This window comes from Coenobita brevimanus, chromosome 40 (genome assembly GCF_032717465.1).
Source record: "Coenobita brevimanus isolate Jiangsu-jjx chromosome 40, ASM3271746v2, whole genome shotgun sequence".
Lineage (NCBI taxonomy): Eukaryota > Metazoa > Arthropoda > Malacostraca > Decapoda > Coenobitidae > Coenobita > Coenobita brevimanus.
In genome coordinates, this window is record NC_136993.1 from 1,088,852 (window position 1) to 1,160,940 (window position 72,089).

The following is a 72,089-nucleotide window of genomic DNA, read 5'->3' on the forward strand; positions in this document are numbered from 1 at the left end:
AAGGGTTGATGATTGAACTCCAGCTCCTCAAGTTTGAGCCATCTACTCTTAATGAAATCATCTTGAGCTAGCAAAATGCCCACAAGTTTATACAATCTCTCCTATACTTTGAAAGTTTATTCCTGACTGATGTCACCAGAAGGCTTCTTCAGGAATTAAAACTTATGTTTTCCTACACCACACAAATATAACTGCCCCAGTTTCCCAGTAAATTTCTCCTAAGCTGAATATAATCATCTTGAGGAAGTAAGAATAAATCATTATGAAAGGGGTTAAAATGTATGGCTTTGTAGCTGAGAAAAATGTGCAATTTCACCATATGTATGAGTCAGGTTAGAGTGGCTGTACTTGCTGCTGCACCCCACACACTGAAGAGAACAGTCATAGGTTAGTAGTGTATCATATCATGCATCGGCCTTGGTCTGTACGTTTTTTTCTTCAGAGTTTCACAATTGTTCATCCTTCTCCAAAATACAGTGGAGGTCTGAATAATCTTTTTGTTGATTGTACATATGATTTAACGGCAATGTTATTCATTTATTGTCCATCCGTCATTCATGGACACGATTCATTTTTCATAACTGCTAACTCTACATCATACTCAAATAGGACTGAGAGTTGTGTTCAGAAGTGGTGTTTTTAAAATTTACTACTGGTATTTGTTTTGAATTTTGAGATGCCTGTGCTGTATTGGTGTATTTCAGTCTCTTTATTTTGGTTGTGTATTTTCTTTCATTTTTGCTGTCTCTAGATTACAGTATTTTATTTATGGAGAGAGATTTTGAGCTGAGGGGGGGGTAGGTGTGAGGTTAATCAATGAGTAATGCTGAATGTGCCATATTGAGAGAGAACGAAAATGGAGGTTAATCTCTCTCTCTCGCTCTCATTAATTTGCAGCCTCGTAAACTCATCCATATTACAAGTTATGAATATTCCTGTAAATACTTTCCTTCTGCAGTCAGTTTCCAGCATTATTATTATTGTTTTGATTTATTTTTGGCAGGAATTAGCTTTTATTCATGTAATAAAATCAGTCAGTAAAATGCAAAAAGCTCTTTGTTGCCAATGTTACAATTTAATGCTATGTTATCTCTGGCAGAACGTTAGTCATTGTCATTATTATTATTATTATTATTATTATTTTATTATTGCTACTATTTCTGTATTATTATTATTATTATTCAAAGCTCCTGCAGAGTCAGTGCCATATACTTTCATGCCTTATCTTGGTATTTTCTTGTATTGAAATTCCTATGCTGAACTTAAGGAATAGCAGATTTCTCTCTCTCTCTCTCCAAATTTAAAGAAATTGGACTGAAGACTGTAAGGTTTAAATAGAAAATACAGTACTTAATCAAATTCATTTCCTGTGCAGTATAATTGTAACTATTTATTTATTTAAAAAAGTCCAGTTTCTCTACTCAAAATCTCTCTCTCTCTCATGTTGATGATGGGATATTCTAAGAAGCAAGCCTTGACATTGATGACTGAAAACACAAGAGCCCGCTTCCTTGTCAGTTAAGGATGCTCCCTAACACCTATTCCTTGGTGGTTTATTCTTGGATGTGCCTGCTTCATACCCTTCTGTATGTTCTGTATGTGGGGTGTGGCGATAGTGGATGGATTTATGTAACACAGGAGCGGACAGTAAGATGTGCTGTGGATTTATGAAACGGGAGGACAGTAAGGTGTAATCAGAATAAATCACTTAAGAGAAGGTATTAGGGAGCTTCCTCACCAACAAAAATACAGGTCATGGTTTCAAATAAATGTGGTACTATTTGCCGCATGTCTACAGGTACTGATATACCAATTCTTTTTCAAAATATACCGATTCTTTTGCAATATATACCAATTCTTTTTTTCAGTATTTTCACTCGTATCCTCTGTCAACATTTTTTTTTTAAATCTCGTCTCCCCTGTCATCCCATTTATGTCATTTTTTCCTCAACTACTGTACTTTCATTTTCTTAGAAATATATGTCCATTCTGCTGAGTCTTTTCTTATTTCACCCACTAACACTTCATGGAGATTGACTAACACCATGTACAGATGTGTAAGTATTTATCACCACTTAGAGATGATCTGTAAGTACTTATCACCTATGGATAACTAACACCACATAGATGATTTGTCAGTATCTATTACCACATTTCTAGATTACTAACACCACACAGAGATGAAGTATAAGTACAGTATTTATCTCCACATTTGTAAGTACTGTATTATCATTCAGTACTTATCACCCGTAGATAACACCACATACGTGATTTGTTAGTATCTATCACCACATTTCTAGGTTACTAACACCACACAAAGATGATGTGTAAGTATTTATCCCCACAATTGTAAGTACTTTTATATTAGCAAAACATTTATCTCTGCACCTCGCCGTGGGAAGGCACCAGATCCCTACAAAGCGTATGTACTGTAACAGGTAGGTCCGATGTGGTGAGGAGCATTCTGCCACAAGGGTGTTGGGTCCCTACACAGTGTATATTCGGCACTGTACTTGTAGGGGAGCCCCACAGAAGCACCTTACATGTGGTCAATGGGTCTGCTCTTCCAAACTGGCTAGGGTTAAGCAGCAACAATAACAATCATCCTTATCTGTGAATTATGATGTAGGTATGTGCCTCTCAGAAGGTGCATGTTGTAGATTTTCTCTCTCTCTCTCTCTCTCTCTCTCTCTCTCTCTCTCTCTCTCTCTCTCTCTCTCTCTCTCTCTCTCTCTCTCTCTCTCATACATTATTCCTCCCCGTCATAGTTATTGGTGTTTTGTGTATGATCATTTTTTCCATTTTGATAATTTTGTATAGTTTTAAAAATTTTCCAATGTCCTGTATAAAATTAATGTTGGAATTTAGTCTTTTTTCTTTATATAGTAATTTTGTTTTATTGTTTCATTTGGGGAATTATGTTTGTAGCTTTTATATCATGCTTTTTGGAGTATGTTTGGGAATGTACAAATATTTCTTGTGTTTACCACCATACCTCTACCACCCTCACCACAACCACCACCCCACTCACATCACCATCATCCCACACACACCACCACCCCACACACCACAGCCATCACCCTACACACACCACAACCATCACCCCACACACCACAGCCACCACCACACACACCACAACCACCCCACACACACCAGCACCCCACTCACATCACCATCATCCCACACACACCACAACCACCACCCCACACACCACAGCCACTACCGCACACACCACAGCCACCACCCCACACACACACACCACAGCCACCACCCCACACACACACACCACAGCCACCACCCCACACACACACACCACAACCACCCCACACACACACACCACACCCACCACCCCACACACACACACCACAGCCACCACCCCACACACACACACCACAGCCACCACCCCACACACACACACCACAGCCACCACCCCACACACACACACCACAACCACCCCACTCACACCGCCACCACCACCCCACACACACCACATCCACCACCCCACACACACCACAACCACCACACTAACACCACCTTCACAAATACCACCACCAAGAAAAACCGTCATCACCATAACCCCCACCCTCATCACCACCTCCTTTGTATCACACTTCACCACATCTAGACCACCACCACGTAAACCAACTCCACATACACACACATACTGCCCTACCTTCAAATATACATACGCAAATCAACAACACACACACACACACACAATATCCTCATCATTTTAGCCATTTATTCTCTACGATTATTCATTGTCTCATTCTCTGCTATTTATTATGCATACTATACTCCTTTTACTCTAAACTGGCACAAAATTACCACAACACTTTTACTCTGTTCAAATAGGTGAGAACTGCTTGATGCTAGGCACGAAGAAGCACTATGGAAAGGATGTAGAGCCGTAGCATCGTCTTTCTTACTGAGCTACATGAAATGGGAGTATAACAGCAGTACGCCAGTTGGACCATGCTAGGCAGCTCCCACAAGAGTGATTAAACGAGTAGAATAAGACAAGGATAGGAAGAGACGAAATCTAGGTCAGGTAAGTGTGTAGTAGAAAAATATCGTTATTATTGTCTTGTTATACCTTAATACCAACACACTACTGCAGGAGATAAGGTATGAAATATGAAAATGTTCCTAGAGGTATCAAAGAGCAGGAAAGTTCTATGTATCTATCTATTGCCAGACACTATAATCCCGTAAAGGGTGGCCATTTGACTCTGAGTTAGTTGTTTTACAGGGAGGGGCACCAAATCACTTGTTGAAAAGTTCGCTCGCATTTATTTTCGGTCATGATTCTGTAAAGCCGAAGACGTTTAGGGGGGAATAGCACCGTAGAGTAATAAGCAGTACCAGACAGTAATTTGCCTCAGCTCATGGTGGGGGTGGTAGAATAACCTTATATATTTCATGTCAAAATGTAGCAAACATACCTCAACACTATAGCATGTACTGTATACCCATTTAGCATTTGAAGCGAACAAGGTGATCATAAGTCAAATTAAGGATATGAAGCACACGCCATGAGGCTATTTGTCATGATGCTCATCTCCATAACTTAGGCCTTTGAGCTTGTGGTGGGTTATTCTCAATACCGTGGGATACAAGGCCACGGCATCATCCAGGTTACCATAGTTACCTGCCCTGGGTGTTACTCAAGGTATTCATTTTGTTTCCCAACCCACAAGGGATAGATGGAAATCCGTATCTGTTGATGCCAGGTGCCCGCACCGGGTCGCAAATGGGCGGGTAGTATTGCGTAGTTAAAAAAAAAAGAAGGCCCTTTGGACTACACGAAGGGGCACAGTGACGTCGGTGAATAAGATAAGTCTACACGTTCATTCTCTGCAATCAACACCAAATCATCGGCATACAACATCTCCCACGGGAGTCCTTTTCTGAAGTCACGTGAGAGGGCTTCAGGTACGATGATAAACAACAGGGGGCTCAAGACTGACCCCTGATGCACACCAGCATTCACGGAACACTCCACTCAAATCTCCATTCACCCTTACATGTGAGAGCAAGGGGAGCACCCACACACGGCCATAACGACCCTAATCAGCCACTCCTCGATCCCAAGCTTTCTCATTGCCCACTTCACTACCACCCTAGGGACTGTCAGAGGCCGCCAAATCAACAAAAACCAAGCACAGATCCCTTATCTCCTATATATTTTTCCTGAAGTTGTCGAACAGTGAATATGGCATCAGTAGTCCCTTTGCCTGGCATAAACCCAAGATTCACTCTTTCTCTAATCATACATTCTAGAACACTCTCCATTACCTTCATTGTCTGGTTCAAAAGCTTTATGCCTCTATAGTTTCCTATTTCCAGGGCATCACCCTTCTCCTTTGCACATGTACAGTCACACTCTTCAGCTTGTCATCTTGGACAAACACACTCTCATATAATCGTTTTTATCAAATAAGTAACCAACCTCACTCCTATATCTCCTGAGGCCTTCAACATTTTGTCAGTCAACCCAGACACACCTGCTGCTTTCCCCACCTGCATCTTGCCTATTGCCCTGCTCACAGTAGCAGTGTCAATCAAAGGCCAAGGGCCAAACACAGGATCTGCTGATACCAAACCTTCCCTGTTTCAAACTCCTCATTCAGCAGCCGGCTATAATGCTCTCCAGGCGTCATTTATATCTTCACTGTCCACTACTATTCCTTCATCATTCTTCATACACTGCTCACCTGTGATATCCCTGTTTTCCCTCTTCATCTGATTTGTCACCTTAAATATCATATTCTTCCATTCCACACTATTTAGGTTATCAAATCTCTTGAGACAGATTTTGCCCTGAAAACCACTTTTTTAGCCCTACGCATGGCAACCAAGTATTCCTATTTGTTACCACTCCTTTTCTATTCCCGAAAAAGCCTTCTTTTCTCATTAACTGCAGCGTCTACACTTTCATCCCACCACCAAGTTACTTTGTCTTTGGGGGCCCCTTGTCCATTCACAATGAATCATTGACTCAGGAAATTGTTCTTAGAAAGCTCTGTACTGTTCATTGCACTTCAGTCCACAGCTCCCTATTCAGCCATCACTCTCCTCATCTCCCTATTGATGGCATCCCTTACTGCTTGGTTGTTCAGCTTCCATATTTTCCTCCTAGGTGCATAGGTCTTCTTTTTCATATCCCGATCAGTAACTTGTGTTGCTGCACACACTTTTCGCCCTCTATAACTTTAACATTCCTCACTAAACCCCCTATCAGCCCTCCTGACCTGGAAACAGTCTATCTGGCTACAATTTCCACCAGGCTTGTATGTAATCAATCTACACTTTCTATTCCTAAAATGCATGTTACCCACAGTCATGTTCATGGCCTCTCCAAAGTCGAGAGTCTTTTTCCCCTTCCTCATTCTTTGTGCCATACCCTACCCCCACTGACAGGGCAGCATCCTGGGACACTACTAGAGCGTTCGGGCCCCTCTTTATTGGGAGGAAACGGCAGCTTGGGAACACAATGCCCTGTTCCCTGTAACACAGATCCGCGCCCCATCCCATCCCTGTTCCCAGAATTAGGCTGGTTGAGCCCACGTCACACCTCCCCTCAAACAGGTCCGCCACTAGGTAGCCTACAGTAGCGGAGGCAAAGTTTTCTGGCAGCATGCCCTTGCTGACATCAACCCCTGTGACGTAGTGGGGTACAGTGTGTGATGTAAAGCACATGAGATAGAGAACAGTGTTTGGGAGAGCATGCTGGTCTACTCTCCATGTTACTGTCACACTGAAAAGATCAGCAAAGGGGGTGTCAGAATAGTCTGGTGGCTGGTGAAACAGTAGCTCCAGCTCCCCACATCACCAGCATTCCCACTTTGCTTGGAATACCACCTTAATTGGCTGGTGCTACAGCCTACTCCCTACTCATGCTGCTATATGTACAAAAAAAAAAAAAAGTATTGAGTTCTGTTTAATAATCATTCATTCATTCATTCATTGCCAGACGCCATATATCCCAGACGGGGTGGCCAAGGGCTTAGAGTTAATTGTTTTACAGGGAGGGGCACTAATCCTCCACCAACCCCACTTGACACGTAGGGATGCCAACAGCATCTGGTGTTCCCAGGCGGTCACCCATCCAAGTACTAACCAGATCCAACATGCTGCAAAAAAAAAAAAAAAAAAAAAAAAAAAAAAAAAAATTGTATTCTCATGCTAAAAAAAAAAAAGAGAGAGAGAGAGAGAGGGGGGGGTCTTATTTTCTCATGCTGCCAAAAAGTGAGAGAGAGAGAGAGAGAACGAGAGAGGTAAAACGAAAAGACATCCCTTCGATTAGTTGTCAGCTTTATTATAACCTTATTGCCAGAGATGGATGCCTTCGTGGGGTGGCATTAATATAACTAGGGAACACAACTGCCTTATTTAAACACCTCTCAACCGTTTCCCCATCGTAATATAACCATTTCACTCTGTCTTGGCCTAAAATTCCCATCGCTATCTTGAATGCTGAGTTGTAGCACGAGAAGCACTATAATGTGGTGCTAGTCACGAAGAAGTGCTATGGAAAGGATGTAAAGCCGCAGTATTGCCTATTCACTGAGCTATGTGAAATAAGCTGCAAAAGGACGGAAATCTGCGCCTAGTTAAGTGAATGGATGTTAGTACGACAGCTCTCTCTCTCTCTCTCTCTCTCTCTCTCTCTCTCTCTCTCTCTCTCTCTCTCTCTCTCTCTCTCTCTATATATATATATATATATATATATATATATATATATATATATATCTATCTTTATCTGTCTATCTAAGTTGTAAGAATAGATCGACACATGATGCTAGTCACGAAGAAGTGCTATGGAAAGGATGTAGAATGGTAGCATTTTTCCCCTCCATTGACACGTGAAATCAATGCAGGAGGGCGAAAATCAGGGCCACTTTAGAATAAAAAGAGTATAGAATGTAATATTTGTGGCGTTAGGTGGTATTGGTTTCGTAGCACGTCCCTCTTGGCGATTCATTTTGCATATTACGCCTTAATATTGTCTAGCTTGTGTATTTTCTTTAGTATCGACAGTTATGAGGAACTTGTAACTGTAATCGCTGTGAAGTACGCACCCCAGAGGCCTTTTTGTCTCCAGTCTTTCCTTACGGTCCTCATCTGCTCTTCTATCATACCTTTCTTCTTGATAGTTGTGTTTCTTCGACCTTTATTTCCCCTCCTACTGTGCCATATGTGCTAGTTCTTCATTATTCCATCCTTGTGAACCACGCATGAATCCACTCTTATGTTATCAGTGCAAATTATGTCGATACTGAGTTGATGTGAATACCATGCAGAATAAATCGCTAAGGGAGAGGTGCAAGGAAGCCGCCAGTGTTACCTCCCGTCATACGGCTTTTGTGTTACACGTCAGTACATCCTCTTGTATGTTACTAATGTAAAATATGTTAATTATTGATATAAGTAGTATACAAGCTGATGTTAAGGTGTAGTATACAGAATAGATCGCTAAGGAGGAGGGGTTACGTTGATATGCCAAGCACATTGTCGAAATTTAAAATTCCCGCACAAATAATGTCAACAGACTCGGGATTCTCAATTCATTGGTGTATTATTATATTAGTCGTTTTTCGTGGCTTTTCTCGTCCTGTTTGTTATTTATAGTTCAATTTTTATCAAATCGAGGGTCATTTTTATTTAATTTATTGTATTTCACGTATTTCTTCGTGTGTTTCATGTCACACGAGCATTTAAAGCGTCAACTCAGTCGTATCCAGTGTTGCCAAGGTTGGATTTTTCTTCTATGTCTCGAGATTTTTCATTTTCGATGGGAAGGTTTTAAATGTGTAGCAATGAGAAATCTAGCGGTATTATAATGAAATTTACCACGTTTGACGAATATTCTAGAGATTTAATATTAGTTTTTTGTTTTTGGGCGGGGTTTTTGTAGTTAGCTGCATTCTAGCGAGTTTTTATTAGCAAGTTTAGGTGTGGTTGTACTCGCCTCCATTTAACAGTTTTTAAAAGTCTGATAGCAAGAAATCTGGGTATAATGTCGACAGTTTTTCACAGATTTAGGCGTGCTGTGAAGATTTTGCTTATTTTTGACACTTTTGGGGTGATCTTTGTTCATTGTAACAATTTAGCGTTTTTTAGTAGCGAAATCAACACTTGTACGACCGTCACCTTGGTAACCCTACTCTTGACGGCCCTCCCGGCGTTCCCCGAGGGTAAACAAGGTTTGCTGCTGTATTTTTCGTTAATTTCCTTTGTACTCCCCTCATTCTCTATTATTTGTATCAAATTTGGAAGCTACATTTGTTCAGGGTGTTGAAAAAGTGAGAGTAGAATAGAGTTTGCAAGTAGATAATATCAAAACTGGAGAACTTTGAAGGGCGTCGGTGTTGGTAGCCATAGACCCTGAGGGCATTCAGCCGTTGCCAGTTATTCATCTAATGTTGATACCAAACCCAGTTTTTTAGCTTATTTAATGTCATAGTTTAGCATGATTGCTTGATATATTTGACTAGTAACCAAGGAGATTTATCACTACCTTATTACAAAGGCTTATTGGATTTCTTCGTCAATTCAAAGCGTGTGAGTGGCCTGGTGCTCACAGATGAAAATCACCAATTATCATCGTCATCAGTTTGAGTTATTCCATTAGAGAACAAGAACCCTTGCCATCTTTCTCTACTCTGACCTGTTTGATGTTAACTGGCTTGTTTTTCTCTCTCCCAGATTTACACCCAACTAAAACAGATGAATGTATACTTCACCATTCGGTTTATGCAGTTTTCCTCAATTTCCAAGCACCTACACCTTTTTTTTTTTTTTTTGGTGTACTATCCAGCTCCTTGCTCCATTAATACATCTTTGTTAAAGTTGAGTTTGTGGTTAGTTTATAATGATTTAGATTTAACTTTCGGGAATTCAACTTCTGCTTACATTTCGTCGTCTATCACATCTCTGTCGCTCTTCCAATTGTCTTTGGCTCATAAACATTCATCTTTGCCTCCTAAACGTCCATTTTCGTCTTCAGCTCCTAAACACTCATCCGCATCGTCGGCTCGTAAACACTGATCTTCTCCATCTTCGCCTCCTAAACACTAATCTTCTTCATTTTTGGCTCGTAAACACGTATCTTTTTCATCTTCGTCTCATAAACTCTTTTCTTCATCTTCGGCTCTTAAACACTCATGTTCATCTTTGGCTCGTAAACACTTATCTTCTTCACCTTCGGCTCCTAAACATGAATCTTTTTCATCGTCAGGTTGTAAACACGAATCTTCTTCATCTTCGGCGCGTAAACACTTACCTTCATCTTCAGCTCGAAAACACTTACCCTCTTCATCTTCAGCTCATAAACATTTAATTCATCTTCGGCTCGTAAACATGCACATTTACTGCCGTCTCACGTACCACAGAAATTCCTAGCCTCTTGATTTCTAATTTTTCTCCCCACAACTAATTTACTGTGTCAGAGTAAAAAAAATGGGTGCTTACAGAAGAGAAGATTTCAATTCTTTCAGTTCAGTATTGAGCATAATCATTTCAGTGTCATTAGTTTGTGTAATTCTAAAAATTTTGTTAGCCTGTTGTATCCAGCCCCAGTAAATTCTTAACCCCTTGTCGCATTGTGTCTCAATACGAGTTGCAACAGTTTTAGTCTGAAGAGGAACCGATGACATACTAGACACACTTGCCGTGCCAGTCTGAAGGGATGCCGATTAGGCAGTTCTGGACAAAAATATTCACCAAAACTTATGTTTTAGCGTGAAATGAGTCAATATTTGGTGTGTCATAGGGGACGATGTCTATTTCCAGGCCAACACTCAAATACTGTAGTCGGCATTCTCTCGGTTTTTAGTTCAGGGGGGAAGGGTGCGCAATTTTTGGCAATTTACTCAAAAACTGTTGGTTGTATCAGAATCCCACCAATACCACGCGAAAGCTCGTGAAATTCTGCATCTAGACGTGCTTAGCTCTTCCATCATGTGGACAAAGTTTTGTGCTACAGTGTAGGGGAGCTATTTTCTTTGTTGAACAACAGCATTCTCACCTCATTTCAGTACTTTTACTCAAAAGTTTTGTATGTTTTAGCTTATTGTATAGTGTAAGCATCAATGAAGGTGATGGTATATAATTTATACCATTATAGCCAGTTTCTGGGCCAAATAAAATACATGGGAATGTTTTCGTTTGTGCGCGAATCCAGCCTGCTATCGTGGCATTTTCTCTGATCATGTCACACACATTTACAGAAAACTTACAGTGTGCTAGGGGTTTTTAAAATGTTTACAAAGCCATAATATTTGGCATTGAAGATGAAATTGTGTTTTTCTGACTTTTTAAAGAATTTTATCTTGAAACTCATTGCAGATCGCTGTGCATTTAATCTTAACTTGGCCCAGATTTTTGTCATTTTGATGGCCTATTCCACTTAGCTCAGTGGCAGCAGAAGGCAACGCTATGGTGCTACATCCTTTCCATAGCACTTCCTCATGATTAGCACCATATTCTAGTGTTAATCTGTTCTTTGAAGATGGAGAGATGATAATTTTAGGCCAAGTTAGAGTAAATCAAGGATAGTTTCTGATTTTTAGACCACCCCACCCCAGAAATGAGTGTGTTTGCATCGATTTTCAAGGCAAAAAATTGGGGGAAGCGTTATTTAATCAGAAATTGTACAAGTCACGTGTAAAAAATTGGGAAAATCAGTTTTCTGATTAAAAAAAAGGGGGGGGGAACAACCATAGATTTCTAATTAAACTTTTTTTTCTTTTTCTCAAAGGTGAAAATTGGTAACCATGTAACCAGATTATGGTGCCTGGTGGTTTAGTGGGTAATTGACCCTTTCACTTCTGGTGTGTTTTTTTTGGCTGGATGTCCCACACATGTGAGTTGTGAGATATATAAAGATAATTTGCTTTGATAAAATATTCCACACCAAAAAAAAAGACCATAATTTCCAGAGTAAGATGAAGTGAAGGAGCATTGTGGTGTGGATGTGACAGGAAGCGTTAGGAGAAACACACTGAGGTGGTTTGGCCATGTGGAGAGGATGGAGAACGAGAAACTGATGAAATGAGTGTATGTGAGTGAGGTGCAGGGGGTAAGAGGGAGGGGGAGGCCAAGGATGAGATGGAGGAATGGAGTGGAGAGGTATATGAGAGTGGGAGGGGGTTGAGCTGGGAGCAGGGCAACGAAATGGCAGGGGACAGGGCGACATGGAGGCGATTTGTTTGTGGCCACCCCTTACGGGATTAAGGCGTCTGGCAATAGATAGATATACATTATGTAGTTGAATAGTTGTGTTGGATATTTCACTTGATGCTGTGTTGATAATTTTCCTTCCTGTTTCATCAGCCCAATCCATTATTAACGTGTAGATTAGATGATGAAGGAAGGAAATGATGCCAATAATGAGGGTATAATTCTGTCGGGCCTCATTCATAGTTATTTTCAGTTACTCATTTTTCTATCAGTCATGTAATGCCAGAATGGTGTTGGCAGGTCTTACACCTTTGTGGTAGTGGTTTAAAACTGAAATTGTCTTTGTTTTAGGTATTTTTAAATCTGTTTTTTATTATTAATTTTTTTTGGATGGTGTCTGTAGGATCTGAAAAAAGCCAGGGCATGGGAAAAGAGGCCTGGATGATGATGACAGGTAGACGGGGGAAAAGAGATCTAGATGATGATGATGAATAAGAAGGAAAAACTTAACATGCTTCTCTAACCTTCATATTTCATTTACAGGAGCGTGGTGGTGGGCTCAGAGAACTCAAGATTGATCCCAGATTCAAGACTTCAACCTTCCTGTCCTCACACTTCCTTCCAAGATGCAAAGTTCTGCCTGGTGTGATTCAGCCACTGCCTTCAAGACTTCTCCCCAGGCTGCTGGACTCCATAGGGCTTCTGTCAGGGAGTTCTTTTTTTCCCCCTCCTCTTCCTTCCCCATCTCCATCTTCCTATCCTTATCCCTCCTCAAAATTCCTCTGCCTATCTCCTTTCCTTTTTCCTCCTCCTCTTCCCTTTCCATCTCCATCTTCCTATCCCTCCTCCTCAAAATTCCTCTGCCTATCTCTCCTCTTCTTTTTCCTCCTCCTCCTCTTTCTTCTCCATCTTCCTTTCCCTATCCTTCCTCCTCAAAATTCTTCCCCCTATCTCCCCACTCCTTTTCCCTCTTCCTCTGTCCCATTCCTCCTCCTCCATCTGCATCTTCCTCTCCCTATGTGTCTCCTCCTTCTCCTCCTCCTCCTCTCCCTATCCTCTCTTCCCCTCTCCATCCGCATCTTCCTGTCTGTCACCTCTCTTCCCTCTCCATCTTCCTCTCCATATCTCTCTCCCCTCTCTTCTCTTACCTTTGCATCTTCCTCTCCCTGTGTCTCTCCCCTCTTCCTCCTCCTCCTCTTCCCTCTCCTAAGCCCTTTCACCTCTCTTCCTCTTCCATCTTCCTCTCTCCTCCTCCATATACATCTTCCTCTCCCTATCTCTCTCACCTCTCTTCCTCCTCCTCCTCTTCCCTCTCCCTATCTCTCACCTCTTCCTCCTCCTCCTCTTCCCTTTCCATCTTCCTCTACCTGTCCTTCCTCCTCCTCTTCTTCTTTCTTTTTAACCTTCACTTCCCTTCCCCTCCTCATTTCTTTTCCTCTAATATAAGAAGCAATTTTTCAAATTTTGTTTTAGGCTTTTTAGTGATTTTTCAGTTGATAGATGGATGGATAGATATATATTAGAAGTGATAGTTGCAACCCCATACTTTTTCAATAGATAGGTGGATGGATAGTAGATAGATAGGCAGATAGATGTATATTAGCAGAAGTGATAGTTACAACCACAAGTATTATTGATAGATAGATGGATGGATAGATATACAGTATAATATATGGGTGGATGGATGGATAGATAGAGTAGTTCAGTCACAGGCTCGTCTAAAATTTAAACTCACGGAACCGCAGGCCAAAGCTTCCCTTCTTCCATAACCCACCATCTTCCTTATGGGGGATAGGGAGGGCATTGAGGGACATTTGTATAACCAGGCAGCTCCAAACCCTAGTCATCAGTGCCACCACATGAAGGCAGCCCTCTCCACCACCCACATAAATTTATAGATAGAAAAGTGAAACAGGGGAGGATGTGAGCTGGGGGAGAGGGCAGTGAAGTGGCGGGGAACAGGGTGACATGGAGGTGGTTTGTTTGTGGCCACCCCTTATGGGATTGAGGTGTCTGGCAATAGATAGATAGAAAGAAAAGAGGATGAATTTTATATTAGGTATTTTTGTATTTATAAGTCAGTTGGCAGAAGAGGTTGGGTGATAGATATATGGGGTTTTTAGATAGATAGCAGTTGTTAATTATCTCTGGTCTGTCTGGCCGAGCAAACCCATCAACCACAGGCAAGCAACCACACCTGCATGGTCATCGTGTGCAGTGAACCAATATTCACTCTCAGTTGACAGGGCCTCACAACCACAAGGTGTGGGGAAAAGTGTGGAGGTTTGGTTCTTGGGTGGATGCTACATTTGCATGTCTCCACCCAGTTAACAGGGTGGATTAGACTCCACATTACCCTGTTATTTGGTTATATGGTTACCACCCAGCATTGTAAATGGTTTCTTGGCATACAGGAAACCATTAGGCTTGTCACAAAATGTTAAGCCACCTGGAGTGAATGGAAAAAAAAAAAATTAATAGAAAGTGACAGGAAAGATGGGACATATAGGAAGAGAGGAGGACATGCAGAAATAGAATGATAAGGTGAAGGAAGAACTAGGCAGCACTACATCAAGTGAATGGATAATGGTTGATAGAGTTTATTTTTTCTTTATTTCCTGCTCAGAGTCATGATATTTGCAGATTGTGTTATGTCCTGCCTCAGAAACTACCAGGACCACTTTTAGACTCTGAAGACTCCTGCAGGATTCAAGTTCCCTCCATACTTTGCCTCCAGGGTGCTCTAGATGTCTCCAAAGCTTCTTCAAGACTCCTCCATTTTACCTCCAAGACTCTCCACCTCCTCCAAAACTCCTCCACCTCCTTCCTTCAGACCTCTTAGTAAGCTCCTATCACACACATTTCTTTATGTATGTGTTTACGAGTTAGTGAGGGGTAAGGCCATTTTCCAGCCAGTTAAACTGTCATTTTATAGGCCACCCCATTTATTATGCCAACACAGTGTGGGCATAAGTCACTTTACACACAGCTGTGATAGAGTGAGTTATACAAACATACAGTACTGAACCTGTGTTTAGTATGACACCAGGTTAGTTCTGACCTTAGTAGAACCCTAAATTTTGACCCTACTAGAACCCTTTTTAGGTGTTATTGCTGTTGTCTTTGTAATTGATCAACCACAGGCAAGAAGGAAGCCACATTGCATCTCTTCATTTAACAGGGACATCATAGTAGACTTCACATCACCTTAATATTTGATTATATGGTTATGACTGAGCATTGTAAATAGTATCCTCACATCACCCTAATATTTGGTTATATGGTTATGACTGAGCATTGTAAATAATTATCTGAGTTATAGGAAACCATTGGCTTGCCACTCAGTGTAGAGCCACCTGAAGTGGAAAGAAGAGTAGTACTGTAAAAAGTAACAGGAAGATAAGAGAGAAGTAAGAAGGGAGGAGGACAGACACAGAGATAGAATGAGAAGGGGGAAGGAAGAAGTAGGCAGCAATTACATCAGATTAGTATTTTGTTATACTACCCTTGTCTGTTGGATTGATCAGACCCATCAGCTACAGGCAAGCATCAGCCCTTGCACAGTCATGCTGTGCACAGAATTGCTGCTCTCATATGGGTAACAGTGTGAGCATAGTGAGGTGTGGGTAAGATTGTGGAGGTTTGGTTCCTGGATGGATACTGTATTTGTATATCAGGACCCAGTTAACTGCAGTGCCATAATAGGCTTCACATACCCCATATTTCGATTATGTGGTTACCATCGAGTGTTGTAAGTGGTTCCCTGTGTTACAGTAAGCCATTAGGCTTGTCATTTGTCACTCACCAGTTGTTTAGTTTCTCTGCATTATGAGGCGGACCGAAAGGACCTGAGTCTAGGACATAGTGTGACCTCAGGGATAAGGGACTGAATAGGGAGGCTGCCAGAGATCAAGCAGCATGAACTGCCATTAGGTGATGAAGTCTGACACATACAAGTATGCTGGAGCCTTTATAAACAGAATACAAACAATTCCATTGATATAGTTACACATCGATAGTTTATACATGAAAGTCAAAAGTGTGGCCCAAACTGGTCATGATAAGCACAATTGCTGTACTGTATGTGGTTGTAATGATTGATCTGGTGGAACATTTAGCACTTACGCACACATAATAAACAGTGAAGGAGCTAAAAACATACACCCTCACCTTGTACCATACTCCCTTATAGCTTTTCAACCAACTTCGTATCTTTTCAATCAGCTCCCTATCTTTTCAATCAGCTCCCTGTCATTTCAATCAGCTCCCTATCATTTCAATCAACTCCCTATTTTTTCAATCAGCTCCCTATCATTTTTTAGCTCCCTATCTTTTCAATCGGCTCCCTATTTTTTCAGTCAGCTCCTTATCTTTTCAGTCAGCTCCCTGTCATTTCAATCAGCTCCCAGTCTTTTCAGTCAGCTCCCTATTTTCCAATTTTTTCCCCTTTGACTCCCAATCTTTTCCACCAACTCCTGAATGAAATACTGTATTCAACTGATACTCTCACTCCCTCAAATTATTTTAAGTGATTAATTGATACTGTCCTCCTCAGTGTGTATTTCCCTTTGCTTATGACCTCCTTATTATTATTATTGTAATTTATTAAAAAGAAATAAATATATGAAGTATGATTATGAAATTTGTCCACCTTTACCCCTTTATTAAAGATTTTTATTTTTATATATATATATTTTTTTTTTACAAAGGGAAGCTGAATTGTGATTAAATAAATAAATAAATTAAAGGTCACCCCTTTTAACAAATCCTCAGTTTAATTAATTATATGATTACGTTTCCATAGTAAAAAAATATATATAATAAAAAATGTCTCATGCATGGTTACAGGCTTACCAAATACTGTACTAGCCTTTCACTGTATTTATTGTGTGTGCATATTCAGTGTTATGTGTTCTACTTGCTTTATTAGTAAGGTCCTAGTTAATTAGAGTTGATATAGTATTCTGTATATAGTAAAGTGACTTGTGCCACTCTGTATTAACCACTTTATTCCAGTGATATATATTTTTTTTTACTCTTGCTACCTTCAAATAAAGTTATTCATCAAGGTAGTAGCATAAAGGGTAGTAGGATTGTGAGAGGCAGACCAAAAAAGATGAGTGTGACTTCAGGGATAAGGGACTGATTAGAGAGGCTGCCAGAGATTGAGCAGCAGGATAAAAGAATATTTAGAGAGGCTGCTAGAGACCGAGCAGCAGGATAAAAATGATTAGGTTATCTGTGTATAGCCAGATGCCCCACAAGGGTTGGCTGTTTGTTTTTGAGTCAGTTGTTTTACAGGAAGGGGTACTAACCCTCCACCATCCCACTTGATGATACGTAGGGAACACACACAGGTTGGTTATATGGTTACTACCCAGCGTTGTAATTGGTTTCCTGGCTTACAGGAAACCAGGCTGCTTGAAATTGAGCAGTGAGGAGAGCTGCCTTTGGTGACCAGGGCCAGTGCGAGATAGCACGATGATGATATGAAGCTGTTATGAGTCTAGTTTGATTTCAAAATCACTCAGTTTGAAAAGCACCAACAAATTTTAACATAATATTTCACTGTAGCTTTTATGCACTTGTACAGATTTTAACTTAATTTTTCAGTATATCAGGTGTGGCCCTAAATTGTCAAGTACGGTAAGTCTCCCAGCTCAAAAAGCAGTCACGATTTTTTGACAAACTTTCACCATTACTTGTATCACCCTAGTCTGTCAATTTGAAAGGCAGCAATAGATTTGGGCTCAGTTTTTCAATACAGACAGAGCGACTTGGAGGCGTTTTGTCTGTGGCCACCCTTTGCGGGATTAGGGCGTCGGGTTATAGATAGATAGATTTTCAATACACCTTTCACGAAACTAACTCCTCTAGTCTGATAAAGCCTCTGATGTGAGTAAATTTGTGTGAAGACAGCAAGAGTACGTATAAAATCACTCCTGTGCTTAAAGTGGTTAATGTTAGGGACAGGCTGACCCCAGACTAGCAATCAGTTATGCAAGAAGGATAAGAGAAATGACTTGCGATGAGTCTGCTGGTAAAAAATAAAACACCAGTAATAAATGGAGGAAGAGCAATTAATTGAAGTTCTTTGTGATGAGTCTTGTAAATAATAAAGAAAATTAATTTATGGAAGAAAGTTGACAGAAATTCCTTGTGATGAGTCTCCTTGGTTACTATATAAACTCCATAGTAAAAAAATAGAATACCAGTAATAAATGGAGGATGTTTAAGTTATGGAAATTGCTTGTAATGAGTTGTAAATAATTAAGGAAAATACTAATTGATGGAAATTCCATGTGATGAGTCTCCTTGGTTACTATTTAAAGTCCATAGTGAAGAAATAATAAGAGTAATGACAGTAAATGATAACACCAGGAAGTAAATTAAATGATTACAGTAAATAAATTAATAGAAATACAGTAACTTTGTAAATAATAAAGAAAATTAATGAATGGAAGAAGGACAGTTGACAGATTCATAGTCAGTAATAAATGAAGGAAGTACAGCTTACAGTGTTGCTTGTCATAAGTTCCATTTCTTACTATATAAAGTTCATAGTTAATAATAAATACCAGAGGCCCATTAATAGGTCTCATGTGTATCTAAAGGCCACAGTAAATAAAGGAAAATACTGATAATAATAATAATGTTAGAATTCCTTGTAATTGAGACTCATTTTTATCTATATTAACGTAAAAGCATAGGTAGCCATTTTAGTGCTTCCTAGTAATCATAATCAGATCCCCAGAAAAGTTGAGATATATCAGGCTATTACAGTTGCATAAGTATACTGTAGAAGGCTAAAATTCCTTATGTATATTTATAAAGCTAAATTGCTATCAGTTTCCCATACTTAGACATTTTCTTTTTTTATTCTTCTCTATAATTAAATATAAGCTTGTAAAATTTCTCTAAGAGCATATAGAAAGCTAAATTGCTAGTTTCCCACAATTTATAATAAAAGTTGAGATATTTTGCAACATAGATGAGAATTATGACAAGGAATTGCTCTGTAAAAATTTGCTTAAAGAATATTATCATTTAAAACACTGAATATTAACAGGAGTAATAAGTAACCTTCAGTAGTAATACAAGGAATATACAGTATGACTATTCTTGAAGTCCTGTGTAGCATAACTGATTGGGAGTCACACTGGGGACATAGGGATATTTTCTTATTAACCTCTTCATATGGTGACGTGTACAGTTGCCGCCCACCTTACCAACTTTATTACGAACAATTTTTTACTGATCTTTTTGTGGTCTGTGCTTATGAACTTTGAATAAACATACAAATCTTTTTTGAGTAGCATTTATAGATGCAAACCTTTTCTTTGAGATTAATTCATATTTTGTGGTCTGTGTTTACGAACTTAAGATATGAACCCTTTCTGGAGAATCATTTATTGATATTTTTGTGGCCTGTGCTTACAAACTTATATGAACATTTTTTTATGATTATATATTTTCGTGGTCTGTGTTTACGAACGTATTTTGGGAACTGTGTACTGATATTTTTGCAGTGGATACACAATATAGAGTTGTAATATCAGTAATACTACAAGATACTGCATAGAGTGGTTACAGAGTCATTAATGTTTGTGATGCTAAAGATGAAAGTTATTTGAAGTAAACACAACAGTAGTATTTATTTCTACTTATATTCCTGAGTTTTAGTAAGGAATTTAAGTATCTGGCATATCGTACAGTATTAGTAAACTTCTATTTGGCTTCACCTGTAGTACTAATGAATTTCAACTTTGATTTTTTTTAGTAACAGACCAATTATGATCCCAGTTAAGCTCATTTTGACTTTGCATAATAGACTCATTCATGATTCCAGTTTAGCTCATTTTGACTTCGATTTTGAGCAACAGACTAATTTTTGATCTCATATAAGTTCATTTTTGCTTTGACTTTGCATAATAAACCAAATCTTGATCCCAGTTTAACTCATTTCTACTTAGATTTTGAGTATCCTAATCTTGAACCCAGTTAAGTTCATTTGTATTTTGAGCAACAGACCAATTCTTGATCCCACCAGTTCAGTGCATTTCTACTTTGAGGGTAACAGACCAATTCTCGATATCAGTTAAGTTCGTATCAGCTTTGAGTAACAGACCAGTTTATGAGTCCAGTTAAGCTCATTTTTACTTTGATATTGCATAATAGTTTGAATGTTGATTCTAGTTAAGCTTATTTTTACTTTGACTTGAATAGCTTACCAGTTCTTGATCTCATTTAAGCTCATATCAACTTTGACCTTGCCTGATAGACCAAAGCTTGATCCTAGTTAAGCTCATTTCAACTTTCAGAGTATAACAGACCTTGTATTAATCCCAGTTCAGTTGGTAAGTCAGGAAGCAACTGTATTTTATTCTTGCTGCCTCCAGACTGTTTTATTAACTTTGATGACAGTTATTAGTGATGGAGCTGTAAATATTTAGTGATGGAGCTTTAAATTTTTTGGTGGTGGAGCTTAAGTCTTCATAAATCTCATGACAATTTATTTCTCCCCAAAAATATATTAAGAAGTCTGGAAGTGGCAAGAATAATATATAAAATGTCATTGGATTGGTGGATTTAAATGTAATCACAAAGGGAGAAGGCAAGCTCTCTAATTGGACAGTTATGGGATGTCTGTGGGAATCAGATTTTATTAGCCTGCATTCCGCATTACAGTACAGTCTTTTTACTTACAAAGTAGAGATTTTCATTATTGTACGTACTTCAGAAATTAACGTAAGACTTTCATCATGTGCTTCAATAGTTAATGTGTATTGAACAGAACTAGCAATTTTTATTACATTTTTCCTAAGTTAATATACATCAGCATCATGGATTATTATTATACATTCTCAAGAAAATTAACATATTTAACAGCACTTAAAGACTCATATATGCTTCTGTAGTTAATGTACATTAATGTACAGCAGTAGAGATTTTCAGTACATTTTTTAGAAGCTAACATATATATATATAACAGTAATTTGCACTTCAGAAATTAACTTAGTAGGAGATTTTCGTGACGTTCTTCAGAAATAATCGTAAATGTAATAAAACAAGAGCTTGTCTTCCCCCTCATGGTTACATTCTAACACCATCAGTCCAATGACATTTTACTTATTCTTGCTGACATACTATTTTATTCAGTCAATTAGTCTTTAACCTGCAAGAGTTAAAGGCTTGACATTACTGAATAAAGTAAGTGGTGTTGGCAAGAATAAAAAGATGTCACCATATTGAAGAGGTTAATAATAACAGATGAGACAACTTGTGAAATGCCATCATTTTGGTGTTTGTCACTGCAACCAATGAACACTTAACCCCTTCACTACAATGACATCTTTCAGTCTTTCTTGCTATCTCCAGATGATTTTATTAAGCTTAGTGGAGACTCGCATGCTGGAGGGGACATGAACCCCTTCAGTATGAGGTCTTCTTTCATAAGCTAAATAAAATCATCTGGAGATAGCAAGAATATAATACTGAAAGATGTCATTGTAGTGAAGAGGTCAAGTGTTCACTGGTTGCAGTGACAAACACCAAAATGACAGCATTTCACAAGTTGTGTCATCAAGACAGCCTGATCTTGTGCCAATAATGTCAGGATTATAGGACTTCCTGTACCACTGCTTCTAGTCATAAGTTCCTGTTGCAGTGATAATGCTCTTGGTCTATGCTTGCAGTTCTAGTGGTGGTAACATATGCTTAATGTCCCTATGCTCTTACTGCAGTGCTTGCAATGGTAAGTCTAAGACCTTTATGTCAGGTCTGTCAGTGCTGTTGGAGGTGCAAGTGCTGTTTATCCTACATACAGCATGTGTGTGTGTAGAGGTTTTGGAATTAGAATGTCTATAGAAGGGATATTGACAATATAAACTTAAAAAAATTTTCATTTATTCATTCTGATACCTTAAAAAGGTTCCGGAGAAACACTACAAGCCAATCTCACAAAAAAAATTTATTAAAAAAAAAAATAAAATAAAAATTCAAAAGTTGCAGAAAACTATGTAGTTTCTCTTGCCGAACTCTCAGCAAAGACCAAGATGAACTGAACCAGATGGGCAGGTGGGCGACTAGCACCCACCCCCCCTTTGCTCGGCTTCCGTTTTCAGTGTCAAGAAAATGCCTCTTGAAGGCAGGTTCTCCTCTTAGTGCCTCTTGACGGCAGCTGCTCTTCATGCCTCTTGGGATAGCAGCAGCATCTCGATGTCCCTCATGTGGGAAGGCAGCAGTTTCTCATCAAGCCTCTCGGGTGGCAGCAGCCCCTCGGGTGAGACAGTCTCGTCAAGCCCCTCTGGTGGCAGCAGCGTCTCATCGGGCACTTCTGGTGGGATGGCAGAGTCTGTCATGCCCCTCAGGTGGCAGCAGTGTCTTACCAGCCCCCTCAAGTTGCAGTGTTATGTAGGGCACATCTCTTGGGGTTTCAGGACAGTCACTATCTTATGGGGATTTCAAAGTAACAAGTTTTCTCTTGGTGCTTCTAGAGTAGCAGCTTGCATCCTACAGGAGGCCTTCACGATGGCAGCAGTGTCTTGGGGTGGAGACCATCCTGTGGGGTCACTCCAGGGCTGTGTTGTTGGTATTTAGAGTGGTGGCTGTCTTGTGGGTCTTAAGATGGGAGGCAAGTCTCACACGACTTCTAGTGGCGACAGCTTTGTCTTGAAGGGCCTCTTGGTGTTGTGGCTGCATCTCAAGCCTGGGTCTGGGGTCTATTCAGGGTGGCAGCAGTGTCTTGTGGAACATCTTCAGAGTAGTGGCATTGTCTTGGGGTTCCTTTGGGGTATAAGTGGCAGCCTAACAACTTCTCACCCCAGCTCAGTGCTAATCCTGAAATCACACCTGCAAAAAAAAAAAAAAAAAAATGTAAGTTTTAGTATTTGTGCTAATAACCACTATCAAGCTTGGAATGCATTTTAATTCCCTACTATACTATTTGTAAAAAAATTTTTTCAGCTTAGTGATTATCCACTCTCCAGCCTTGCAAGGTAAGTCCTCAGAACCCTCTTAGAACTGAAACTTACAGATCAAGGTATTCAGCACTGCATATAACCTATTATTTTATTTCAATGGAAGTGTTTATGTGTACATTATTGTAATATTGTCCATGAACTAATCTTATTCTACCACCAACAAATGCTCGAAACAAAACTGTCTAGCCAGAGTAATCTGATATATATATATATATATATATATATAATAATCTAGGAATGGATCAAAGCTGAGTGGGTAAGTGGGCCTGAAAAATACATGTGTGTGTGTGTGTGTGTGTGTGCATACATGTGGGTGGGTAGTAAACGTGTGTACACATTGGTAGCCATACGCATATGACACTGAAGGCATGTGTGTACATGAGGCTGCTAGTACGTGTACAAAAACCTGTAAGCCTCCACGTGTGTATACGAGTGGGTAGCACGTAAGCCTCCGTGTCCATATACGAGTGGGTAGCACATAAGTCTCCATGAGTTTATGAGTAAGACGTAAGCTTCCATGTGCGTATACGTGTGGATAGACGTAAGCCTCCGTGTGTATGCGTATACGTGTGGGTAGACATAAGCCTCTGTGTGCATATACGTGTGGGCAGACATATGCCACTCCATGTGTGTATGAGTCTAGACGTAAGCCTCCATGTGTGTATGAGTCTAGACGTAAGCCTCCATGTGTGTATGAGTCTAGACGTAAGCCTCCATGTGTGTATGAGTCTAGACGTAAGCCTCCATGTGTGTATGAGTCTAGACGTAAGCCTCCATGTGTGTATGAGTCTAGACGTAAGCCTCCATGTGTGTATGAGTCGAAGTAAACTTTCATGTGTGTATGAGTCGAAGTAAACCTTCATGTGTGTATGAGTCTAGAAATAAGCCTCCATGTGCTTCATGTGTGTATGAGTCTAGAAATAAGCCTCCATGTGTGTATGAGTAAGCCTCCATGTGTGTATGAGTGTAAGACGTAAGCCTCCGTGTGTGTGAGTCTAAAACTTAATCCTTCGTTTGTGTACGAGTCTTAGACGTAAGCCTCCGCGTGGGTGTATGAGTCTAAGACGTAAGCCTCTGTGTGGGTGTACGGGTCTAAGACGTAAGCCTCTGTGTGGGTGTACGGGTCTAAGACGTAAGCCTCCGTGTGTGTGTATGGGTCTAAGACTTAAGCCTCCGTGTGTGTGTATGGGTCTAAGACTTAAGCCTCCGTGTGTGTGTGTGTATGAGTAAGACGTAAGCCTCCGTGTGTGTATGAATGGGTAGGACGTAAGCCTCCGTGTGTTTATGAATGGGTAAGACGTAAGCTTCCATGTGCGTATACGTGTGGGTAGACGTAAGCCTCCGTGTGTGTATGAATGGGTAAGACGTAAGCTTCCATGTGCGTATACGTGTGGGTAGATGTAAGCCTCTGTGTGTGTGTGTGTGTGTGTGTGTGTGTGTGTGTGTGTGTGTGTGTGTGTGTGTGTGTGTGTGTGTGTGTGTGTGTGTGTGTGTGTGTGTGTGTGTGTGTGTGTGCGCGTGCGTGCGCGCAAGCTGAATAAAACGTGAAATAAAGTACAGAAATACAAACATACAGAAGCATATAAGATTGACATAAGGGATCACTTTATATAATAAATGTGAGTGTCTAGAATAAAATACTGAAGTTTATGGACAAAATCAACAATGGATAAATCTGACAAGCTTTAAAAATATGGGAGTTAATGACAAACATCTGGCTGAGCTGAATAAAATTGGTAAAAAAAAAAAAAAAAATAATAATAATAATGGAGAATACACACTCCTATGTAATTTGTTTAAACTGAAATAATGGACAGTACTAATCTTTTTGAAGCTGAATAAAATGCTCTACAAGCCCCTAAACTATTGATCTAGGCTGGAAAAAATGGTAATAGACTATTACCTTACCTAATGTTCTATGCTGAAAATGGTAATAAAAAATAATATCATAATCCATCCATCCATCATCCAATCCTATGTTGCCCCATGAGGAGCGTACGAGCCCGGGGCTAGGCAGTTGGTCCTGACATTTAAGATGAGAGTGACCAACCTCACTCATCCCTGAGTGGCATTACGTGAGCAATAAACCCCAACCACCCCTTCGATATAAACCTTCACCGGCTCAATCCGATTGGAGCACAATAATTACACACTAAACCACCAGGCGCCAAAACTTGGTTATATGGTTACCACCCAGCATAGTACATGGTTTCCTGGTGTACAAGAAACTTGACGTGTCACTCAGTGTAGAGTCACCCACAGGCAGAAGGAAGAGGAAAGAATGAAAGACAGAAGAGGGCATGTAAAGTCACCCATAGGCAGAAGGATGAGGAAAGAATGAAGGAAAGATAGAATATGATGGAAGGAAAGAAGGATGGAGGAGAGGACACGGCAGACACCCGAGAGCAGCACTACACTGAGTGGATGGCGAGTGCCCCCATCTACCACAAGTCATAATAATAACAAACCCAATCATGTATTCTATATAAAAAAAAAAAAAAAAAAAAAAAAGTAAAGGGATGAAGGCCATTTCCTAACCTGATTATTTTCTGGGCAGAATTTATAGTAAAAGAATTAACAGATGGGTTCCTGGTGGTCTAGTGGGTTAAGCTGGTCCAAGTCTAGTTCATTAATAGTTATTATATTTTTCAATTAATGTTTACTATATTTTCTGGAATTATCAGCCTAGCCCAGGGCCCCTACTCTTCTGCTGGGGAAACAGGACTGGATGGACACTGCAAGGAGTTTTATGAACTATGTATTCTGTCATCAGCAATGAATAAAACACCAATCTGGCCTATTTCTCACATCCTCTCTACTTTTTACAAATCAGGTGGCCCTACATTAATTCAGAAAAATTTAATGCTGGTTGGAAACCTAACCAAATAAAAAGTTTGTAATTTTGGAAAACTTACAACTCTGGGTGGTAACCATATAGCTAACTACAGATAGTTTCCTGTAGTCCCTGCAATTTATAATGGTGGGTGGTAACCATATAGCCAAACAATAATTCTGTGGAGTCTACTATAATGCCCCTGGATGAGACATTACCACTTCAGGCACAGTGCCAAGTTAAATGGTTTCCTGTAATTCGAGGAATTCCAACTGTGGTAACCACATAGCCCAATAACAGGTGAGGGAGCCTTGTACAATGATCTCTGCAATAAATGACTGAATAGGGAGACTGCCACACTGAGCAGCATGGACAGCTGCTATTAGGTGGCCAAGGCCAATGCATACAAGAAAGTTGGAGCCTTTATAAATGATATGATGAGGTATCAAAGTACGATGTTTGCTGATGGGATTACTGAACTGCTACAGTCCTGATGCTTTCATTTCATTATAAAACCTTCTCCAATTGGTTTAATTCCCCATTTGAACAAGAAAATTTAAGTAAAAGTAATTAAATGTTGTACACACTGCACACTGGTAAAACAGAAGACTATTTGCTTTGTTCTATCATAATACCTGTCTGCAGTAACTGATGGCCACTATATACAAATCCAATAATCATTCCTAGCCCAACATACTACCTATTTCAAATCATTCCTAGTCAGACATACACTTCCTTCTGACCTATTCCCATGTCCACTGATGAGTAAAGAGAAATAATGACATTTTCTCAAGACATTACTTAACCCCTACAGCCCGAGACAACGCAAGCTGAATTAAAAATGTGGAATTATCAGCTGTACAAAAGGTGACATTCTGAGGGTAGCAGTTTATGCCTAAACAGTATCTAACATCAGTAAAGATTGCACGGTGTTCCCAGGCTGAAGGGGTTAACCAATACCTAAGCCAAATGAACATTCCATAATTGACACATTGCTCTTGGAAAGCTGTTATATTTACTGTTGGGGGTGGGGGGAAGGCTTTTTCTTTAGAGGGGGTGGGGGGAGGGTTTGAAGCTAAATTAATCCACTGGCTGCAGAACTTCCACAAAGTTAACCATATTCCAGTTTCATCATTAAGTGTTTACATACAATATTCACAAATCAAACTTTACATCTGCCCTTCCTTCTTCCTTTCCTTCATCAACCAAACATTTGCAATGCTGGGTGGCAATCATACAACCGAACATTTATAATGCTGAGTGGTAACCATATAACCACACCATGGGATCAAGTACAGCCTACTACAATGGTAACTGGCTGGAGACAAATGTGGCATTCACCCAGAAACCAAACCACACTTTACTAGTGCCTTGCCGTTGTGAGGCACTATCAGCTGCAAGGAAACACCTGTACATTGAATGGGAAACCCCTGTAGGCGTGGTTGCTTGCCTGTGGTTAATGGGTCTACTCAAGCAGGAAGACTAGGGTTGATCAACAACCAGTGATATGGGGAGTTTTTACGAGTATGGAATGACTTCACTCTTTTCTAAAGCAAATACTGAATGACTTCTTTTATAAAGTAGGGAATGACCCGATTCTTTTATAATTTTGGCTAATGAAACATCGGGCAAATTATAGTAAGATTCCAGCAAAGCATCTTACAAAACAATTTTTATAGGGCTATGAAAGGTTTGTCACATTATATTAACTTTTTCACTCAGCTAAAGGTTGTCTGGTGATGAGGCTTTTTTTTTTTTTTTTTTAAAGCAATGTGTCAATTATGGTTAAGAGAAAATTGTCTTACCTTAAAACACTGACTTACAATGAGTTGACATCAGGTACATCAAGCCACTTCATGCTAGTTGTCCACTTATTTGCTCCTCACTCAACTTCTATCATTCATGTCTTCACCTCCATTACTGCAACCGTCTTCAGTTTCTCCATTTCTTGTCATATCCTGAAAAAAAAAAAAAACGTAAAAATTAGTATACAACAAAACATTTACATAGTAGTACCAATATTAATATACATTTTCCATTAACTTGGGTCAGATTTTCATTATTTTGCAGCTTATTTCTTATTTCAGTGGCAGAACAAAAACAATACTATGGCTCTACATCCTTTCCACAGCACTTCTTTGTGACTAGCATCAAACTCAAACTATTACTGAACATTCAAGATGGAGAGATGTTAATATTTAGAGCAGATTTGTGAAACGAGTAAAGATGTACCGATGTATCAGTGGTAGCGACCCGTTTTTTGAGTATCTGTACTGGAATCGGTATCTGCTGATTTTCTGCTGATAATACCGATACTTGAAAGGAATTCAGTGTGTAGCATATCACTCACTAGAAGTTAATTTGTTAAACAGAATTTGGATGTCCTATACGAATGAAAGAAATTATTTGTAATATCCAATTACAGTATTTTGTATCATTTTCAGTACATGGTGCGTAGTAGTTTAATGACCAACTTTGAAAAAATATATATAATAAAAAAAATGAAATTGCACGAGTAGGGACAACAGCCTAATAGATTAGTATCCAATGCAGATATCAGTACAGGTCCAATTTTGTGGTATCGGTCAAAACACTGGTATCGGTGCATCTCTACAGGAAAGTCTAGCTCAAGACATTCCTAGCACATCTTACTTGGCTACTTAGCCAACTGCATCTTGCTTATCTACCTTAATTTATCTTTCATGGCCACAGGTGTCAAAACCTGATTTAAAATCTGAGAGGGATAAGGGACTTGATGGGGAGGCTGCCAAAGACTGAGCAGCACGGTAAGTTGCCATTAGGTGACCAAAGCCAACGCATACTGTATAAGCATGTTGGAGCCTTTAAGATATGACCGACCGATACTATACGAGCAGCAGCATGAAAACAATGAATCGAAGGATTTATAAACACTTGGCTATGAAGGTGTGTAGGATGAATATTAAACACCACAAACTTGTACAGTTGCCCCAAGAAGTGATGGCAGAGTTTCAGATTGCTTCTGTCAATGCACTGATATATGTTAAACGAAAACTTGAATATATGGTAAAACTTCTGTGTCTCCATTATGTTATATAAAATAAAATACGTATCACACTAAGAATTACGTAAAATGAATAACACGAGGTAGTGATATATTAGAAGTTGACGGTCAGATATGTCTCCCGATTTGAACAAATGTGTAACGTATTACTCCGTGCACGGAGTGCAGCGTAACCCCATTTCCTGCTGCATTTGCTTCCCAGAATTTCAAATATAGAATGCTCTAGTTTTGAAGACCAGTTACAGAAAACTCTTGTGACTGCTTTTTCAACTGCTGTGGTGATATAGCAACAATAAGGATGCTGCAACAGTGAAGTTTATCCTAGTGATGATACCCTACCTGCAGTAGCAGCAAGACCATTCTGCCTTTTATTCCTTGTCTTCCCCTTGCTTAGCGCGACCTTATTCCTAACTGATGCAAAATTAGTTTAAGCTGTATATGATATTTTACCCTTTTCTCATACACTAGGCAGTGAAGAGGACAAAAGCATAAGCTTATACTCTTGCAATGCAAATACACATACTTTTTACTCTATCTCTTGTTTCCTTATTTTAAAATAAACCTCTGTCCTGCTTAACTGAAAATGCTGATCTGAAAGTTTTGAACTCTGTGTCAGCGGCTTGTTTATGAACATTTGCATTTTATTTCTCTTGCCAATTGTTTAGACACTGAGGATACTAGGCTATGACAAGTTTGTCATTTTCCAAGGATCTCCGACTCTTGACAAATACAGTATTCGAAGTTTTCCTTGTTTTTCATTCACTGATGGTCCTCTGGCTTATATTAAAACTTTGAGAGTTTTCTTAATGAAAAAACTGGCCAAATGCAGTGTAATAACTGCACGTCTGAAGAAAAGTTTGTTTCCTTACAACCATTTAAAATAGCCTACTAATTTACGCTGCATTCCCACTTTCCGTCATCATCCATGGAGAACAAAAACAGAAATAACTGACTAAATTATTCCTTAGTGTTGTCACGGAAACTATTTTATAAATAATAATGACAGTTTACTTGATTATTAAAGCGCATTTCTTTTTAGTCTTGCACTACTAAAAAATTATGTTAACAGATATGAACTCTGCAAATTATTCTTGACTGTCCCTGAGCGGTAGTTCTGAAATTTCAATTAGTTCCGTTTAGGACTCCCTATTATTGTAACTAACAAACAGATTCCTACAATTTTGAAATATACCGGTACTTTTGCATATACTTATTGTTTTCTGTGACAATTTTACATAACAGGTTTCTCCTGGTAAAGATTTAAGGAAGAATATGTACAGTATCGATGACCGAAAACTTCTGGATACTCTGCTGTCACTTCTTAGGCAGACTGTACAAACTGTGCAATACAGCAAACTGGGAGAAAATGGCACATCATCCTTAGATACTAATGGACCTTAAATACACAAATTTAAATTTCTTAGTAGATGGACTGATAATTACCCTGAGGTACTAGCCGTGAAATGTGGATACAAGCTTGCCAAGTGGCTGACCAATCAAATCAGGAAACTCAGCCACAAGTACACATTCAAGGTTTTAAACTTTCACGGACATGATTATTTTTCAACTGCTTTCAACAACTGTCTGATAGCAAATATACTGCTTTTATGCTAAGCTGGCCTAACAGTACCATCTCACCATCTTGTGGCAATAAATTAACACTATATTGTACTATTGTATTCATGAAGATGTTATGGAAAGATGCCAACTTAAACTTTCTGCCACAGCTACATGAAACAAATGGCAAAAGAATGAAAATCTAGACCAAGACAGGGTACAAAGGGCACAATTTGGGCACTTGTTTTAGTTATGAATACAAAGACAACCGGCCATACCATGGCCAACCACAGTAAAGGAATTTAAATCACCATACTTTTCAGCCCAGGAACATTACTTTTCCCATCATTTTTCATAGGAATTTTCCTCTTATTTGGCTCAGTATCAATTTCTTTAACTGTAGGAGTTAGCTTTAAGGCACTTCAAAACTAAACTTATTTCACATCATCATTACCTAAAATTCTTCTCCATCTTGAAGGCTTCGTTGCAATATTAAGTTAGCAGGGTAGGTTTGCCATGAAAAAGTGCTATGGAAAGGATGCAGAACCCTAACATTCTACCAAACAACAACCTAACATTCTACCAAACAACAATGTGAATCAAGCTTTAATGAAAAAATGTAGGTAGGGGCGCTCACCATCCAATCAATGTCGTGCTGCTTTGGGTGTCTGCCCTTTCACCTCTTCCGTCTTTCCTTCATTCTTTCCTCTTTCTTCTGCCTATTGTTGACTACACTGAATACCAAGCCAAATGGTTTCCTGTACACCAGGAAATCATTTCCTATGCTGGTGGTAACCATATAACCAACTTATGGCACCTGGTGGTTTAGTGGACAATTAAGGTGCTCCAATCAGATTGGGCCTGTGTAGGTTTCTATCCAAGTTTTTTTTTTTTGCACAATGCCACTCAGGGATGAAAGGCTGGTCCCTATCATTTTAACTGTCAGGACCAACTTGCCTAGCCCCAGGCTCCTATGCTCCTCAAAGGGGTTAAACCGACCTGATCTGCAAAGAAGTGAAACAACATACCAAAGAAATTTCTTACCTGCAACATCATTAAGTCTTGCTTGTGCCACAATGCAGTCTGTCCTGAAGCAACAACTGTCTCCTCTGCTCTGGCTTCCACTCGAACCGACTGTCTTTTTACTCTGAAGGCTGAGGCGCTCACTTTGAATCCCATCACCTTCCTCTTTTATATCCACATCTTGCCATCATTCATGACCCTGGAAGAAAAACCAGCATGTAAGGTGCAGATTCAATTTACAAGTACTGTGATTACAATTTAGGTTATACAAGGACAATATAGTGCAGTACCCTTCTCTAAACTGGTCTAAAACTGCTAGCTCTCCATCCAGAATGCTGGGTTGTAAAAAAAAAAAAAAAAAAAAAATGCTAGTCACATAAGGAAAGGATGCAGATACGTGAAATAAGCAGAAGAAAAGCCAAGCCGTAAAGGTTAAAGAACTAACAGCCAATCCAGTATTATCCCTTTGAGTGTAGGGCCCAAGGCTAGTGCCCAAATGTAAGAGGCTTTATCAGGGCTTGGAGGTAGAACACTGGACTATCCCAATCCCAGGCTAACTGCTGAAGTCTGGCTCAGCCACCTTGACTTGGTCACATGCCAAATAGAGGCTCAAGTATGACTTCACTGGCTCTTCACACTTTTGGCAACCCTTCGACTTTTCAAATCAGCCAATCAGAGCACTTTGTATATTTGTATTTAGCTACTGTATGATTCCATTTGCACCCTACAAATGCCTTTGGTCATGAACAGTATACAAGATGTGTATAACACAATGTTTAACAAACCCTGTATTACTGCAATACATATCAATGCACCGGATAAGAACTGCAAAACTACCAGTATTTCCTGTACACCAGGAAACAATTTACTACATTGGGTGGTAACCATATAACCAAACTATGGCACCTGGTGGCTTAGTGAGTAAGGCGCTCCAATCGGGCTCAGCCGGTTTAGGTTTATATCCAAGGGGTGGTTGGGGTTTACTGCTCACATAATGCCACTCAGGGATGAGTGAGGCTGTCACTCACATGTCAGGACCAACTTGCCTAACCCCAGGCTCCTATGCTCCTCATGGGGCAACACAGGATTGGCTGATGGATGGATGGATGAAATGGCTATGAAATATTGTGTACTGTACAAACACATGCAGCCTTAAAGATTTCATAAACAGTGACTTACCACTGTACTATTAACCATTTTAAAAAGAGTTGTACCTGACATTATGGAAACTATGACCTAAATATTTATTGTTGTATAGGACTGTACAAAGTTGTTACAGCCTTGTAGGCAATTCCATACTACACAGTCGCCCAACAAAGTGATTATTTCCAACACCTTTCCCTAAGATAGTGGTATCTGGCAACTGCCACAGCCTTGTTTCCTTCATTGGACACGGAAGAACAGCATATAGGAAAACCAAAAGCAAAACGCTTTACCGTGTACATTTTGCATTACGTGTGAAAATGAAAGCCTTTCGCTCAATTGTTTCAAGGTTAAAATGCGAAGAAGCTCTCGTAATGCTTGTTCTACATCCAAAATCAACGCTACGGAAAAAATGTTGCATAAAATAAATTCTAGTTAAATGTAATGTCAAAATCAGTGTTTAAAAAAAAAAAAAAAAAAAAAAAAAAAAAAAAAAAGTATATTCTTATCCACATTTAAATATTTGTGGGATAGAATTCAGATGGGGAAGAAGTCGTTGAATGCTGTGGGCAAACACTGAAGTAATAAAATGCAACAACAATATCCACTGAAAGACGAACAAGGTGGTATAAAAATGAGCGACAAGCCAGAGAGATACACTCCCTCTCATAGCGTGATAATGACCAACGTAAGAACACTTTGGGGTTTGGGCCACCTTGACATGACTGGAAATGTGCCAGATATCACTTGCTATTTAACATATAAATTGAAAACACCAGACAAACCTTACTTATACTGTAATTTGGCAAGATTTACTTTTCAACACCATAACTCAAGTTCAGAGGGCAGGCAAGTTATGGGGGGGGGGGGAGTATTGCAGTCTGATTCCTATCCAGTCAAAGGTTGCCAGATCCAGGGTGTTCTATCCAAAATTTAAAGAAAGCCCGCCACCACTTCCTTGGGCGATTGTACATCAATACTGATGCCACTAATGCAAATAAGGCAAGACATTGCCAGCAACAATACCAAAAGGAAAGTCTAAATTATATATTCTATATGTACAAAATACTGCCTACGCATCTTCCTTATAGCAAAATATGTAGCATAAATTTCTAATATTTTCTAAGTGCACTAAGGGTGTTTTGCAGGTACCATCCATTGCACTACAAGTTGATTCAGTTTTGACAAATCTATCCTACAAAATTAAGATTTTCAATGATCTAGTCTGACACACCCACTCAGAGGTGGCGGACTATACCGTAGTGCATCTGCTCTGCCTCCAAGAGGCTCAAGTCTTGTTTCTGCCTATCTTTGATCTTACTCCCCACAGGGTGGGCTTCATCAATAACCCCTTCATTACAGATCTCAAGTCAAATGAGAGTCATTTGTACAGAAAATTTAAGACTTCACCAGATTCAAAGTGTTAATGACTAGCATGAGAGATGCTACCTGGTCATATCTACATTCTTCACTAGACAAATTGCCTTCATCCTGAATGCTGAGCTGCAACAGATTAACACTAAATGTTACTGTGCTTCCTGTCAGTTTGGTAGACCTAAATTTAGCTAAGATTATATGGTATCGGTAGGAATTAGGTCATCTGCATCAATGAGGGACTTTCAGGTTTCTGCTACCTTGTTGGCGAGCCCTAACTCTTTCCTAGACCTGAAGAAATAACTAATGAATATTCTTTATGTCTGGATAAACTTGTGAATTAGAAAAATTATAACTCTGTCCTAGACCTGAAGAAATAACTATTGAATATTCTTTATGTCTGGATAAACTTGTGAATTAGAAAAATTATAGACCAGTAAAGTCACTAAAATACTTGATAGAAAATATCACTCATTAAATGGCCTTTTTGCATATGCGTACATTCCATCCGGCAATGCCTTACACTCATTTTGTTATATTACTGATGTGTCCAGTGGAACTGGCTTTCATATCTACTTTCGTATCATCTTTTTGAGTGAGACAGTGCTTTTTTGAAGCTTGTCATTGCCTTAGCTTTCTGAAATTTAATACCTGTATTTGCCAAATACCGCCACTTATTTGTTTCCATACGCCATAGGAGACTGTCCCTATTGAGAGATCAAACATAGCTCACTTTTTGCTAGCTCTGTGCAAGTGGATGTGCTTACTGTTCATTTACCAGACAACTGTAGCAAGTAACCAAGGTTTTGAAGTACAATACAGTATTTGTTTGATTCGTATCATGTACCTTTATCTATAATTAAGGGGAAAAATGGACAATTACAAGTTAATGCTTGGACAAAAATGGACAATCACAAGTGTGTGCTGCTAGATGAGCTATTAAACACTTCCTTCACTCTGAGGATGTTAACTGTTTTATTTTTTATTCTGAAGATTATGTTCAACTCAGGGGAGACTGAACCGGATGATACAGTCTTCATTAATCCCCTTCAGTATGAGTGTTCAAAAAGGTAAAATCATTTGGTAGCAGGAAGAAAACTAGTTATATCGGACTGAAAAAGTTATGATTCTGACATCACTATCTTTCAGAGGCTACAGAAGCTTACCTTATTTTCATTTGATACATGTTTTATGATTTACCATCCCTTCCAAAAATTTAAGGAACATGCACGATTCTAAATGGTACTGGAGACTTGGTATGACATCTATATTACACATTATAATATCCTCTTGTACGTTACATGATGCAAACTGTTGATATTAAAATGTACAGACATTGTTTCTTCAGTTTTCTTAATGTCAAAAAACATTAAGGAGGCAACTTTCTGCATATCTTGGCCAGGTGGCAGGTTATGTAATTTTGTCAAATACAAATCAAAGGGTAAGTGGCAAAGTTATAACAGTAGCAATAAAACTAGGCATTTTTCTGGCAGCCCAGTGCAAGCCATTAATACCCTTAAATTAATTAGGCGGCCTCTGAGTTTGAGTTATCCCATTTAATCCCTTTAATTCAGTGCAGTTCATTTGCAAACATTAACACAGGACAGACGAAACCAGCTCTGGTCTTTGGTAAACAAGCATGGGCGGCTCTATTCAGGACTCATTATACTGCACATGCACGAGTCTCTTGGCAATATGTTAAAATCTTAAATTTACAAAATATTAAATTGCAGATAATACTAAGACTGTCAGTAGAAAAGATGATGTTAAGCAGGCCTAAATGCATACAAGAGACCAGCTACAATGTCCAATAAACCAAACAATTTGAGCAAGGCATAGTTGTGAAGGCCTGACACTTCCAGTCTACGATCAAATATTCTAAAATTAAGAAAAAGATCGTTCCTAGCAGTTTATTTTTCGATGTAATATTTTCGTTACTTTAATGGCATATGCCATTCTTACATCTCAACTAGACACTGAAGTACCGGTAAAAATAATTACGGCTATTACAAGCACAGCAACCAGCAAAAGACGTAGGACAGTTCAGACTGACTCGGCACTCAAAGTCCCTCATTGATTTGCAAAGAACCTCAAGTGACGCAGAACACCAGGGATATTTCTTACCTGCAGGGCCATAAAGTCTTGCTGGTGCCATGAAGCCTTCTGTCCTCAAATCTTTCTTTTCCAAAGCACATCTGCTCCACTGCTATTCACTTCACACCTTGTCTCCTCTGCCCTGACTTCCACTTTCAAGGTGCAGGCACTTTCATCCCTTTCAACTTTTTGTATCCATTGCTATCCTGCCATCTTTATCCTGAAAGAAAACACGGCATGTAAGGATTCACAATTACAATTACAAAGAAACTGTACAAGTATAATGTGGTAAAGTACTTGTCAACTGCTAAAACTCCCAGCTCTTCCTGAATGCTCAACGGTAAAAAAGTAAAATATGGTGCTTGCCATAAAAACAATATGGAAAGGATGTAGACCCACAGTACCGTACCAACTTATTTCCGCAACTGATATTCATGAAATAAAGTGAAGGACAAATCCGGGCCAAGTCAAGATGAAAACTACCAGCCAACCCAGTATTACCCCCCTTTGAGTGTAGGGTCCAAGGCTAGGATACTGTACCCAAGAACATTAAAGACAGGGGACACACCAACACCCCACATACCATCTTGTAAGGTGGGAAAACCGTGTGTCCAAGGATTCAAATATCACCTAAAGCCATTACTAACGAACTCTACCAATAGTACACCAGGCATCAAAACAAGCAATGTTCTGTATACCTGTACAAACTTTTTGGTGGGCCAACTTTTAATGCTACGACCTATATCGCATTCCCGTTTCAGTTTCCCAATTTTAAAAAATACAGTAAAGCTCCGAGTTAAGGTTCTATGACAAACGTAGCTAACCGATTCTAGTCCCTCACATCACACTCGTATGCAGTAGAAATCTCTTCAAAATTTAGTACAATATAACCTGGGGTGAATCAATGGTCTTTAGTCAGCTGTTCATGCAGCTGGATGCACGTAGTGAGGCTCAGGCCAGATCTAGCACAGTGAATAATAGCGAATGCCTGAACATAACAAAATCAAAACTTGGACGTATTTTGATTTATCCCAAGAATTCAAATCTAGGACATCTGATAAACTTTGTGAGGTCCCATATTTAAACTGATGCAAATAGCTATATAACTTATTTGGGGAAGCTTATCAAACGGTTATTGCAACCCTTATAATTTAAAACTAATAAGCACAACCAATCAGCTACCTGCTTCTAAACACTTATGGCTCATCTTTGACTGAATAGGTTATATCTGTACTGTGAAACTCAATTTCTGGGACAATTACAGTAGGTGACCATTAAACAAAACATTACAATTCATTTACTATTTACAATAGCAGCATTATCTTGACTGATTAAGTCTTTTGGCCAGAAAATTCAAATCAAAATACCCAGTAAATTTACACCAACTCTTTCCAAAATTGACCAATAAATTACCTTCAATCAAAATACCCAGTAAATTTACACTTCAACTCTTTCCAAAATTGACCAGTAAATTACCTTCAAATTTTCCAATACAACAGCAGTAAATTTACACTTCAATTCTTTCAAAAACAATTATTAAATTCATGCTCATATCTTCCCCAAATACTGTAACTGACCAGAAAAGTTACACTTCAAAACTTTCCAAAATAATTGTCCACAAATGTTACTCTTACACTTTAATAATACTTCAGATCTCTCCAATATTATTACCCAGAGAAGTAACACCAAAATCTCTCCAAAATAACTGCCAGAGAAGTAACACCTAAAATAATTGCTCAGAAAAATCCTAATACCAGGGAAAACAGCAAATCTGGAGGCAAGAACTGCTTGAAAATGTCTTGTGATTAAATAGCACCTAAAATTCCCTATACAAATTTTTATACACTATTTTGAAAAATATTTGGGTGCAATTACACTGGACGTATCGTACTTGTAGGCTGCCATTTCCCCCGTGTCCCTCCCAGACAACATGATATGGTTAAACAATCATTGGAAAGACTGGTAAAATTAGTTTCTACCCAAAACATTTAAGAGATTCTGATTTTGGGGGGACAGGCATTTTGCACAAATCTAAGACACTTCCATGGCATTTTCATCTCAAAAAAAAAAAAAAAAAAAAAAAAAAAAAAATCTTAATTGTTTTGGGTTGAACCTAACTACTGTAAAACTTACCATTAAATTAACCTAACCATATCTACCTTCATAGGCAAGTTTTCATAGATAATGTGGGGTTAGATCTGTTTAACGTCAATCACTTTAATGATTTTCTTGCTCTAATTTCTTATCCATTCCTGATAAAGTTGTGCCATCTGAGTTTTCTGTGACGTTATGCAGGAAAACAAATACTTGACCACTTCAGTTTCGTATACTGGTGATATTCCATGCAGTGTTCTAAAACTGCATTATTATTCCTTAACCAAAACAAAAAAGGTTAATACCAAAGTCAGATATAAATTGAAAAAGAATGCAAATCCATCTCAATCTCGAATTGAAACTAGCAATTTTATGTGCACGAGCTATTTTACCTGAAGCTTTCATATGCACATGAGCTATTTTACCTGAAATTTAACATTTTAAAGCCTGTACCTCAAGCGTCCCAGTGAATAACAAATCTAAAGTGAAGAACCCTCCCATATATCCTAGATTTATTTTACAAGCTTACGTAATTATCTAAAAACTATAATTATCGACGATGAATAAAGCCACAAAGTCCCAAAGAGGAAATACCGTACAGAACCCTCAAACACGTCCCCCGGCAAGCTAGATAAATTTCAAAATTCAAACTGAAAACCTCCACTTCACATACACTCATTTGTACGTAATTATATAAGAATACACCTATTTGCTTACCTCTGGCTTTTCTCTAGGTGGAACAGAAGCAGGATCAAGCTCAAGGGCAAGTTGAGGAGACATCTTCACAACGTGAAAAGAAGAAGAAAAATGACCAGCCGCCACAACCGCCAAGACCACCGCCATGCTGGATGATGACGTCACACAGAGTTGCCAATCAAAATGGCTGAACTTATAACTAAAACAAGTAAAAAGATGCCGCAGTGTCACAATAACCATAGTTTCACAAAGACACTACCAACGTACGTTTGGAAATCGTTATATCATTGCTAAAACTTGGGGAAATAGGGCAAAATTCCAGCAATATCACCGACCACCAACCACCTGCCCGAGTAGCAATATGTTAGCAGAAGACGCTAAATTTGACCTCGCACTCATTTTCGTGATTTCAAACTGTGCTACAGTATGATTGCAGGCACAATCTTACAAGGAAACTCCAGGAAATTTACTGAAACATCTATAACTACAATAAATAATGGAAATAAGTAAAATCCCTGCAGCACCACCATTTGAGCCTCACCAAACCACCTACCATGGTAACCATTACCAGGTATCGCTGAACTTGATCTCAAAACTAACAAACCTTCGTAAAAATGTACTAAAAACGTCCCGATAAGCACAGCCAGACTACAAAATTACGAAAACCCCATTAAATCGTCTCCAGATTTAAGAAATAAAACGGAAACATGTCCTCGTGATGAAGGGCTAAACTGGTAGCCTTGAGTTTGGGTAATTTGCCAGTAAAATCATTTCAACTCAAGTTCATTTAGATTTGATTCGTGTTTCAACCAAAAACTGCTACGGGGGATGGGGGGGGGGACGCCTTCACGTGGTGGCATAGATACAACGGGGTGGTTCCCCTGCCTGATAAAAAAAAAAAAAGTGTACCTACTCCTCTCCCTATCCCCCCTAGGCCCCGAAAGGAGGATAGCGGACCACAGCGGACTGCCAACGGGACCACCTCCACCATCACTACCACAACAACCAGGCGATTTATTCAGGTTTAAGGAAACATCTTTATAATAATAGTAATCTGACTGTCCTAAAACTGCCCTCTCCCCATCCTGTGAATGCCCAGTAACGATCGAACCCTAGTGCTATGGAATGTAGTCATAGTACTGTCTTATTCTGCCACTGCAAAATGAAAATCTGGGCCAAGTTAGGATAATAAGCTAATGGTAAATTATGCTAGTCACGAAGTGCTATGGAAAGAATGCTAAATCATAATTATTATGCCACTGAGGTACACGAGACAGGCTACGAAAGGACGAGAATCTGGACCAAGGTAATATGGGTATGGTAAATGATGCTAGTCATGAAGAAGTGCCCCTGAGTTACAAGAAATAGGCTGCAAGTGAACAAACCTGGACCCCCCCCCCCCAAATAAAAAGAAAAATCATGCCTGCAGCCAAATATAAATAGAGTACTTAGGGTCAAGGGGTTAATTTATACATCTATCTATTTGTTGACGCGTCTGTCTATCTATCTATCTACCTACCTATTTATCTATCTATTCCCTCGTTCGAAATTTCTGGATCTGAACCATTCCTTGTCTGCGATCAAGAACATTCCGGATTCTAGGAAGGCCCACATTCCAGCTGGTTAAGGGAACTCCGTAACACCGGTTCCTAGGCGATTTATTTTGCTTTAAGACACATTACTATCCCCACATTCCAGTTGGTTAAGGAAGCTCCCTAACACCTGTTCCTATGCGATTTATTGCTTTATTACACCTTACTATCCCCACATTCTCGCTGGTAAAGGAAGCTCCCTAACACCTGTTCCTATGCGATTTATTGCTTTATTACACCTTACTATCCCCACATTCTCGCTGGTTAAGGAAGCTCCCTAACACCTTTTCCTATGCGATTTATTTTGCTTTACGACACATTACTATCCCCACATTCCCGCTAGTTCCCTGACACCTGTTCCGAAGCGATTTATTTTGCTTAATACTTTACTATCCTATGTTGTATAAATCACTAATATCACGTCTTCATAAATAACCCACAAACTTATATCAACCACCCGAATTCAAAAATAAATCGCTAAGGAAGTAATGTTAAGGAGCAACCTGAACAGACGAGGAAGCAAAACTTTAACCCTGCATCCACGTCCTCAACCCCTCAGCTAAGGAAACTCCTTAACACCTCTTCCTCAGCGATTTATTTCTGAATATGGCTGGTTAATATCCTTCTGTACATTACATATGCAGAGTATAGCGATATTAGAAAGACTTATGTACCGCAAAAGAGGGCAGTAAGGTGTAGTAAGCAAAATAAATCGCTTAGGAAGAGGTGTTAGTTTAGCTATCTGTATTACGCTCGGAGAAAATCGTGTGGTATAATGCGTTTCCTATAACCTGAATTCTGGAGGGACGCCTTCACGTGGTGGCACTGATATAGCAGAGCCGCTCCACATCCTGGTAATATTAATGTCCCTCTGTTCCCTCCCTATCCCCAAAAGGAGGATGGTGTACAGCAGGGGAGAGCAACTTCAGCCTGCATTCCACATGGTTCACATTCAGAGGACGGTTTCTCTGCACTTTTATCTTCATTTATACAGCTCACACACACACACACACACACACACACACCGCTCGCTGGTGCAGTGGTAACGTTCTCGCTTGCCAACTGGTGGACGGGAGTTCGCGCCTCGCTCAGGTTGCGAAAAGTTTCACTGACGAAGTGGGTGGTTAGTCCCCCTGGAGCAAGGGGACGGGTGTGTGCGTGTGTCCTTGCCCTTAGATCGGACTATATGAGCTCTCAGCTCCCTTCCGGGAGGATAAAAGCTGACGATCACGACCATCAAGTGATCCTGACCGACCCGGTGAATTACACACACACACACACTCACAAAATGATGAAATTTCAGTTATGGAGTATTACTCATGGAAGATATTAATTACAGCAAAAGTAAACCGAGCAACAACGTAAATAATAATAATGCTTCATATTTCAGTTATGGAAATTCCACAAGGAAGAAATTAAGATCTTTTATTAAAACGAATACGGAATTCCGACAAACTACTAACAGTTAATACATTCCACGTGGTGATGAGAAACCACCAGGACTCGAAACTCTGAACTGCACCTCTGAAACTGACCAGGGTTTAAACCTGAATAGCACCTTCGAAAAAAAAAAAAAAAAACTGACAAGGATTCGAAGTAGTGAAGACATCTTTAAAAACGACTGGCACCGATTTGAAGTTCTGAATGGCACCTTTAAAAACTACTATGATTCGAAGCTTTGAAATACACCTCTAAAAATGACTGGTTGAGATTCGGAACTTTGAAAACAATCAACTAAGATTCGAAGCTGTGAACTGCAGCCTGGAAAATGATTGGCTGGAAAGCTGGAACCGAGGTAATGTCAGGAGGTAGACACCCATAACCTCTCAGTCCTGATACACAAACGAAAAGAACAACACTCTCTACACTCTTCGTAAAGGTAAATAAGTTTAGGTTTAAGATTTTATATAGGCTATGCAATGTTTGATGGGTTTTTTTAACAAGAGGTGTGGGGGGGATAATATTGTATATATTTCAAAAATTTTTCTTTCTCAATATTTAAGTGAAGCTACAGAATAACGAGTTTCTTATAAAATCGTTCCTGGAGGCAGCTAGTATCACTTTTTTGGTAAGAGAACACTCTTCATTAGTAGTTCAATATGGCCTTCAAAATTTTCTATTTCCAGATATGATCATCGTGGGGCAAAGCTTCAAGCAACTAAGCACTCCTCGTTTGTCTACTACAAAGGGTTTCGTCATATCGAGAACATAAGCATGTCAGGAAGGACTACTTTAATATAAAGGCACAAAGGGGTTATAGAACTCTTAAAAGCATTAATATAACTTCTTGGAAGGCAGAAGGTAGACAAACTCTCTTCCTGAGGGCAGGAAGATGGATCAGACTATACAAGGCCAAAGAAAATAATTTCCACCTGACCAGAAATGTCAAAGCAACAGGGAGTAATGGGGGGAAACATCTCCATCCACGAGGGTACAAGAACAGTGGACAAATGACTAAAAAAAGGGGCAGGAAAGCCTTTGGATATTTAACTTTAACGTATGCAAAACCTTAATTATGAACACTAAGTTATGTCTCGGATTAAAGTTTAGTAATAAAACCACCTTCTCGAGTCGGTATAAATTTCTCCTGAAACAATGGCTTGGAAAATAAATTAACCTCTCAAGCAGTTAGGTTATCACCATTCATTACCAAAATGAGTAAAGTAAAATACGTAACATAAAAATCAAATTTGTCTAAACGGGGTACAAATGGCAATGGGACAAACACCCCTACGGGAAGAACTGGGATATTACTCCCAAACTAAAAACCGTAGTAATAGTTAAAAAAAATTTATATACCAAAAACAAGCCTCTTAATTAAGATTCAATGCATTTAAAGGATGCTGATCCTTGCCCATGGTAATTTGATGCATGATGACTGCTTAGGTTGTCGAAATAAACACCAATCGGCTAACACCCACCAGGGTAATTAAATCTTTCGTACTGAAAAATTAAGTAAAAAAAATTTAAAATCGGTGGTTGACCAGACCCACAATCGATGAATGGAGATCTCTGAACCAGACACCACTGGCATTAGTGCTTTTAGAATTCCCCCAAGAACTATTAATACATTTAAATTTCCATCAGTTACTTCCTTGGACTTGTTCATGTTGGTTTTATCTAAATCTCCTGAACCAGGCCCAATTCGCAGTTTTACATGGCTGAGCATTTCCGGCACGGATATGGGCACTCCACACTAGCACGCAAAGACTTACGGAATCTGCTACACAGTAGTCTGATCCGCCAAACCTGCCACAAATTCTCCGATGATGGACGGACTTCTGACTCGAGCCTGACAGTCGCTGTCCGCTAGTGTGGACGGGGCTTAAAAGTGGGCACTCTTGCTTATCTTGCTTCGACTCAATCCAGCGTCTATCCCTTCCACCAATAATTAGTTAACATTGCTTCATTCCTAATTTTTTAGGTGACTACCTAGTTATCTTCACATGCATTTAACTATTTCCCCTGCTACTTTCTGCCTGAGTGCCAAAGTCCTATTATAGCTGATGCACACCAACATTAACAACTCGTCAAATCCATTCTCACATGGGTGCAAGCACCCACGTACTGTACAAGGCCATATCCACCCTACCAGCCATTCCTCAATCCCAAGTTTTCTTAGTGCCTACCCTGTACTTCCCCTCCCTAGAAACTCCGTCAAGGACTTTCTCCAAGTCAATAAAGAACAAAGTACAGATCCCTTTTCTTTCCTATATACAGTATTTTTCCCGAAGCTGTTCAACAACGAGTATGGCATCAGCGGTCCCTTTGCCTGGCATAAACCCAAACTGCCTTGCACCAGTATTCACTCTTCTCTAATCATACTTTCTAGAACTCTCGGCTTCCTTCGTTATCTGGTCCAAAAGCTTTATGCCTCTATAATTTCGTTTTTTCAGGGCATCACCCTTCCCCTTTTACACATTTACAGTCGCACGCTTCGGCCAGCAATCGGGGACAACACTCGTATATAATCTTATTTATCAAGTCAGCAATTAACCCTACTCCTATATCTCCTGAGGTCTTCATTTCAGAACTCTTCCCAGACACACTTGCTGCCTTCCCCACCCCCATCCTGCCTATTGCCCTGCTCACAGTAGCAGCGTCAATCAAGGGCCAAGGACCAGACACTGGATCTCCTGATTCCAACATTCCCTGTCCCAGTCTATATAAACAACCGGTTAAAGTTCTTTCCAGGCGTCTTTAACATCCCCACTGTTCACTATCTTTCCTTCATTCTTCACACACTGCTCACTATATCCGTTTCCTGCTTCATTTAGTTCTTACTACCATTATCATTTCCACACCGGCAAACTGTGCAGTCCTCAGAACAAAAGATACTGCCAGAAGTCTTTTAAAGATCAAGGCAAGAATAAGGCTGCATTAATATTTTTATTACTTTTGATTATAACCTAGTGCTGTAATTCACTCTCCTGGCCTCGGCCCAACTTTTCATCCCTTTTTCAGTTTATTATAAACTACGGATATCTAGATGGAGACAAGTGATATTTTTCATGTACAATGCGAGATGGCTTAGGTTTACATGCATCTATATAGCTGATGACACGAATCTCTCTACAACAGTCTATCTACAACATCCTATCCATCTATTTATACAAAAACTAAGAATACCTAGCCAAAATCAACAAGGCAAAACAATTAGTTTAAAGAGCAAACATTTCTATTCTATTCAGCACAAAATGGCTAGTTGCTGATGATTACATGGAGATGCTGCCACAAAGTAAAAATTTTACAAAAGTGAGGTGCAGGTAAGTATGAATAGATTTGGCCCTTAGGTGGACACTGCAACTGCTTAGCTCCAGCACTTGTCAACTGTGCCAACCATTATAGACCTAAACACTGTTAACTACTGAATTAATATTCAGCTTTATTAATTCATTACCTAAACTGAAAGAACTGTATCTAGTACTGCATGGTTTTGTATTTTTTTACTTGAAAAATGAGTAACAAATGATACCTCAATATAAACTAAACACAGCTAATTTCTGGAGTACTATTAAGTTATTCAGGAATAGACGTAACTCACAATGTTTAATATGACCCAGAATAAAAGCATTAATGTGCTTCATTATTTTTATTAAAAAATGAGTATCAACAGAGATTGCATTATAAAGCTAAACACAGCTAGGTTACAGCAGTATTACTGACTACTTTATCCTGAAGATATATTTTTGTCACTATTACCAGAGTTTTGTTCAGCTTCCATGAGACCAATTAGTTGCTGCTTAACCCTAGTCTCCCCACCTATGAGCAACTCATTCTGTGGAACTGTCCTACAAGGTACAGTATTACACCATGTAGGGATCCAGCAGCCCCTTGTGGTAGACACCGCCTCACTAGGGTTGCACCAGGATCCTTCCCATGTCAAGGTGCAGGGAATATGAGTTTGGTTCCTGGGTGGACATGGCAGTTGCTTCACCCTGAGTGCACATCACCACCACATGTAGGCTCCTCATCAGTGACCTTAAGTGAAACTGAAACGTATGGATTTAAGTACTATCTTAAGCATAAATGTCATCTAAAAGCATTCTGGCATAAGTCGTACAGTATATAACTACTGTATAGTGGTTTAAGTGTAGTCACAGCTAATAAAACACTATTATACATACTGCAGCTCTGAAGTTATATTACCAGACACCTCTTACAATTTAAATCATTTCCTAATTCATTTTTGCTCTCTATAGACAACTGCGTTCAACTTTCCACGGACTTTTTACATTGGAAAGGGATATGATAGGCAAAGTCGTTCAAAAAGTGATCTGCTGCTCAAAAAGTCTCTGTGATCCTAAGCTGGGAAAGGGAAGCATTTGGTGGTGATGACAAGGTGATGATGATGGTAATGATGTGGTGGTAGTGGTAATAACAATCCTGATGGTGATGACTGACGGTGATATCCTAATCGTCATCCTATTTCCCTCTAAATAACTAGGTGGGAAAAACAAAATACATACAGTAGTGTTCTGTACTGGCTAACATGAGTATTCAATTACAGGAACATCTTTGACTAAAAACAGGAGTATTTACTGTCACCTCACTGGCCATGCTGCTGATAGTTCACCCACCTTCATACATTTCCTCTCCTTGTTTTTGGATCCTGTCTCACAAACCATTAGGCTTCTTTCTACTTCAGGTGGCTCTACACTAAGTGACATCCCTAATGGTTTCATGTAACCTAGGAAACCATTTACTATGCTGGGTGGTAACCATATAACCAAAGGAATGGGGTGATGTGGAGCCTACTGTGATGCCCATGTAAACAGGGTGGAGATGCAAATACAGGATCCACTCAAGATTCAAACCTCCACACCAATCCACATGCCTCGTTATGGTGTGGTGCTGCCTACCACAGAGAAGCACTGGTTCAAAGCATGGGATGACCCTGCAGCTGCCTGCCTGTGGCTGATGGGTTTGCTCAGCCAGACAGAGCAAGGTTACTCAACAACAACAACACCTCACCTTCAGGTGGAAAAAATGGCCACGCAGAGAAACTAAGAACATAGTAACAATATGTCCTCAGGCTGAAGGGGAGAGATACGAGTAAATCTTGCTTCATTGCTTCACAATTACCAGTGCACTATCGGCAACTATGTCCTGTAACTTCTCTAGCTTTTCTCTCCACTGGATTTTGAGAATTAGCAACACCATGCAGTGAAAAAGTGCTGTGGTGTTACTGTGGATGGTGGGAAGCATCAGGATTTTGAGATGGTTTGGCCATGTGGTAAAGTGGAGAGACTAACTAGGAGAGTATATGAGAGCTGGAAGGTGGGAGGAAGTGGATGAGACTGAGGCTGAGATGGAGGGATGAAGTGGAGAAGAACGAGGGGTTTGAGTCGACGCGAAGGCAACCTGAGGTGAGGAGGAGGGAGGAGGAAGAGGATGGGGGAAACCAAGGATGATATGGAGGGGGTGAGGTGAAGAGGTATGTGACACAGGGGATAGAAGGTTGGAGGAAGGGCAGAGGACAATGTGACATAGACGCCATAGGTTTCTGGCCAACCCTTCAGGACTAAGGCGCTGGCTATAGAAAAACAGACATAAAATTCAAAGCAGACAACAATGATGATGGTGATCTCTTGCCAAATATAATCATCCATTTCATCATTTCATCCCTGCAAATTCAAGAGACGGGGGTATTCTCAATAATTAAACACGCTTCCTAGCATCTTGCCTTCAGTGATTTATTTTATATGCTTCACCTTACCAATATTCTTTTGTCATTTATGTCTTGTTACCATTATGGCAGATTGCATAAATAACACACATCATTATTCCAGTGCCAAACAAAGGAATAAACTGCTAGGGGGGACATCTTATGCCAGAATACAAGCCTAACCATCAAAGTCCATGGAAAGAAGCTCAAAAACCAACCAGACTTTTGCCAACCATACATGAAAGACTAACTGAAATTATGTAACAGAATGCTGATTATATATGGCACAAAAACTGTGTGAAAATCTACCTGAGTATACTACAAACACTACATCAATAAGCTCATCACCTACATGTACCAGCCATCTCAACAAGTGTCAATGTTCAAATTAATGTGTTCCATAAATGGAAGGAAAGATGTCGGTGAAATTTTGGGTAAACTTCAACAATCATATTATCTGTTACATAAGCACCAACCCTCTCAACTGTGTCAATGATTAAGTTAACACATTTTGTCATCGTCCCTCTTGTACGTCAATGTTTTTATCAATGGTAAAAGAGCTGGGAATACCAAGTAAACTACATCAATCAGATCATCTTCTACATAAACACCAACCCTCTCAATTGCATCAATGCTTAAGTTCGTGTATCTTGTCGACGTTCCTCTCGCACATCACTGTTTTTATCAATATGCTTCATAATGAGAGAGAGTCTGATACTACTGGGGGTAAATCTAATCAATAAGCTCACCTACACAAGCATCAACCATCTCAAAAGCATCAATGATTAAATTAACGTATATCGTCAACATCGTTCTTAGGTATCAATGTTCCTATTGTGTTTCCTAAATGCCACAAGAGCTATGTGAAAATTCTGGGCAAACTACAGCCATCAGCTCACCTACACAAGCATCAACTCTCTCACAAGCATCAACGTTCGTATCAATGTGTTTCGTCAAATTCCCCTCTCACACGTCAATTTCCAAAACATTTCACAAAGAGTATAAGAGTTGCCTGATAATACTGTGGAAACTATGCTGATCAACTCTACTTCTACACACACACACAAACACACCAACTCTTTTGAATATATCTGTGTTCGCATCATTGTGTTCCCTCAAGACCCCTCTCACAAGTCAATTCTCAAATCGGTTTCATAAATTGTACATGAGCTGTCCGATCATACTGCATACATCAACTCACCTTCTATATAAGCATCAACCCTCTACACAAGTGTCACTGTGCACATCAATGTGTTTCATCAAAGTCCCTCTCACACATTAATTTTCAAATCAAATGGTTTTATAAATGGTACGATACCTGTCCGATAATACTCCATACACATCAACGAACACAGCTTCTATGTAAGCATCAACCCTCTATGGAAGTGTCAATGTTCGCATCAATGTGTTTCGTCAAATTCCCTCTCATACGTCAGTTTTCAAATCAATGTATTTTATAAACAGTACAAAAGCTGTCCAATTATACTGCATACATGAACTCACCTCCTATATAAGCACCACCTCTTACCTGCATGTTCCTCTGTGTTTCACATACAGCATATAAGCAGTCTGAAGATCTACCTGAGAATCTTGGTAAACTAGTGCTGACCTAACCCAGTACACAAGCATCAACCCTAGCGCATGCATCAGCGTTAACGTCTAAAAACTCTTCGTAAACATTCTTCATAAATGGTAAAAGCTGTCTGTAAATCTATGTGAGAATACTGGGATTAAATTACAGTCCTAATCCCCCTCTTCTACCCAAGCACTAACCCTCTTACGGGTGTCAATGTCCATATCAAACTTCTTTTAGTAAACACTTTTGTATACACATTTTGTAAAATTCGTAAATGGCATGTGCTGTCTGTAAATCTAACTGAGAATACTGGATTAAAATACAGTACTAACCCCACCTTCTACCCAAGCACTAACCCTCTTGCACGTGTGGGTATTCATATCAAGCTACTCTTCATAAACACTCAAAACATTCTTCGTAAATGGTAAAAGAGCTGTATGAAGATCTCTCTGACAATAAAAATGAAACCATATAAATAATCTTACCTATCCAAGCATTCTCTCACATTTGTCACTCATCAGACACAGAACCTGTTACATAAGCGCAAATTCTGCACAAACAGGCTGTAACATAACCTGTAATCTGTGGTGACTGAGTGAGAGAGACTAAATATACTACCTACAACAAACAGCTATAGGTTAATACTTCACTTGAAAGCAACAGCACCAGAGATATCAGTCATACATGGGTGCACTGTGAGATTCTTCCTTTTCTCTCTCTAAATATGAGTGTTAAATGCTGTATCAATATGGCTGCATTTCTCAACTATTAAGGAGCTGCAATTAATGAAGACCTAATGGGTGAAAATGGTTTCAGAATTTACCCATAAGAATTTCACCTCCATAATGGCTGACAACAATACGCATGTTAATATGGCATTTTCTACTTACAATTCACCATGTGTAAACCTTGAGTTTCTAAAAAAATCTTACGCCATCATCCTTTACAACAGCTACTTCTAAACAACTTCTCTACCAAACTACCTTATTGTATTCTACAAAACTTGCCTACTGTAAAGTCCCAATTACACTCTACTAGGACTGACACCCTTTCACACCGCCCGTACTCCCCGAGTCTTATGGCAGAATTTAAAAACGTTTCGCCAAGGTATGAACTGGCTTTTTCCTGCCATTCACTCTCAACGTATAGTTACATTCTGGTCTAAACCCCCTAATGCAGTACAGTACATACATATATAAAAATGACACCATACCATCAAAGAATCCCCATACTGGAGTTAGTCACAGCACACTTAATGTTTTCTATGGACTGAAAGCTAAAATCAAATGGTTAAACCAGTTAATTACTTCCCAACAGTTGATAAGAGCTATTGGGGAAAAAAAAGAAATTTGAGATAAGTAATAAGATTTGTAACAATGAAAGTATCTAAGCCTGGATTTTGACAATATGTACTGTTACTCAGAAGAAATCACTGAGTGACATAAATATACTGTACATGTACATTTAAAAAAAGAAAAGCCTGTTCTCGCTAATGCCTGAGATTGCCTTGGTTGGTGAATGCCAGCTGCAACAAATGTTTAATACATACAGACATTAACTCCTACCACTTATTGCTTTACTTATGAATTGGCAGGACTACAGATACTGATAGTGGAGTTACAGTAATATGTGAAGGTGTGGAGGGGTATGAGTCATAGCAGGGTACTTCTACTTTGGTGCTGTGGAGAGATGCCTTCATGTAGTGGCACAAATATAACCAGGTGGATAGCTGCCTGGTCAGACAAACATCCCCCAACTACTTCCTTGTCCCCTAAAAGGCTGATGGACTGCAGGAGAATGGCAACTTAAACCTGCAGTCCACTGGGTTCACATCCACACCACCACCACCAATTCTACTTTGGAATGAACTCTATAAAAACATAAAAATCAATGTGCTACTGAAAAACACAATTCTTTGGTACCTTACTAACAGAACTAAAGCTTTGCCCCGACATCCCCATGAGCCTTGCAGTGTGGTTCAATCTGGTCGTAGTAAAGATGATGTTACGATGGATATGAACTTGTCTCTCATCTTAAGTTTGAACCATTCGTACCAATGGGACACTCGCAGTTGACGCAGAGATTTATATTGATGGCTGTACCTGTAAATTAAAACACAAATACATTTTATAATAAATCAGATGTTCAGTAAGTGAATGAATGAGTAATTTGCATTATTTCAAGGTGCTGTAATTTGATTAAAACATGCACTCACGCGTGCACGGGCACAACTGCGTGCACACACACACACACACACAGAGTTGTACCAACAGATTAATACTAGGTAAAGATGCTAGTCACAATGATGTGCTATATAAAGGATGTAGTGCCATCCCGCTGTCTTTTTCTGTCACTGAGCTACATGAAATAAGCTGCAAGAGGACTAAAATCAAAGCCAAGTTAAGGTGAAAGAACTATCCTACCACTTCCACACCAGCATTCCTTAACTATTCAACCACTATGACTATTTACCACACTTGCATTCTTGTACTATACTATTTACCACACCTTCGTTCTTTGCCCAGTATTCTTGGCAGCTGTTTCCAGTTTTTGATCCATATGACGGGTGGTGAGTGTTTCTTTAGCAGCCTCCAGGGGTTTGTGTCGCAGTGCCCCCTTGTTGCAATATCCTCAACGACTGGGGTGCTGCCGGCTGACAGTGCCTCGTATACTCTGCAACGGAATAACTAGCTATGTCTTTCTTCCCTCTAACTTGGCCAAAAATTGTCACCTCTCTATCTACTATACTCTTTTCACTCTAACATGGCCTAACACATCTCATATAGGCTACTCAGCAATATGGAATAACTAGCTATGTCTTTCTTCCCTCTAACTTGGCCAGAATTTGTCATCTCTCTATCTACTATACTCTTTTCACTCTAACATGGCCTAACACACCTCATATACTCAGCAATATGGATCAACTTGCTATACTTTTTTCTCTCTCACTCAACTTGCCATACTTTTTTCTAAGTTGGCCTAAAATTCTCATCTCTCCATCTACTACACTCTTTTCACTCTAACCTGGCCTAAAATTGTTGACCTTTCATCTTTAAAGGTGAGCTGTAACAACAGATTAACACATATCAACTATACTCTTTCTACTGACTAGAAGAATGTATGTTAGTGAGATGGAGGGGGGAGAGGGGGAGACTGATGATGAGATGCTGGGAAGAGGTGATCAGATATATGAAAGGGGTGTGTAAGCTGGAGGAAGGGCAGCCTCATGGCAAGTGACACAGAGATAGATGACTTATTTGCGGCCACCCCTTACTGGATTAAGGCATCTTGGTATAGCAGACAGACAGACTGATAGATATAGACAGATTGTGTAACCATGCCTCACACCCCTATACTGTAGATGGGGCAATGAAAGATGAAGCACCAGACAATATAATCAAACACTGTACCTGTATGTCTCTGCGTTGAGGCCAACAGGACACAGGGTGAGCTCAGATGCCAGCAGAGACTGAACGTACTCATCCATGGACTCTGAACTCTCATTTGACATCCACCTGTGGAAAGGAAAACAAATGTATGATAGAACTCTCACCTGACACGAGACAAGGTATTCCAAAAACTGCACTTCATCAAACACTCAGTAGTATCTAATGTGTTGTGTTGACAGTTCGTCTGCTAGTGTGGGTGTGACAGTGTGAACACATAAATGATGCAGGGGAGACAATGATAACATTAGAAACTGCATGGCAAAATACAAGAGAAGCATTATATATGAGCTACCTTGTATATGACACAACTTTCATTTGACACCCAGCTGAGAAGACAAAAACCAGTGTAAGATACAACTATCATTTGACATCCATGTGTGTGTGTGGGGGGGATTCTTATTTGATATCCAGGCGAGGAGGGGGGGATGATGACACAACTCTCATTTGATATCCAGCTGGGGGTGGATAGAACTCTCATTTGACATCCAGATGAGGAGAGGAAAACTATATGGAACATGCCTGAGATCAACATGCAAAGGCAATAATAAAATGGTAACAGCCTGTCGACTTGTTCCTCCAAAGAAAAAAAATAAACAAACAGGAGCTAAATATAAGATCCATTCAAGATGTCCAGACATGCTGCATTTAAACAACTGGAGATCATAGTCAGATGGAAATAAAGATTGAGGAGAGAGTTCCAGAACTGAGGGGGGAAAAAAAAAAAAAAAAAAAAGGTCATTTGTAAGACCTGGACAGGCTACGTTTAAAAGACTGGAGATAATAAGAGGAGGGAAATGCAGACTGAAGAGGACAGTTCTAACATTTATTGAAAAAGAACTCCTGTCACCTCTAAAAACACAGCTGAATGGCTAATCTCCTTACTCACGTGTCTCTCACTTTAATCATACACTGACTCGAGGCCACTGGATCACTTTTCACCAGCTTCAGCAGCTCCACCCTGCTTGAGTTTGGGTGAATCGTGGCTCTGAAGTTACACACATACTTCCTTGGAGAATATTCAGTGATCATCTCTTCGGTTATGACTGGAAACTGTCTGTACCTGGAAGAGAAAGTAACCTGTTCAAATTGGTAAACTAGTAAATATTTAAAAATTTTCCTTACATCCTCTTCTTTCTTTCCTTGTCCTTCTGCCTATGGGTGACTTTACACTCCCTCTGCTGTCTTTCTTTCCTTCATTCTTTCTTCTTCCTTCTGCCTGTGGGTGACTCTACACTGAGTGACAAGCCAAATGGTTTCCTGTAAACCAGGAAAGCATTAACTACACTGGGTGGTAACCGTATAACCAAATTATGGTGCCTGGTGGCTTAGTGGGTAATTACGGAGCTCCAATCGGATTGAGCCAGTGAAGGTTTATATCCAGGAGTGGTTGGGGTTTATTGCTCAAGTAATGCCACTCAGGGACGAGTGAGGCTGGTCACTCTCATCTTAAATGTCAGGACCAACTTGCCTAGCCCCGGGATCCTACACTCCTCATGGGGCAATGTAGGATTGGATAATGAATGAAAAAAATTTGTTTTATCTCCAATCAGTCAAAGTCTTTTTAAGGGGAGCTTTCAAACAGGAGTAGTTAGACAGAGAGAGAGAGAGATACATTCATATATACAGGCAGATAGAGAGGCAGACAATGACAACAATGTTGTTATCCCATGCTCACCTGGACATGAAGAAACTGTACTGCAAAAACTCAAGACACTTAACAGGGTGCTACTGAAGATCTTTTGTTATGTTGAGGGAGTGTTTGTGGTGTGATAGTATGGTTCATGAGTTGTGTAAATGTGCTGGTGTTGGGGGGGAGGGGAAGAAGGATGCAGCACGGTGAGGTCATAGTGGAGCGTGTCTGATATGCAGTGACAGAGGGGATGAGGCAGGTGTGTTGTGGTGTGGGTGGCTGCATTACACTGTGGGTACGGTACAGTGAAATGTATTGTATCATCTATAAAAGCTCCAACATTGATTGCATGTGTCAGCTTTGGTCACCTAATGGCGGTTCTCCACATAGACTGATCTCTGGCAGCCTCCCTATTCAGTCCCTTATCTGTGTGTGACCACAGGAATAAGGGACTGAATAGGGCCAGAGGTCAAGCTTTGTTAGGCTGAATGTTAGGTTAAAGAATAAGTTCAATGTTCATGTAATAAATTCAGTAAAGACTTTTTGAGCTTGAGTGGTTAGGCTAGATACAGTCTTTATTAACCACTTCACAGCATAGGGTTTCTCTCTCTCCTTAATGAACCAGAATGAATTATTCAAAGCTCTACCATCAAAGCAAATGGGACAATCTTACATCAGGACTCAGCATCAATGAAATTCAAATAACCATAACTTACTGTTCAAGTTGTGGGAGTGGTCAAAACTTACCAGGTAATGAATAAATAAATCATAAAAAATAAATAAATGACAGAAAAAGAAAGAAAAATAAAGAGTAAAAGAAAAAAAGATGAAAAAGAATGAAAGAATGAAGAAACAGAAAGAAAAATAAATATACTCACGTAGCAACACCAAGAGGCCACTGGTGAAAGCGCACATTATCAACACGTGGATCATCGTACGTCAGCAACACCGCCACGACAGGACCACGTGGGGCCAAGAATGCATCCACCCAGCTGTTGTTGCATGCCTGGTACAAAAGGATTATTACTGGTGTGAGCAGCTGGTTTGGCCATATGGAGAGGTGACGACAAGAGGGTGAGAGAACGCTAACGATACCGACAAGGAGAGAACCTCACAACAAGACCTCTACAACAACATTATCTAGCAACTCCTCTCCCTCTTAATAACCCTAACTTACAATATGTTCGCTTGTTTAGTTAGTTGTTTTTACTGGGTGGGAAGTGAGTTGGGAGGAGGGCAGTCAAATGGTGGGTGACAGAGCAACTTGGGGGTGTTTTGTCTGTGGCCACCCTTTGTGGGATTAGGGCATCGGGCCGTAGACAGATAGACAGAACTTAGATACAATATGTAGATAATCCATTATGACAAGTAGAAATGTTGGCTGGGAGAGAGACACAGGTTAGAGCTTGAATTATTTTCTCTAATGTTTTGGGCAACACAGAACCCTCTGAAAATGGGTTCTGTGTAGCCTGAAATATTAATCCCGTCACTCCAATGCTGTATGAGTTACACTTATTCTTGCTTCCCCCAGCCATTTTATTCTACATATGGAAGGTCTCTTGTACTGAATGGGTTAACGATTTTATCCCTCAAGTTCCAGAAGTCTCTATGAAGCTTTTTTTTTTTTCCTTTCTTTTGTTTCTTTTTTTTTTTCTGGTAACAGGGAATAAATTTAGAATAAATGTCATCGGAGTGAAGTACAGCAGTTAAGAAAAAATAAAGACTTCAAGCTCTAACATGTTTCTCTCTCCTACCCAACATAACCTACACTATTCCCAATCTCCAACTCAACATGTGTATTTCACCAAGTCAAGAGAACAGAGAATGAAATGGCATGAAATTATTTTTAGTCTGAACACCTGGTCATGTGGAAAGAAGAATGAGGTTGATAATACCGTACTTCTTTCACCTTAACTTAGCCCAGATTTTTGACCTTTCGAAATATATTTCACACAGCTCAGCAGCAGAAAAAGACAATGTTACAGCCTTATATCCCTTCCATAGAACTTCTTTGTAATTAAGGTAGCTTCTTGTGTTATTGTATCTCAACACTCAAGATAGATAAGTGGAAGTTTTAAGCCAAGTTAACGTGAAAAGAGTACACAATACAGTAGTTTATATAGGGCACGTGGAGTTATATACAGAAAAAGACTTACAAGGGAGGAAATTCAGGGACATTTACTGTTGATGAGGATGTACTAGAAAATATTAAGAGAAGTGCTGTGCAATGGTCTGGTCATGAGGAGAAAATGATGAAAATAAATTGACTAAATGTGCATGTGAGTGAAGTGGAGGGGAGAGGAGACTGTGGATGAAGTGGAAGAATGGGGTAATGTGAGCCGGATGGAGGGCAGCCTGATGGCATAGGACGGGAAGATAATTCCTATATGACGTACCCCCCACCCCCCCAAGATTCACGTGTCTAGCTACAAACAGGTGGATGATACAGATAAAAACATACGTCAAGAGAGTGAATGGCACAGGGTAAAATATGACAATATTTAACAGCAATTAATCAGTTCCTTATTCACTCTACACTACTGTATTATATTATTCTCTCTCCCTCACTTACTTCATTGCCCAGCATCAGTAGGACGGTTGGTGGTTTGGAGGGGAGGGCGGACAAATGACGCAGCCATGTCCGAGCCTCCTGTACCTTTTCACCGGTCCTCCCATTCACCACCAACACCACACCACTCGGATTCTGTGGCACCGTGTCTGGCACCACACCTGGACCTAGAAGAGGGCAATCACCACCATCATCACCAACTCCATCACTATCACCACCATCATCACAACACATGGCTACGATTTCTAGGGCACTTTATCTGCTTTCACAATTTGAAAGGTCATCACTGTCATCATCATCACTCTCATCACTGAATCACTAGGGTTCTGTTGCAATATATCTAGCACCACAAGAGTATACCAAAACACCATCACAGAAAAGGAGAAAAAGGTAATCACCATACACCATACAGGGGAAATTAATGGGAAAGCAAGAGAGTCACTATTACCTGATCTATACCTGAGGGTGAAGGTAGGCATGATGATTTCTCCAAGAGTGGCTCCCGCAATACTGTCATCCAGAGCCTCCTTGCCTTCTAGGATGTGGTGCCAGAGATACGCTCCCACTGCTGCCTTACTCCACACCTCCACCACCAATCTGCCTTCTCCTCTACCCTGTTAATCCATCAATCAAATAATGCTATGCTTCCTCTTCATCATTTCCCACTGCCACACCTTCTCCTCTACCCTATGTATCCATCAAACATTACACTTCCTCTTCATCCTCACTCTGCTGCACCTTCTCCTTTACCTTGTCAAACAATCAATCAAATAATGCCACACTTTCTCCTCTTCATTCACCACTACTGCTGCACTTTCTCCACCCTGTTATTCAATCAATTAGTCCATCTAATAATGTTTCAATTTCTCATCATCATTCCCATTGCTACACCATCTCCTCTACCCTGTAAATCAGTCATTCCATCAATAAAATAATGCTACACATCCCCTTCATCATTCCCATTGCTACACCTTCTTCTCTAACCTGCCAAATCATCAATCAAATACAGTAATACCTCGATATACAATACCCCTAGATGGAACATGCCAGCTTAACGATGGGCTGTAGAAATACCACCATACCCTACCTAACGATGGCCAAACCTTGGTTTAACGATAGGTTTTGACTTTTTAAATCAATTTTGATGATATTTTAGACCAAAATTGTGTGTTTAGGTTAATTTGTGAACTGTTTTTAGACTTAGATTAACGTGTTTTAGCCATATGGGGGGTGAACATTGTCATTTTGGGGTACAGTTTAGTAAACCTGATTTTTTCCACTTACATTTGATGATTTTCAGATTTTATCTGTTGGTTTTAGTGAGTTATTTACATGTGTTAGGCTTAAGTTGGCATCTTTTACAGCTGTTAGGCCATTTAGATTGGTTTTCAACTTGTTTTTGGGCTCATTTGAGTGGGTTTTGGACTTGGCTGGGGGGGAGGGGGACCAAGGGCTGAAAAACGCACCCCATTCCATGTTAAATTTACCCCGATATACGATACCCCACCTAACGATGGGTTTTTACCTAACCAATTGCATCGTTAAACTGGGGTATACCTGTGATGCTACACTATCTCCTCTTCATTCTCCACTGCTACACCTCTCCTCTACCCCATTCATCAACCAATCAATCAAACGATGTCATATTTCTTCTTAAGTAATCCCCACTGCTGCTTTACTCCACAACTCTACCCCTTTTGCACCCAAAGTGTATGTGACATGGAGAGGGAAAGGGGGAGGCTGAAGACAAGACAAATGGGATGGGATTACGAGATATATTGATGAGTTGGAGATAGAGCAGCCTGACAGTGGAGGACGAGGCAATATGGACACAATCAGTTTGTGGGCACCCCCTCTAAACTTAATACTAGCTATAGACAGACACACAGACAGATAAACAGGCATTTACGGATAAATGGACTGATAGGATGATCCAATAAAATACATACAGTTTTCTTCTTGGAAGCTGCATCCCACTTCACCTCACCATCTTGCATCATGGGTTTTACTTCTTGTTCAGCTAACACAATGGCTGCCTCTTGCTGCCCAATATCAAAGTCTGGAAATGAAAGGGAAGCACAATATTACTGGTGTTAAATACTGTAACAGATCTGACCTGGCCTAATTTAATCTACGGTAACCTAACCTATCTGATCCAAATCTAACCTAACTGCCTATCTTAATCTATCCCAGTCTATCTTATCCTGTCCTGTCCGGTCCTAACCTCCACAGTCTTCCCCGTGCCTCACTGTGGCAAGGTGCTGTCCACCACAAGGGACAATAGTTCACTGCATGGGGCAGTTGCTTGCCTATGGATGATGGGTGTGCTCAACCAGACAGAACGAGGTTACTCTACTGCAATTACCCACTGCACAACGTGACAGCTTCATTATGAGCAATGGCATGTTATGAGAATTTTTTAAGTGCTCATTAACAACTTTACTGTGAAAGAATTATAATGAATGCAAGCTCAGTAATGAATGGCAGTAGATATGACAACATTGTACTGATGACTTAAAAACAATACAGATCTTACCTAACACTTTCTTCTGAACAGCTTTCAACTCTTTACTGTCCAGTCTTGGTATGCTGGAGAAACGGGTGATGGCAAACAACCGAAAGGCGATGTAGGTGGTGACGGATATCTGAATAATGCACATCCCAAGCAGCACCCTTTGCAGCACACCACCTGCATACTTCGCTGTCATCTGAAAAGTGGAGATTCTACTGTAATTATATTGTTATTTACGCTTTAATTTGTTCAGTGCAGTACACCTGCAATTTAACATACCTCGATGGACCACATATCAGATTTAACGGACACTACAAAGCCACCGGACTTTCATCGGTTATAATAATATCGGTTACATGGGGTGCTATGGGTTCCAATAAATGTCTTTCCTATCCTTTGTATTCTAACAAAGACGTGAAATAAACAGCATGCAAAATTATGGACCAAGTTACTGTAAAATGGGTATAAGTTTTTATTTTTGGTACTAGAATATGCTATTGTACTCATTTATTTTCAAAAATGTGCCTGAAATCCCACCTAGGGGAGGTGGGGGAAGTAGACAAAAACAGTAGAGAAAAGAAAGAATTCAAGCACTAACCCATGTCTCTCCCATCTAACATTCCCATTTGGTAAAACTGAGTGCACCAAGCTTTACTACTGGTGTAGAGCTTCATACTTCTTCCTTCACCTTTATCATTCTTTTTCTGTGTCTGCCAGTCTGCCCTTCTCTTTTCCTATTCCTCCCATCTTTCCTGTCACATTTAATTACTCTTCTTTCCTTTTCAGGTGGCTTTACACTGAGTGGCAAGCCTAATGGTTTCCTGTAAGCCAGGAAACCATTTACAATGCACGGTGGTAACCATATAACCAACCTATACCTGTTTCCTGTGTCAACAGGTGGGTTGATGGAGGGCTAGTGCCCTTCCCCATAAAATAACTCAAAGACAAACAGAAAGACAAATGGCCACCCCTCATGGGATTACGGCATCTGGCTATAGACAGATACTGTAGATGGAATACTTTATCAACTCACCCTTGTACTCTTACTGGGCTGAGTCAGGTTAGATCCTCCACTAGCCGGGCCCAATCTCCTCTGTACACAAGCCTTCATTCGGGCTGTTTCTCACCACACCTGGCTATGACAATTCTCACTCTCTTTGTGACAGGGGACTTAGGGGCCAAAACACCTGTGCTGAACAAAAAATAAAACATAAATAGCCTACATAAGTAAAAATAAATAAAACCCTTTACAAAACTTAATAATAATAATAATAATAAAAGACCGACTGCATATTCAAGAACATCACGAAGCTGTGTTGATTCATTAATGACATCCAGTCTTCAGAAGTAACATTTGTTATTATAAATTTTTTTTATGCACTTATGACACCCTAAGTCTGAAAAAATAATACGATACTAAGGCAGGACAGAAGAAGGCCGAGGATGAGATGGAGGGATGGAGTGGAGAGGTCCCGCTACATGAGACAAAGGTGTGAGCTAGAGGGAGGGCAATGCGACAAGGAGGCGATTTATTTGTGGCCACCCCTTACAGGATTAAGGCATTTGGCAATAGATAGATAGACTAAGGGGAACCAAGTTCGCTGACACCAGCAGTGGCATCCTACAAAGGGCAATGGAGCAATTTGGACTTTAAACTCATTCATCCCAAAGTCATTCCAGTTAGTTGGTTAGGTTCAACTAGGTTTGGCTGAATCAGGTCAGGTCATAATACCTTAGGTTCAGTTATGTTTGGTCATATTAGGTTTGGTTCAGTGTTGTCAGGTTAAGTTAACAGAAACAAACGATTAGTGACGGACTGACTATGGGGACAAATTAACCTGAAAGTCCAACATGGTAGGTAGTCAACTGCCACGGTTTGCGTATACAACTGGCGAGGTTGTAGGTACAATATTTGGTAGCTATATTCAAAATTAAGTATCTCCACAACCTTTTAGAGCTGTCACACTGAAAATTAGGTTATTATTAATTGAGAAAGAGAAAAAAAGAAAGACTGTAAATCCTATATATGGAAGCTCTCCTGCAGTTTCACCAAAATTCCTTTCTTGTGATGCTGAATAAAATCTTTGAGTGGTTTGTCAGAAGAAATTCCGTAATGTTTATAATATGGTATATAACAAAATTGGCAACAAACAATTACCAGCACAAACTTGAATTAACTGTGGAAAACATGCAAAATTATTAAAGCAAGAGTAGCATCCCCCCTTCCCCAACCCCCCAAAAAGCCAGCTCCTTCAGTACATATGGTAAATAAAATTCCTTTCATGATAATGAACAAAATCTTTGAGTGGTTTGTCATATAATATAAAGTAGCAAGGGTTGCATAGTGCGGTTCTATTATCGTTTCAACCCCTAACACAAGAAAGAGTTTTTTATCCATTTTTTCAGTTTTTTCGAAAATTCTAAAGACACTTTTCTTCTGACATTTTCATCGCAAATTATTTTTATTTTACTCCTGATGGTTGGGTTAGGTTAGGTTATCTTCAAGAGTAAAATAAAAATAATTTGCAGCAAAATTGTCATAGAAGTCTTAGAATTGTCTAGAATATCAAAAAATTGGATCAAAAACTAGTAATTCTGTTAGGAGTTGAAACGATAATTTTACCCATAGTACATAATATGTAGTACTGATAACAGAAGCCCTACTGGTCCGCGGCGAGATTATCTGCTGGAGAAAATGCTAATTCTACCAAAGATCTAACCAATGTGTACGAGAAATGCATAGCAAAGACGATGACCGTCGCCAACATGCCTGGCATTTTTAAGGAAAATTACTATCACCTAAAGATGCAGCGTGAAAAAAAGGTGAGAAAATAACTTTATTCCGAGAAAATTCTGTAAGTCTTCTCCTTCAGTACTGTACATCAAATTCCTTTCTCCAAACACGGAGTAAAATTTTAAGGTTCGTCATTATTGGTAAAATTATATAATAAAATTGCCAACCATCCACTGTCCAGTACATACATGAATTAATGTGATAAACTTACGTCGTCAGTGGTGTTAGGTGATGATGACAGCTTATTTTCAGTCATAATTTAGGAGATATATGGTACGTTGACAGCCAAGCAGCGTGATTCCTGCACAAGCGCACTCCGTCACGCCCTAAGCAGTGTTACCAATTGCATGTTAGCGGATCTAGCACTTTTTCCTAACTGGTTTATTTCTTCATTTAGCACGTTAATACATTTACGATGTTAATATCTTCATAAGTTGTTTATGAAAACTATATGTGTTAAGAAGACATTAACAGTATACAATGAAATAACATGGTGTAATAAAAAAAAAAAAAAAAAAAAAGGCTAACGAAGAAGTTCTGCATGACAAGCTTATATTCCCTTGTATTATTTGCGCAATCTCTGTCGATGGTAGAGATATGCACTGTCAAACAAGACAGTAGTATGGTGCAATATGAAAAGCAAAATAGCCAACACGTGCTAGAAGGCATAATCCCAATACTCTGTCCCTGGCCCAAAATCTGCTGTGAAAAAAGCTATGTCGCTAAATATTCCAAAGAAAATGATAGCCCAAGTGATCAAACTATTATAATATTACTCAAACTATATATCTGTAGAATATTAATGAAACTGAATAAGAGTATCGGGAATATTACTAGATTTCTTGTCGCTAACTCGATACCTCTAGATCTAGCATGCAACGCTAATTTGTTAATCTTAATTAGATTTGTCTCTATGTTCTTTTTTCCCTTTTCCTTACTTTTATTCTAATAAGTGTTATTGGTCTACAATATTTCCACTTAGATCCACGTCTCTCTAACAATATCCCATTCACTACTGTTGTGGTCCCACGCCACCGTAAAGCTGATGGGCAGTAAGATGAAATTAGCCTTCTGCACACCACCACCCTCCTTTCCAGGGATAGGGAGTGGGCTATGGAACATTTGTTTAACAGGGAAGTGGAACTGCCCGATTATCAGTGCCACCACGTGAAGATGTCCCCCAACATCTGCGCAAAAACTTACAATGACTACCTAATAAACAAATACTTAAGCTGAGGGAAGCGGAATATTAAAGCAAACTGAATATGCGACCAGTAAGTTACACCTCCAATGAAGATGGGCGAGGACGAGGCTTGGCAAGTGACGTACAGTTGCCAACCTAGCGTTTTGTCCGCTAGGTCTCCAACCATTCACTTCTATCAACAACGATATTCTCTACGTAGCTACAGGAAACTTAGCTGTATTCTGACGACTCTGGCACATTAATAATGAAACTCCAGAAACTTTAGCAATGTTTCTAGCTAGTCGTAATGTCTTTTGCATTTCTCGACATTTTAACAACTATAGCAAATTTAGCGACATTAGTGAATTTTTCAACATGGTAACTCTGTCTTGACGTGACCATCAGCTGATGACTCCAACAACATTTCAGGCCGCTTCATCAGTATGGTCTAGATTTAATTGGAAAATACAGGTACGAGCATTACCCATGTTTAGTATAGCAATTATATATGACTCTATCTTTTCATTACCCCCGCATATGATGATTTATTAATTTTGTTTGCTCTTCTCAGCCTACCTCCAGATTTTATTTGAGTTGTGACTTTTTGAGCTAATGTTCATTTTTGCCTTCATTAACCCATAAATTTCTATCGTGCCCTCCTGTGCTGTATAAAACTAATAAATACCGGTAAATTGTATTACAAATGCATGTTCTATGGCTGAAACTATAAATTTTTCCAAACAGTGGTTAGCATGTGACTCAAGCTACAGCACACAATCAACCCCATTACTACGATAGCCTGTTAATCTAGTGGTAAATTTGTAGTTTTGGACATTCAAGGTTATTCTGCTTTTTCTTCTAACCTAAAGTTTTTTCCTAATGTAACTAAATTAATACTACTGTATACAATTAACTTTTCCCACTGATGAGTTAATCTACTGGTAAATTTGCAGTTTTGGATATTCAAGGCTATTCTTATTTATTTATTTATTTTTTTTACCTTCCCTAACACCCCTAAACTACCAGCAGCTAAAATATTAAGCCTTACTAACCCAACCTAAGTAAACTGGATAATATTTGGCAGACACCACAGCTAGACATCAGGAATTTTGATGTGTTTTCTGTGCATAAAGCATCATCTACTATGCTGTTTTTACTCTAATTTGTGTATATTTCATGTGGTCTGTGGCAGAATACAATATTACCGTGCTATAGCCTATCCACAGCACTTCTTCATAACTATGGTAGCAGTACATTCATATGTCAATCTACTGTTATAACTTAATACTGTATTCAAGATGGACAGATGACAATTTTAGGCCAAGTCAAAGTAAAAGGCATATAACATTTTTCCTTTTTGACACTTCATAGCAAATAACCCTGGCAGAGAAATTAATTTTGTGACAGAAGTTTCATACAAAAAAGTGTCTGAACATACCATAGAGAGATATAAAGAGAGAGAGAAAAAAAAAAATTAAGTTCTGGCTTCTGCTAAATATTTACCATTAAACTAGCCTAACTAGGTCATGTGAGGGAAGCCATCATTCATAATCAGCATCATATCGTTTATAAAGGCTCCAACCTGCTTGCATGTGTTGGCCTTGGTCACATACTGGCAGTTCTCATGCCACTCAATCTCTGGCAGCCTCCCTATTCAGTCCCTTATCCCTGAGGACAACTGTATGACCTCATACTCCCAACATTCACATTTTTCACTTTCTGCACACAACTGTTGCCTTCCATCCTCTCAACAGTCCAAACCATCTCAATTTCTCTCTCCTCTTCACAACACCAATCCTATCCTGCAACCCCAGGCTCCTCTAAATGTGAACCCAGTGGACTACAAACTGAAACTGCCTCTATCCTGCAGCCCACCAGCCTCCTTTTGGGGGAGAGGAATTTGAGGAAGTCTGTATAACTGGGCAGCTCCACCACCCAGTTATATCAGTGCCATCACATGAAGGCACCCCTCTCCAGCAGCTCACAATATTAACAGTACAAAATATGCACCAACCAGTGCTGCAGCCGGATGTAGAGAAAAAAATTATGATAAACACAATAGGTATCAGTGGTGGCAGCTCGCTTGTATCAGAGTTTTCCTTTTATCGTAATGGACTTCCCCGCCATACTGTGATATAATGAGTTTTATGTACTGTAATTATCAAGCTCTCTTCTCACTACCATCAGTCAGAGCCAAAACAGGGTTGCATCGCCTATCCTGTTGAACTGTTAACACTTTCAGTTCAGTGGTGCCCCCCTTTTTTTTTTTTTTTTTTTTTTTTTTTTTTTTTAAAGCTACTTTCTGACGATTTTATGAGTGGCTGACTTCCCTCCAACTCATGTCCCCCCCCCTCACACATATACAGTACCTCTCCATCCCATCCCTCAATCTCATCCTCAGTCTCCCCTTCCACTTCATTCTCATAAGCTTTCCTGTTTATAGATAGCCTCTCATTCTCCATCTCTCCACCAATCAAAATCACAACTCTCCTTTACTTCCTCATTTGTCTGTCTGTCTATCTGTCTCAAGTAATTTATTTCCACTGCTCTCACTCTTGACTTGTGTCCTTCTAACAGGGTCCACTCTTCACTTTCATATGTTAGATTGGAGATCACAGTACAGTACTGTCATTCAGTTTCTACCCTTTTCCTTATCACTGCTCTCTGAATCAGCAACCTTTTTTCCCTGCTATACCCTATCAAAACACTTCATCTTCTAAACTACCATCCTTACTCATCACACTACCTAAGCACAAAGGTGCTCACACTCTCCATATCCTAGTTATCCATCCTCACTATGCATTGTGACTTCATTTCTAACTCTGAAATATACTGATATATTTTTCCCCTGCAGGTGTGATGTCTAAACTGTCTGGCACAGCCTCGGCCCGGCTGCGGGCGGACTACATGAGAATCAAGTTTGACCCTGTGCCTTATGTGACAGCTGAACCTCTGCCATCAAACATACTTGAATGGTGAGACAAACTGTACATCATTTCATATAAGAGCAAAAATGATAAAGCAGTGTAAACAATTTACTGTGTTCAGAGGCACTTTGTCAACTTTCTGCAATTTACTGTTCATTTTGCAGGATAAAAAGACTATAAAAGGCAACAGATGATGGGAATTTACCGTATTTATAGGTAATACATCAATTTTTATTTTATTTTATGTTTTATACTGTTCATTTAATACCATCATCATCATCATCCAATCCCATATTGCCCCATGAGGAGTGTAAGAGTCCAGGGCTAGGCAAGTTGGTCCTGGCATTTAAGATGAGTGACCAGTGTCACTCATCCCTGAGTGGCATTATGTGAGCAATACACCCCAAGCACCCCTTGGATATAAACCTGCACTGGCTCAGTCTGAAAGGAGCCCCCTAATTATTACGCCCACTAAACCACCTGGTCTCCTAATTTGGTTAAATGGTTACCACCCTGTACAGTAAATAGTTTCCTGGTGTTCAGGTAACCATTTGGCATGTCACTCAGTGTAGAGTCACCCATGGGCATAAGGATGAGGAAAGAATGAAGGAAATAATGACAGAAGGGGACGGAAGGAAAGAAGGAAGGAAGAGAGGAAAGGGCAGACACCCGAGGGCAGCACTACATGGAGCAGAAGGATATCAGAGAAAGGTGACAGGACAATCGTTCTAGCGCTGATGTGGTTGTACTGGAATATGTTTTAATTACCGTGGCATGGTTTGGTTATGTCAGGTGAATGAAGAACGACTGACTAGGACAGAGTGAGTGAGGTAGTGGTGGAGGCAAGGGAAGACCAAGGATGAGATGGAAGAATAGAGTGGACACGTTTATGAATGGCATGAGGTAAAGGCGAAGAGGCAGAGACCAAGGATGAGATGGATGAAGAGGATGGAGATTTTTATGAGTGGTACTGGATGGAGGAAGGACTGCCTGATGGTGGAGGTTAGGACAATATGGATATTATTATTAACCATTATTATTATCCACACCTCATCCGTAACTGCATAAATGAGGTCAGGATGATGACATTATTATTATTATTTACAGGCACTATGTGGTGGAGGGCCCTGAGGAGAGTCCATACGAGGGGGGCTACTACCACGGCAAGTTGGTGTTTCCGATGGAGTACCCATTCCGGCCCCCCAGCATCTACATGATCACACCCTCGGGACGCTTCAAGACAAACACGCGACTCTGCCTTTCCATCTCGGATTTCCACCCAGATACGTGGAACCCGGCGTGGTCTGTCTCTACCATATTGACAGGACTGCTTTCATTCATGGTGAGGCACTGGTTACATTTTAAAATAAGAGAGAGACTGCTTTGATTTTCTGTGCCTCCTTTGCTTTTGCATCTCGGACTTCCATCCACATACATCGAATCCTACGTGGTCTTGCTTTGCTCAACTGACAGGCCTGCTTTCATTCATGGTGTGGCATTAGTCAAACTGTACACTGAAAAGAGACTGTTTATTATCTTCAAGGGTAAGAAGCCAAATGGTTTCTTGTAACCCAGGAAACCATTTACTAACTTGGGTGGTGAACATAACACCAGCAAACACATGCCTGGTGGCCTAGTGCATTAAGGCACTCCAACCAAATGTAGCCCACAAGGACTGCAATCCACAGGGTGATTGGCGTTCTTGTTTACTGCTCACATGACCAACTTGGGGAAATGAATGGTCACTCACCTTAAGCACATGGATTTACTTGCCTAGTTCCTGGCCCCTATATTCCTAACAAGGTAGAGGATGAGAAGTGTGAACACGAAGGACAGAGTTGTGAGAAGCAGACCAAAGAAGAATTGGGATGAGGTCAAACAGTGTGATCTCAGAATTAGTGGCATGAAATGAGAGACTACTTGATCAAGCAGCATTGAAAGCTGCCATTAGGTGACCAAGGCTGATACATGCAAACATGTTGGAGCCTTTAAAAATGAGGGAAACAGTAAAATAATAATAATGATGATGATGATGATGAATAACGACGATGACAACAATGATGATGACAAAGGCGACAATGTTGACAATGACAGTGACACTAACTCTCTACTTTTAACTACTGTACTTACCCAATCTGTTCTCAACCTTGTCAGCTGGAGAAGGCGCCCACCTTTGGCAGTATTGAGACCAGTGATTTCGAGAAGAGACAACTGGCACAACAGAGCCTCACCTTCAACCTAAAAGACAAAGTGTTTACAGAATTATTCCCGGAAACAACTGAGGTAAGTTAGGCAAAAATTATGGTAATCCCTCCAACTTAATGTCATATGGTATTTATTTTTAATTATTTATTTATTTATTCTTACTACCAGGTGACTTTATTTAGCTCATGGAACCCTAGTAGTAAAGGAATTATTGAAGGCTTTACTGTACCCCTTCACTTGCCAGTGTCTTCCTTTTCTTCTTAACTGAATAAAATCATCTGGAAGTAACAGAAATAAAACACAAAGTATATTCTCAAGGTAAATGGGTTAAAAACTTGCGTAGGTTTAGTTTACTACAACTACTACTACTGCTACAGTGTGTCCAGGAATGAATCTCTCTCTCTCTCTCTCTCTCTCTCTCTCTCTCTCTAGTGGATATTAAGTCCATTATAATTTGCTTTTATTTGCTTAAGTTCAGAGAAAATTAGTCTAAAATTAAATATTAAACTCCCATTGGTACCTATAAACTTAATTTGCCACTTTCCATCAATTTAAAATACCAGTTGTATTGGAAGCATATTTTATAACAATACATATCTGAATAGTAATGAGGAGTGCATATCTGTTTATAATTTCTACCTGTTTCTTGATCCAACCCCCCCTCATTCCACTGGCATTCTCGGGCTTGTATTCTCGGCCGGTAAGGATGTTCCCTAACGCCTCTACCTAACATGGTTATTTTCGGATATGGCTGGGTAATGCTGTACTGTATTGTTTTTTTTATGTTACTTATGCAGAGCAGGGTGATATTAGAATGATTTAAGTGACACAGAAGAGGATGAGTGTGGTCCTTCCTGCTACTTCCCTTCTCCTAAATATACTATAATTAAATCCACATTCTCGCCAGCTTCAGAGGAATTTTAGCACCTTTTCTGTAGTGATTTATTCAGCATTTAACACCCCAGTATTCTCTTGTTCTTTAAGTTCTCCCCAATACTGTTTTTGTTATGGCCCCAGGCTCTCAGATATACCAAATCCAATTAACTCCTGAAATCCAAGTGACATTTTTAGTTTGTCTGTTTCCTCAGCTGGCAAGAATATTACTATATGTGTGAAAATACTGTCAGAGAACTGTAACTCCATTCAGCTCAGTTAATGGCCAAGTGTTAGGAGAAAGGAAGGTATATTTCACCAGGAACCAAAGAGACTCATTCCTACCTCAACTAAGGCTCACTGAACTCCACACACTCTTGACTTAGTACTTTAGTCGTAGGTGGTTTAGTTCCGTCAGATGAAAACAAACTGACTACTGTATAATGGGGATGATGTCTACACCCAGTTAACCCCTTCAGTCTGATGATGTGCTGGTGAGGGATGCGTTCTTGTGGTGGCACCATTTTAGCCAGGTGCTCCACTGCCCTGTTATACAAAGCGTCCGTCATCTACTTCCCTATCCTATGCAGGGAAGGCAGGTGCTTACTTGTGGTCAATGAGTCTGCTTGGCCAGCCAGACCACAGTAGTGCAACAGTAACAACAACAACAAACATCCCCCAACCCCCTCCTTATCCTCAGCAGGGAAGATGGTGGACTGCAGAAGGCATTTCAACCTGCAGTCTGCCAGGTTCACATTCAGATGAGCCTGGGATTGTAACAATAATCAGTGTATATTTTTATTCCATTCTTGCTACCTTCAGACAGTATTATTAAACAAGGGACTTTTCGAACTGGATGGGTCAGACACAGCCTGCATCAGCAGCTTCACTAATAGAGATCCTGCCCTTATTGAGTAAAACCATCTTGTAGTGGCAAGAATAAAAATGTCTCGGGAAACTGTACAATAATTTTAGGACTGAAGGGGTTAATGTAACAACCTGCTCACTCATTCCCATTGCAGGTGATTCAAAAGAAACTGGCTGGACAGATGCAGGAACAGTCCGACTCAACTCAGATCTCAGACAATGGGATGGACAGTGACACAGGGAGTAGTTCTAGTTTGGATAGTGATAGTTGAAAGTGAGTACAGTAATTCCTCTGTAACGCTGTACATGTGCTCCTAAAAACTACTGTCCTGTGAAAATCGCTTTGAGTGAGGATTATGTTCTGACATGAAAGAGTATCTCAAAGGATACCAGTTTCATGGCTGGAAATACTACCTCAAATAAAATCAACTGCTGGAAACATTACCTTCTCAAATAAGTTAGATTCAAGACTGGAAATAAGTTGCATGCATTTGATACTATTTTTAAACTGAAAAACAAGTAGAATTCAAGGTATCCAGCCTGCAAAAATTGTTCCTCCAAATATAGACAAATAAAAAAGGAAGACAAATTCAAGATACATTCTTTCTGAAATGCCTGGACACACTGTAACTGAAAGAGAGTGATAAACAGATACCTGGACACTGTAACTGAAAGTGATAAACAGTGATATATGAAGATAAATGACTGTGTGAGCTGTATCAACCCCAACCCTTCACTGCACATAAGAACTGCCAAATAATGAACAGTGACGTGTGGCTGTGAAGTTTCCTCTGTGATAAGAACTTCGTAAGGAAAAATGTATGAAGTATGAAAGTATTATATGCCAAGGAAGATTATGTATATGTGAGATAATATTATATGCTGATTAAGACCTTCATAACGAAAAATGTATTGAGATATGTGTAGTGTTTTATATGAGGAATTACTGTAACACTTTCCTCGCTCATTCCTCCAAACGGCAATTCAAAGTGGCATGAGAGCGTGATGCAGAATGACAAACTGTAATATACCTGTCAGGTGAATTTAACACCAGTAAAAGCCAGGCCTCGTACCTAACTCCCTGTGCAGGTCCAACATACATTTACTAGTCTACTGCTTCCCTTGCAATGGGTTCGGGTGTAGGAATCTAAATGGAAACATCTTTATACATGTTTCCCACTACAAGTTATTTAATTGTTTTTATTCAGGAGGATATTCTAGGATTACTTTTGAGTGATAAATGCTACATCATCGTGGGTCCACTTCTCAATCATTAGAGCTAAAATTACTGAAGATTATGGATGAAAATGGTCCTCCTCATATTTAGCCTATCAGGTCATTAGGAACTGAAGATCCATAGCAATTGAGATTTGTGGCCATGTAGACCTAGTATTTTTAACTCAATATTAGCCCTACAATAATCTTAACACACACACACACACACACACACACACACACGGGACATTGTTTCTGTGGTGGTCTCATCTTTTCAAGCCACAGTGGTGAGGTGGCTACAAGGTTTTGCTCTTAGAAATATTTAATCTACCCGATGGAATACTACATAGTGAAGAGAGTATGGATGGTAATGGTTGTCAACACCTTCCTCACTCTTCCCATGAGAGACAGTTCAAGCTTTTATAACTGAAGGTTGAGCTAGGGCATGTTTTTCTAACCTGACATATTGTCCCTAACCCCTTTCAGCCTAGTCGATGGCCTGAT

General features: G+C 39.7%; 2 protein-coding genes and 1 long non-coding RNA gene across 3 annotated transcripts in view; 1 reads left to right on the forward strand and 2 right to left on the reverse strand.

The window, feature by feature from the left end:
• Positions 1–22,905: 22,905 nt before the first annotated feature.
• On the reverse strand, positions 22,906–39,176 carry LOC145397185 (uncharacterized). The gene is made up of 5 exons (XR_013896890.1): positions 39,047–39,176; positions 36,266–36,455; positions 31,646–31,823; positions 27,807–27,959; positions 22,906–23,037 (listed from the first exon to the last, which is right to left on the reverse strand). It is a non-coding gene; the product is annotated as an uncharacterized LOC145397185 (long non-coding RNA).
• A 12,163-nt stretch (positions 39,177–51,339) lies between these two features.
• Positions 51,340–59,815, reverse strand: LOC145397243 (ribitol-5-phosphate xylosyltransferase 1-like). Its single transcript, XM_080270438.1, has 10 exons — positions 59,801–59,815; positions 59,546–59,717; positions 58,931–59,068; positions 57,458–57,610; positions 57,013–57,176; positions 55,319–55,446; positions 53,697–53,870; positions 52,772–52,876; positions 51,870–52,034; positions 51,340–51,463 (listed from the first exon to the last, which is right to left on the reverse strand). The coding sequence occupies exons 1-10, from the start codon at positions 59,813–59,815 to the stop codon at positions 51,340–51,342; spliced, it is 1,338 nt and encodes a 445-aa protein (XP_080126564.1).
• A 4,085-nt stretch (positions 59,816–63,900) lies between these two features.
• Positions 63,901–72,089, forward strand: part of LOC145397186 (ubiquitin-conjugating enzyme E2 J2-like) — a 9,341-nt gene continuing 1,152 nt past the window's right edge. Inside the window, exons 1-4 of the mRNA XM_080270385.1 lie at positions 63,901–63,969; positions 66,353–66,473; positions 67,533–67,767; positions 68,580–68,708. Coding sequence (XP_080126511.1) covers positions 66,358–66,473; positions 67,533–67,767; positions 68,580–68,708 — 480 coding nt within the window. The 5' untranslated portion in view covers positions 63,901–63,969; positions 66,353–66,357. The remainder of the gene's footprint in view (positions 63,970–66,352; positions 66,474–67,532; positions 67,768–68,579; positions 68,709–72,089) is intronic.

What these genes read in the sequence shown, in the direction of transcription:
- LOC145397243 (XM_080270438.1), bottom strand. An exon ending in TACTGATGCTGGGCAATGAA is followed by an intron (nt 55,447 to 57,012) that starts GTAAGTGAGGGA and finishes CTTTTGTACCAG; the next exon opens with GCATGCAACAACAGCTGGGT. An exon ending in CTCAACGCAGAGACATACAG is followed by an intron (nt 52,035 to 52,771) that starts GTACAGTGTTTG and finishes ATTCCGTTGCAG; the next exon opens with AGTATACGAGGCACTGTCAG.